This window comes from Nanorana parkeri, unplaced genomic scaffold, assembly GCF_000935625.1.
Source record: "Nanorana parkeri isolate BGI_ZX_2015 unplaced genomic scaffold, ASM93562v1 scaffold50, whole genome shotgun sequence".
In the NCBI taxonomy this organism is placed as follows: domain Eukaryota; kingdom Metazoa; phylum Chordata; class Amphibia; order Anura; family Dicroglossidae; genus Nanorana; species Nanorana parkeri.
The window spans coordinates 923,274-987,991 of record NW_017306318.1 but is presented as its reverse complement, the minus strand read 5'-3'; the positions used below and the strand labels follow the sequence as shown (position 1 = coordinate 987,991).

The 64,718-nt window shown below is 39.9% G+C and overlaps 1 protein-coding gene across 1 annotated transcript; it reads left to right on the top strand.

The window, feature by feature from the left end:
- Positions 1 to 6,024: 6,024 nt before the first annotated feature.
- ZNF831 (zinc finger protein 831) lies at positions 6,025 to 40,092 on the top strand. The gene is made up of 8 exons (XM_018574185.1): positions 6,025 to 6,155; positions 6,551 to 6,558; positions 7,200 to 9,825; positions 10,393 to 10,918; positions 16,703 to 16,803; positions 20,502 to 20,620; positions 36,446 to 36,549; positions 39,339 to 40,092. Exons 1-8 carry the CDS (start codon positions 6,025 to 6,027, stop codon positions 40,077 to 40,079), a joined length of 4,356 nt encoding a protein of 1,451 aa, XP_018429687.1. The 3' UTR covers positions 40,080 to 40,092.
- Positions 40,093 to 64,718: the final 24,626 nt, after the last annotated feature.

Below are 64,718 nucleotides of genomic sequence, written 5' to 3'. Positions count from 1 at the left end.
CTATTGTAATGACCAACTGGCAGAGGATGGCTTGAACTGTGGGCAGGTTGAATTAAGGCAATCTTATATATAAGACTGCTTACAAGAAGGGGCTCTGCCAAGCAATGGTCCAATATGTAGAGGAGGGGTTATTTTAATGGGAGGAGCAATAGAGAAATGGGATTTTGTATTCACAGGAGAAGCTTTATGTTTAAGAACATTTTTGTTCCATCACAAAAAAAAGAGTCAAAGAAAATGCAAGTCTCTTACTGCAAATTCTTTGCTTAGAGTTCTGTCAGTTCTTTATTACTCTTTTTTTGAACAATACTTTGTGCAGTGGTCGTTTCATTTTCAGTCCCTCGCTTTCTGTTTGTCTTTTTGCTGGAAAAGTCCAACTGATTAAAACACACCCGGCCTTTTATATCTTCCTCTTGAGGATTAGTAAAAGCAATAGAGAAAAGTAAAAACTGGGCGGCATTGTCTTTTTGAAAACGACAAAGAAAACGCAGAGAAGAAAGCTTTAGAATACATTGGGCCAAAACATATTGATAAATTAGATTGCAAAATGCAAGTTTTTTTTTAAATTATTTTCCTTTTATTCTGTGTGAAACATAGCATTATATTTAATTTCCTTTCCTTTGTGTTACCTTTTTTTTTCTGATTGAATAAAAGAAATCAATTTACTCTAAAAGGGAAGTGTTATAAGTATTTTCAGTGTGATGGTGCTTTGTGAAGTTGTCTGATTCTTGTCGCAAGCCAGCCAGATCCGTTCTTTAATTTAGTAATTTGCACCAGAGAAATGAACAGAATTCTGAATAGTCACTAGAAGCACTAGATATTCTTCTTTTCTGCAGGAGCTTTAATAGAATCAGCGCTGAACTGGACTGTTCCTGTATAATTGACAGTGGACCTCATGTAGAAAGGCTGGAAGAAGGAAACATTTCTTATACTCATATTGAAGTGTATATAACATCTAAAAGTTTGTCACTTTTGAATAGACTGTGGAAGGTTCAAAACCCTCCGCTGGGGAGATTCACTATTGGTCCTGGTGACCATTTTCTACATATACAAAATTAAAATCCAGTTTTATTAAAAGTTAGAATTTTTAAATAAATACTACTGTATGTGAGTTGCTCTAACAACATAAATGTATTGCTTTCCTCCAGCTTTATACTCTGTAGCAATGGTTCTCCGATGGTGGTCCGGTGGTCACAGGTAGCTCCCAAGTGCTATCTTAGTGGCACTTTTGGCCTTTCTAAACGAATGAAGCAGTACGGAATGGCTGTCACTCTTATGACATCTGTGTTCATTCAGTTTTTACCTCTATTTTGCGATGGAGCAAAAAACTGAACTAACCAGACCCATGATAGGTCTGTGGGCAGTGGGGTATTAGCGGACATGTGCCCGTATACATCTGATTACCCCCGATCAGTCCTGTGCAGGTCAGCCAAAACAGAACTCAGTATTTTGTGACCTAGATGGATGCGGAGGTAATGGAATGTAAACAGTCTGAAAAAAACTGAAAGGCGAACCTGATTGGAACGCCATGTGAAAGAGGTATTTGAGTCTTGCTGCACCTGAAACAGCAGTGAACTTTAGGTGAATCACTAGTTTTTGGGACCAAAATCCAAGTGCTATGAGATTTTGAAGTAAGGCTCTATGCTTTTGCCACATAAGTCTTTGGTCCCCAATAAGGTAAATATGGCATACCAGGTTTAGGAGTTAGGTTAAGGGTTAATGTTAGAGTTTGGGGCTAGAGGGTTCATGTTCGCATTAGGAGGTTAGGAGTACTGTAATATCAAGTAAAGGGTTAAATTGTATCTAAACCCAAGAGCATATTTCATAAGAACTAGAATAGCTGATTTGAGTTTAGAGTTCTTTGCACAGAAAGTTACAAGGACACCGGATTTCTGGCAGATCAAAGGGTACAGCATTTTCTGTACTTAGCCAGGAAAAATGACAGCTACCACCAGGTCTAAGGAATGGTGAGCAGCAATATGTTAAAGTAGCTATACTTTGGATTCCAATATTTAGCTAATTGAAGAGGTTTTCAATAGAAACCTGAGGTTCTAACTCTTCCCTAACTAAGTTTCATTATAGCCTCTATCACCATTGGAGAGGTTACCCCTCACTTCCTGACCTGGTGACAGTGTTGTTCCTGGGGCAGGAAGTGAGGGGAAATCCCAAATGGGGACACAGATAACAATAACAAAGTGACAGAGGTTCTTACGCTACTCCAGTCTACTTTACAAAGTGATTTTAGTTTTTTTATTGTGTCCCTATTGAAGATATTGCTCCATCTTTCATTTCTACTTCCTTCCTTCTTACTAGTTTCCATGACTGCTGTATTCAGGTTAGCTTGTGGAACTATTTTTTTGCACATTGTAGTTCTGAGATGCTAAATAACAATAGAGCTTCTTATACCTTCAAGCTTCTAAAATGTATCAAATGAAGCCATAGAAAACTAAGATCAACACACTTGATCTTTAAGTGTTTTTGCACATCTTACATGCATGAACCCTCGTTCTTGAAGCATTTTTTTTTCTTTGCTGCGACAAGCAGCAGCACAGCCCTTAGGTGCCCGTTCACACACTATCCAGCTGTATGCACATTTTTTTTGCTATCACACCACACCGGAAGGCATGGCATTGCTGTACCTTGCGTTCTGGTGGGGGTGACTGCACTGCAAGCTGGAGGCGTGTCTTCGGTGCCATTGACATGAATGACACCACCACGCCCCCTCCCACCCCAGAACACGGGAGGCTTGGTTTATGTGATCCAGTGCATTCAGGGTATGGAACGCACTGGGCAGTGTGTGAATGGGCCCTCAGGTTTAAACTGCCCCTATAAGATACAGTGGGAATCCTCATGTTGAGTATTGATACACTTCTAGAAAAGGCCAAAACAGGCCTTAAAAGAGTCATAGCATGACAGCACATCCTTTCCTGTTATAACATCAGCATTGTAATAGGAATACATAGTAGAGTGGTGTCTGATAATGCAATCAAAGCTTACATGAAAAAATCCCTTTTATGTAGTTAGTGCTGCCTTCCGTCTGCCCATCACTTTTAATTACTTCCTGGATTCCCAGTGTGCTTTGTGTCTCTTTCCTGCTGATTGATGTGATACAGTCTCGATTTTTAAGGACTATCTATCCCATCATGCATTGCTTCCAGCAAGCAATGATGATGTTACATTGTGGGAAGTTCAGAGTTCTAGTTAAGACAGCAGCTTAGTTAGAGTTGTGACAAAAAGGAAGTGAAATTGTGGCAGTGATTGAGGAACGACATCCTGTGGGCATCTGCATTAAGTAAGTTTATAAACTTCTGGATGAATATGGTTATTAGGAGTGGGATGGAATTGAAAGAAATTCAATATAGAGATACATATTTATTTTGAGTTTCTGACCAGAGATACCCTTTAAACATGCAGCTTCCAAAATATGCTAAAGCCATCATCCCTGGAAGAACCAATTAAAGCAGCCCTTCTACTCTCCTTTAAAGTGCATCATTTTTCCTATACGGGTCACATTTTAATAATCAGTATCAGATGCTTTATATAGTGCTAAATTCTGTTTAGCCATGTTGGGGTTAATCTAGTTAGCGGTTTCTGTTTCCAAGATATAAGGTTGTAAAAACCGAAATTCATTTTGCCCAGCTTCCTCTTTTTGAAGTTGGTGCTATCAGCGTACTACCTTATTCTCATAAAGAGATGTCTGTTTATTCAATATTATTAACTCCTGGGATTCTTTATTGCTTTAGTCCCAGCCCTTCGGGTCACGGTACGATGGCAACGCAAGCTTAGAGACAGCTCCAGCGTCAGATGCTGCAGGTGTCAGCGTAGGGTGCATGCTGTTTCAGGAAATCACATGTATGTCACATCCTGCCACAAATATCGTCTGTCTGGGAGATCCCTTATGTCAAAGATGCAGCTCAGTATTGTTTTCAGAACAGTGAGAGGTGGAGGCGCAGGAGATATACAGTAAGTATACAAGTCTCAGGAGACATAGGTTAAGTATATAACACAGATAATGTAGAATTAGCTCTTCTATCAAGGTTATCTAATAAAGTGAAGAGCTTTGTACAAAATGCCGCATGCTTAACTTGTTTGCTGTCAGTGATTTAGACAGTACTGAAGCCAGAGGATCAATAAGAAAGGCAGGCAACAAGCATTTTCAAGAGGAAGGGTCTACAGGGGCAGATTTGTGTATTTCTCTCAGGTTTTCTGAAGACTTTTATACAAATGCAACAAAGATTTACCATTTTTTTTTGCAGCAATTTGGAAGTGTATAGAAAACAAACATTTATTTTAAGGAGAATTAAAAATGTTGTAACGTTAGTCTTAAGCTGGCCATCGACGGGCAGGGTGATATCTGCTGGTAGTTATGTCACTTTTGAGTGTTCCAGCAGCAGCGCCCTTTCCAATACTTGTAGCAAAAACATGGCACATTTGAATATGCATTCATGGAAAAATTAAGGATCAAAGATTAGTTGGAAGTACATTTTCAAATTTTCTTTAACCTATATTTAACAAGAACATAATATACCTACCTTATGTACTGATAGCTGGCACCTTCTGATGACTGCAGACCACAGTGGCTGACCTCAAAGAGCCACTCCAGGGCTCTTGAAGCCTCCTGATCTGTGCAAGCTCTTCTCTAGGCTCCCAAAGAGTAGTGAAGTCATTTTAAAGGTAGTTTTTCATATATGTGTATATATATATATAATTTTATTTTTTTAAATTACATTTGGGATGTGTCATGTGACTTTTCAGAAAGCAATAGAGCTTAGTGCATTTCATGTGATTTGGTGATTTCCATTTATTTTAATTATGTAGTGTGACTAACCATACTTTCTTTGGCCTACTTTGCATTTCACTGGTTGCAACAGGTCCTTATGAGACCCCTACTGCATTTGGCTTTTGAGTGCATATATATGAGTTGAGCTGCGTTTAAATGCAAAACACAGCATTTATAAACGAACACTGTCTTCACAAGTCTTATTTGCACTAGTTTCTATGTCTAGGGTTAAAATATGTGATATTTTTTTTTAAATCCCAGCTCCAGCCAAAATATTTCTTCTAGCTTTGGGTAGAATTGTGAAGTGCTAGAACCTCTCTCGGTTTAATACACTTTGTTGGATCTCTGATGAGGAGTAGTGATGCAAAAGCAGGCAGGATTAGACTTTTGCTTTCTGGCTCTTTTAATTGATCGGCTCCACAGTCATTGATTTGATGGCTAACGGTAGCATCCACTACAAGGTGCTTTCACACTGTTGTTAAGTTTGAATGCTTTAGGCCAGGTCAGGTTCTCTTTAGAGTTGAAAACTCTTGATACTAAAAGACAGTCTAAAATATTATAATAGCAAGAGACAATGCAAACAGTTCTTTGTTTGGCTTTGCAAGATTAAGCCAAAGGAACTAAGGAAGTTTCCCTGTTGATCCTATGGCATATTTCACATATCATATAAGTATATAAGTGTCAAGATTGTATCTGTAAGCAGCCTACTGAGCTGTTAACAGGATGCACAAGCTGTGATATTGGGAACAATTTCTGAACTGGAGCCATAAGGTAAACTGTGTGCTGGGATAAAAGTATTGATGACCTTGTGTATTCATGCCAAAGAGAACAAATGACAAGCCAATAGTACACCAAGATATGGAGTCAAAACATGAAATGTGCTCTGAAGACGAGTAAGTGAAGAAGCCAAATATTGAACTCACACTGAGCGGTCATTGCATCTTATAATTAAAAGTAGTTGTAATTTAGAGATAATATTTGGAGAAAATAGCAAAACATACCTGGGATATAACCTGCTGTGATTTCTAATATCTCCTAGCTGCTATGAGATCAGGCTATCATATGCATGCACCGCTGGAGTGAGCCCTGAGGGAGAATCTTGGAACCAATCTACAATCCTGGAGAGGAGAGCAGCTCGGTGATACAGCTCGAAATCGGGGAGGCCTACTCCCCCTTGGGATTTGTGTCTACACAGAGTGTTATGCCGTATACGGGAATATCCTTTCTGCCATACAAAACTGTTCACCATGGTGCGAAGAGAACTGAAGAACCGCCGTGGCGGTCTTATGGGGATCGTCTGGAAGACATATAGTAACTTCAGCAAGGTCTCCATCTTCAGAACGTCAAGCTTGCCAAACCATGAGATCTTCATATTCTGGTACGTCTCAAAGGTTCGACATAGGGAGCTAAGGAAAGGCTGATAATTTAGGTGGTATAGAGTGACGAGCTAAAGCACGTCTTACCGCTCCATGCGCCTGGCCACGCCCCTCCATATGCAACTTTAAAGAGGTCAGTCAACCCAAAAATGATAATTCAGTGTATTTGCAAATTTGAACTATTTGCGTAATTGATAAGTTTCTTTAGATCATCAGAACTCTACAGGAAAGGTCTTTACACTGTTGTTACTGGCTTTGAATCCTCTCAGCATAATACTAATACTATATTATCCATTATATAAAAAAAGAAAAATATTCTATCCAAGATATTATAATGGCTGCAGGAAGAGTCGTGAACTTAAATGCAGTATGTTTGGTGTCTGACTTTTAAACATAGGCTGCTAGGTAACGCAACTTATTGGCATCCACCAAAACTGAAACATAATTTTCTTGGTCATGAGAGACAATATTACCTCAGCAAGTATATGTCAAAGAACCCTTTAAACTGGTTGTACTGGTACATTGGGACACAGCAGGTTGACCACAGTGTTCTGATTTGCTCAATCAACCCTGCTCAGGTATCATTAGCATCAAGATGTTGATTAGGTTACAGGAGGATATTTAGTCTGAGTGGGTGCATTAGATAAAAATCCGCTCCCTGATGCTGGCAGTTTTCTTTTTAACTACAAAACAAGGTGATATAAAGAATACTTACAAAAAAAAGTAGCATTTTTTTTTATTTCCTGTACTTGTTGGTTTAACTTATTAATATGCCATGAAACATTTATGTTCTGTGTCTAAAGTTCTAGTTTAAGTAAAATTATTATTAGACTCACAGTCACCAGTTTACATTGTTTCTCTGCAAATGCCATTTCCTGGTTTGAATATGGTTAGTTGCAGCGGGGCAATATTGAACACTAGTTACTTAGGATAAATTGGGCTGTTTAGGAAAAGATTAATCTTGCCTAATTGTGGAACTTTCAGGACCAGATAACTCACACCAGTACAAGATAATGCATTTATGACTTTTGTTGTTGTCATTACAGGTACCGAATCTGAACTTTTTGACATGGATACATCCAAAGTTTCAAATTTGCCATCCAGTGTTAAATTACCCACATGCACTGCTACACTTTCTGGATTCCACACGGCCAAAGCATCAACAGTAACTGACAGAACATCTGCACAGGCTGTACTTATTAAAGGAGTTGGCGTACCTTTATACCAAATTACCCAACAAGAAGGCCATAATTTACCATTTCAGCTGACATCCACTGGCACAAGCTTTGCTATCGACAATGCACATGTGTCTGTTGTATTGGCCCCACAGCCTCAAACCGTTCTTCAAAAATCGCCTGCACAGACTCTCACCCTAAACATTGTGAATCACCTAACACTAATGTCTCAGAATTGCTCCTCCGCCATCCTTGGCACAAGCCCAGCTAAATCAAAAAACATTGGGAAACACATATGTGCCCATTGTGGCAGAGACTGCCTAAAACCAAGTGTTTTAGAGAAGCATATTCGTTCGCATACTGGTGAAAGACCTTTCCCATGCACTATTTGCGGCATCTCATTTAAAACCCAGAGCAATCTTTACAAACACCGAAGGACACAAACTCATGTCAATAACGCCAAACAGAGCTTTGATTCTGATTGTGCTGGATGTCAGGAAGACCAAAACACAGGACTGGCTGGAGAAAGACATTGCTTAGATATCAGTAAGGCAGTTAATGATATCTGTATAAGCAAAGACCAGTGTAATGATATTATTAGTGTTGACAGTAGGACCCTGTTCTATGAAAATAATGGTTTACCATGTTTAGTGAACAAAGACATTTTATCATCTGTTCGGAACTATGATCAGGTAGTTGGTGAACCTGACTGTGCATCACCGTCTAAAGACTCAATGTCTATACTAAGTCAAAAGAGATCCCTGAAGGACCAAATAACTACAATGACAAACAGACATGCTCAATTACAAAGGCAGAGTGGAACATGTGCTGATAAGCCGTTGGACTGCTCTTCATCTCAAAGGAAGCTAAAAAAATGTGAAAGCACAGACTCCGGTTATTTGTCCCACTCAGACAGTGCAGATTTGCAAATGTTTTCTAGCAGTCCTCTGCACAGCCTTAGTGAGTGCAGTTTTGAGTCTGAGCCCTTACTCAATACTACTCGGGACTGTGAAGATAAAACAACATCATCAAAGAAAAACCTAGAAGATCATATTTCCATGTTGATCTCCCAAAATAAAGCTGTGGTTGATAACACCCACCTAGACAATGTTCGACCTAGAAAAACAACTCTGTCAAAGCAAGGCAGTATTGATCTCCCAATGCCATATACCTTTAAGGACTCTTTCCATTTTGACATAAAATCCCTAGATGTAAACAGAAAGAAAATTTCTCTTTGTTCAGTCAACGCTACCATCACTCCACAGGAGAAGAATAAGGCTATGTTTTTCCACTCCGTGCCTACTCAGATATCTTCATCTATTGACAATGTAATTCTGGCACGAAGCAACTCTTTACCATTTGTGGAAAATGGCAGAGTTCAAGACAGCTTTTCTGTACGTAGTACTAAAGCACACCTCCAAGGAAAACAGCCAGTAAATGTCACCTTTGCCAATTTACTACTCTCTAATACAGCTACAGCTTGCACAGTAGACTTTTCAAGCAGTCACCCTCGAGGTCTTGTCAGGCAGGCTGCTGTAGATGAGGTGCAAACAAACAATGTTTCTGAAAGTCATATTTCTGAAGAAAGTAAGGAAGTGAAAAGGCTTGAAGGCGAACAAATTACCCCAAAATTTAAAGCGGCAAATAGAAAAGCAGGCCATAAAAAAGTAAACATGTTTTCTCATGAAAAGTGGCAGATGTATGGAGATGAAACATTCAAAAAGTTTTACCAGAAAACAAATAAGAGTGAGCATCCCAAAAAGACAAAACCAGAAGTTCAAGACTCAAATTGTGAAGTAAGAAGCAAAACTATTTTGCAGACTACAATGGCCAAGCCATTGGAAAGTCTTTCATCACCACCTCAGGTTGTACCACCAATTTCAGATTCAAAGTTTACGTCTACATCTTCTAAGAAATGTTTATTCAAGACAATATCAGTAATCAGTAAGGCGACAGAAGCCACCTTACCCTTGAGGAATATCCAGAAGGATTTAGATGTAGACCGGAAAAACAAAACCATTTTAAGGTCAGGGAGTGGTAATGAAGTTCCCATTGATGGCAAAGGATGTAAACTGAAAAGTCACAATCCTGATTGTGCCTCTAATGCACAAACCGATTGTCCACAATGTCATCTGCAAGGTCAGACAAGTCAGTCTGTCGACGATTCTGACAATATAGGTAATATGGTGACTGAAAAGTTATCTATTGCTTCAAATATAGAGGAAAACATGCCTGCCAATTTTATTGGAAGTTCACAAAATCATGAGCAGTCACCTTCAGAAAGAAAGAAACTTAAGGTTGCAAAGAAGAAAGGTGACTCACTTCAAGATACCAAGGAGCATTCCATAAGTAATGAAACTGCTCAGGTCAAATGTTTTCCTGAAAGGAAGGCTTTTAAAGAGTTACCAGTAAGTAAGGATTATCAGCAGAATATGACTATGAATTTCAGAAGAGATCCTGATATCCTTGCAACAGAGTCCTTAGACAGAGTTAGCAGGTGGGATCCTAAACCTTCCTGCATTCTTACTGAAGGAAGCCTTCAAACTCTCAGTAAAGATTTTGAAAATAGAACAGAACCTTTCTCAGCACATTCTTCACCTTCATCGGTTCAATTAACATCAACACAGAAAGAACATTTATTTTCTCCAAGGTATCTCATAAAATTTCATTATATTGGAGCATCTAGTGCATTGCAAACAGATCAAGATCAGGTTTGTCATCTGCCCAGTGGAGAAGCATTTAGCCTTGCCAGATGCTCAGACTTAAAACCATCTTATCAACACAACACAGGTAACCAAGGGAAGCCGATAGAAAAACATGATTCTGTAATTGTCCCGTTTAGCAAAATAACGCTCAACACAGAGTGTGTATCCACTGTTGCTGCTACAATATCTGTTCATGTCACTCAAAATGTCATTTTAGATTCTAAGGGAAAGACAGAGCAAAAAATGAATTTCGATGATGCGCACCTAACCGGAGAAAACAAAATTGAAGAACTTAGAGTTTTGACTGAATTGGAAACCTCCCCAAATAAAGAATGTATTTCTTCTGAACTCCATTGCAGAGATAATTCCATGCAAAAGAAAACAGAAAGCAATGCCATTATATATAGCTGCACGTCACCTGGAACAACATCACAAGGACCTTCTGAGTACAAAATGGCCAGCACAATAGCCAAGTCCTCTCAGGCTACAGAACTGGAGACTACCAATGGTTTTCAGGCAGAGCTCTTCAACAGCACCCCAGTTAAGTCTATATTACCTCAAGAGCAGGGAAGCTCTCCATATAACACAGCACATCTATGTTGGCACTCAGGGATCTGCAACATGAGGGTCACCAAGGTCACCTTCTCAACCTTAAACACTGAACCTAAGTCAACTTGGTGTTGGTTGGACAAATGTCTTCCCCTTCCAATAGAACAAAAGGAGAAGTCATTTTCGGTTTATGCTTCTCTGAACTGTAATTCCATAAAGGACAAAAGGCCAGTTCAGGCTCCACTTTCTCATTCCAGAAGTGTTGACAAGTACCAGGCAACATCTGCTGGGCAACTTATGGCATCCTCCATTGTTTGGAAGTCATCGAAACAAAAGGTATTTGTTTTATATGTGCCTCGATAACAATAGAAAGACATTATCCTTCGTGTATTGGGAGCCTCTTTTTTTCTGTTTGCTGTTTTAGTGCAGGGGCAGGCTACCAATGACCTCTGCTCAAGGTCACCTGATGCATCTACAAGCACAGGAATAATGGGGCTCATTTATCAAAGTGTCTGTGATAAAAACTGTCTGTGTTGCCCACAGCCACTAATTAGTTATCCAAATCCTTTTTTTATGTTAAAGTTTAAATATGTTTCAATATAGAATATTGTTGTACTAATTAGGGATGCACCGATTCCAAGTACCGTACTCGGTACAAGTACAAGTACAGATACTTTTCCAGCTCCAAGACTAGATTAGAGAAAAATTTAAAAGTTAGGAGGCAGCTGCCATTTGTAAGGAGCACACGGAGCTCCTAGGATTTGTACATCTCTATTTTAATGTATGATTTTGTTTTTATAAATATAAATAAAGGGATGCACCGATACCATTTTTGCAAGTACAAGTACTGAAGTCCTCACAGATACAAGTACTGATACATTTTTGTTTATTGTCATGTGACAGTTTTTCTAAAACAATACAGACTAATGATTTCAGGAGAGTGGTGGAGCACCAGAGCCAGGTCCCAGCTGCAACCGCTGCAACCCTGGTAGTTGTCATACCAGGGTTGCAGCAGGTAGGAGAACTACCAGCTGCAACCAGTATCGGCACTGGTATCTAAACTGGTATCAGTGCATCCCTAGTACTAATTTATCACTGTCAAAGCCAGTCTGTGTGGACCATAGCCAAATCTTTTCCCTTTAATTCTCCCAATTTAACTAAATAGAAGGGAGAGTCTGTTTTTTATGATCCGCATAGACTTTTATTTTGCGATCATTTAATCTCTTTTATTATTATTTACACATACATCGTCTTACAACAAACAATAACAAAGAAACAAAAAACAAAGAAAACAAAAACACAGCAGTACACACATATTATAAATACATAATATATACTCAATACATTATTCATATCCACATGCTAAAATATTATCCTATATCGTCCGTAGTGGATCTGAGCTACCCGCTCTGCTCCCACCAAATATCCCCATACTGACCTAAGCTCTTAGATGTATACAGTATACTACCTTTATCCCCTTCTCCAGATAAAATGTGAAATCAAGGATTCTGGATCCAGCCCTGAATTAGATATCCAAACATTCCATATTTGAAAGAACTTCTGGAGGCTACCCCTATGCTGATGCATCACCGCATAGCCTTTTTAGACCATTTTCCCTTCATTATGACTTATAAAGCTTGGTGGGATTACAAGAGCAGTTCCTTTCTCACATCCTGAAGCAGAATGTACATACATGCAAAAGATGTTTCGTGCGCCTGTAAGAAGTTGCTCTAGGACTAGTCAGGGCCGGATTTACTCTCAGTACTGCCCCAAGGCCAGGTTCCTCAATGCGCCCCCCTTCCCGCCAACCCCACCCCCATGGAGAATGGCAGACCTGCAGGCTGCATACAAGTGATCTCGGCGACATCGACAAGATCACGTGTACAAAACAAGCGGCAACTTCCCTGTACATTTAGCTCTGCAAGCACAAAGCAGGGCTAAATATAGAAAAAACTACCCGCCCGGCACCGGAAACTGCATGTCCTGGGCATTTGGAGATAGGAATTCCACACCCCTGCTGCCCCTCCACTCCCTGATGCCCCAAGGCCAGGCCTTGGTTGGAAAATCCGGCCCTGTGACTAGTTCCAACATTATCTTCTTCAATATTGTTTCAGCCTACAAAATTACTACTTTCACAGAATGTGAGAAGTACATTTTAAAGATTTGTGTCTTTAGTACATCAGACATATCTAAAATAATTGTTATGGAATACCAGTAAAGGTGACTAAAACATGAATCACATTATACCTAAACTGACAGTAAAGGTTTAGAAATCAGCACCTTTGAAAATAATCTAATTTGAGCCTACATGATTTCAGATCCATTCTTTATTGATGTTTCAGCATACAGGTGAAACTCGAATAATTAGAATATCGTGCAAAGTTCATTTATTTCACTAATGCAACTTAAAAGGTGAAACTAATATATGAGATAGACTCATTACATGCAAAGCAAGATAATTCAAGCCGTGAATTGTCATAATTGTGATGATTATGGCTTGCAGCTCATGAAAACCCCAAGAACCCCAAATCCACAACCTCAAAAAAGTAGATTATTACATGCAATCAATAAAACAAGGATTGTACATAGAACAATATCGGACCTCTGAAAAGTACAAGCATGCATATGTACTCAGTACTTGGTTTGGGCCCCTTTTGCAGCACTTACTGCAATTACTTTTGCACGATATTCTAATTATTCGAGTTTCACCTGTAGTTCTGTGTGTGTCTCCTTCATGTCTGGTGCCATTAACCATAGGTGGCAAGATAATATAATGCTTCTCATGTTCCTCTTCAGTAGTTTCTAAATTCAATTATACATGCATTTCAGTTGATTTTAAACAATACCCACTCAACCTTCTCTGGTACCTTGTCAAGATCAATTTATGATCTTGTCTAGGTAAACATATGATTTCTTTAGTTCAGCTAAAGAACCAGTTAATGGTTACGTAAAAGCTAAATGCCAACTAGCAGCTGCTCTTCAACTGGAAAAGACCTAAATGCAGAGAGAGAATGATTAAAGCTTGCGTATAGATGAATCTTGAACTAGGTGATGGAAGTTAAAGCAAATCTAAACCCAAAAGCAAAAATCTAATATATTGCAGCTTATCAATTCTTAAATGTAGCTGCTGAATTAGTTTTTTCCCTTCATTTTTACCTGGTGATCCAGCCATTATGTCTGTTTAGGGCTGCAACAACTAATCAACATAATCGATTATAATCGATTATTGGAAAAGTTGTCGACTTTTAAATCATCGATTAATCGGCTTCCGATTGGTTGGCCCTGTTCTCGGCTCCACACACGCTGCGCGCCACACCACCTCACACTTGCTGCTGTCAGACCCGCCCGGCCGCATCCACACGCCGCACCTCCTCTCTGTGATCTCAATACAAACTAGTAGTCACATCACTGGAGCCATTTTTTAGCATTCATCTTATTTTTTTTAACCGATTAATCGAACTTAATAATCGGCTAACTAATCGATTTTGAAAATAATCGTTAGCTGCAGCTCTATGTCTGTTACTTTTCAACTTCCTTTAACAGACCAAACTGTCCAGCAAAAGTGGCAGATAGAGATTTGAGGCAAACCATTTAACACTGACAGGGGTGCTTACAATGGTCATCTTTTAATCATTTATGTAAAACTGTAAAATGTTGTCACAGCGCTAAAGGTTTGAGATAAATATGAAAATATGTGAATATATATGGATCAAAACATGAGTGACACCCTGTGTGTAAGTCTTCAAAAAAACCTACCAATAATGAATATAAAGTACCATAAAGGACTGAAAAAGTGCTGATGTGCACACAATCAAAAGGAAAGCTACATTCCTCAATAGGATAAGTGAATAAATGTAACAGGATATCACACTATAAAAATATTAAAACTAAGTATATCGAAGTGAACTATAAAAAATTAAATAACCATTCAATAAAATTATTTCATAAATATGTGAAGAAGTGCAAATTAGCAGTGAAAACAGTGAAGCAAATGTAACAATCAAAATTGTATTGCAAATACAAAGATGAAAAGGATGTAAAAAAATGAAAAAAACGAAAAATGAAAAAAGAAAAAACACAAGTCCTTCCAGAAATTTCAGTCAGTGATGTGAACTAACACAAACTGCACCAAACTACACCTCTCATAGCAGGTTTAGGATCATTATTTGACTTTTAGTTTACTTTCCAAAAGCGCAGATTTTTTGTTGCAATCATTTATGTAAAACTGTCAGGGAAACCCACACTCAGGAGTTTCAATAACGTTGACTGCTGAAGTCGAATTAAAAGAGTAACAGTGTTTATTGTACATGCATGCGTGGGTTTCGATTTCCCCTCCAAAACCTTTATCCTAAAAGAGAAAACTGTTGCTGTAACTATTGATTAGGTTTAAACTTACCTGTGTCTTCGCCGCACGCTCTCGTCCGAACATCTGAAGAGTCTTGGGCGGCCCCAAAGGATCTTGGGGTGGGCGCATGCGCAGTTCAGATGTTTGGCCCGGAGACGAGGAGAGACACAAGGTAAGTCTATGGAGCAGCGTGCAGCCGCACAGACTCCATGGGACATCAGAGAAGAGGAGAACAGAGGAGTCTGCGCTGGATCGGAGACCCGCACCAGTGCTGGAGGGACAGTTAGAAACTCCAGGAAAGAAGAAGATGATCGAATAAAGAGGCATCATTTAAGGTAAGTCCTTTTCACTAACATTGGTTGGGGGGGGAAAAAATAGCCTGTAATGTCACATTCATTGTTAGTCAAATGCATCTAGATCTACTAGTCCATCTAACACTAACCTCCCCACAGGGTGACAACGCAGCTGACCATTGCTGTGCAGTGTGTTGATCTGACCAGTGTGGATTTAGAAACTACTGAAGAGGAACTTGAGAAGCATTATATTATCTTGACCAGTGTGTTACTGGTCAGATCACCAGGTGAAAATAAGGGGGAAAAAAGCCTAAAATATTTAAAACTAATGCACACACCACATTTAAGGATTGGTAAGCTGCAATATATTAAATTTTTATTTTTGAGTTTCGATATTCTTTAAACTGTATAACCAGCGATTACCTTCAGTAAAGGAAGACAACAGAGTGAGTAGATGGATGACCTCATCACTCTGCAGCTGCCCCTTTAGGCTGAGGGTGGGGAGATGACACCACTCTACTCCTAAGGCTAGGTTCACACCTAGGCGACTACAAATCGTGCACGATTCCGCGTGGGTTGCCGCGTGGTCAGGAATCGCCAAGGTGTGAACCGATCGCGCTGTGGGTGCCATTACTTTCGAATGGCACCCCAGTGGCGTCAGGCAGGTCACGCAGTTTCCCGCCGCGATTCCACCCGTGCTTCCGAACACGCTAAAACAGCCGCGCGTCATGTATCGCAAAAAAAAAAGGTACATGTACCTTTTGTTCTGCGATTGCCGCGTGGATGTCACCCCATTGAAATCAATGGGGCCACACAGCAATCACTGCGTGCATTGCACAGGACCGCACGACACCCGGGACGCGCGTCCTGGGTGTCGTGCGGTGTATTGCAGGTGTGAACCTAGCCTAAAACATACCAGGGAAAGTTGTGTCGATCCCCTTGTTGCACTCTGTGGCAGATCTGTGTAAAACCTACCGTAGCAATGAAAACAGGAATGCAAAAAAAAAAGTAGAACAGCTTTTTTATATGTATTTCTGGGTATTTAGATGTTTGTCTGGAGTTCAGCTCCCGATCATTTGAGCCAGCTTGTTCTTAGAACAGTCTCTGGAGCCACTCTCCCTCTCCACTGCTGCAGTTTAAAAATCCTTGTGTCATCAGGTTCTACATAAGGGTATAAATGTGAGGAAGCTGAGGAACATTCCATCTGTGAAGTGGAGTACAAGAGAGGCTTCATGGACCAGTGAAGCAGGGAGTCAGCTAGGCAGTTCGGGTGAGTATAACTTTTTATTTTTTTAGCACCTAGACAAAAACGAGCAGTTAATCCTTGCAGTGCGGGGGTTCTCCACTACAAGGGTTAATATAAGTTTCCCCCGGAGTTCTTCTTTAATGGTACAGGAGGGGAGGTAAACATCATTACTTGCGGTAGTGATATTAGAAAAAGCAACCCAGTATCTTAATATATTGCTTTATTCATCCTTACAGGACTGTTCAGAAGGAATAAAACAATCAAATGAAAACAACCAGCAATCAGCCAAGAGATCGAGCAGGATGGGAGCACGGACAAAATCAAGGCACATGAAAGGGTACAACGCCTGCTACTTACGTGCATTTCTGTCCCCTTTATTTATAACCAGGAACAAAAGTTTTTTTAGAAAAAAGAAAAATCTTCTATAGGTCAATTATATAGACTGCAAGGATTTGAGCAAACTTCATTGCAGGTATTTAAATTTTTCCTTTTTGGTTCAGACACTTAGCAAAACTAAAGAGTTTTATTTGGAGGATCTGCCTGTTTCTCCAGCATCCCAAGCCAGTACATTGGGCTTCAAAGGAAACATTATGCCAGCTGTAATTATATCATGCAGATCACATTTAACCATCCCTGATCAGGTGATAAGCCAAGACCTGCCTCAAAAGTAAAAGCAAGCCTTTCTGCCTCCAGGAAAAGTGATGTCCTTTGGTCTTCCTGCACATCTGTAGATTGCAATTTAAAAACTTTAACAACTCATAACTCCCATACCTTAAATTACACAGGTATAATAGTAAATTAATAGATTGGTTCCATGTCCTGTAAACATAGATAAATGACACGGTAGAGTAACACAACTACTAAGCAAAGCTATATCTGTACAGTTATGTGGGTTTAAAGCATTTTTGTTACCGTGCCAAGGGAAATTAGCATGAAACTGATGTTCAATCACATTTGGTCGGTGACAGTCTCAGATAAGGGCCAGCAACTTTACTTGAATCCTTAGCAGTATATAGTTTGATGACTGACATTTAATAATTAGCCATACTCTTGAGATCCCTTTTGCTGTCTGGGGATACACTCCAATTTTCTTTTCCTGGCCCATGGAGCAGAGGAGTGAGCAGAGAAGTACCAAGGTAATCGTTCAGTATTTTTAATCCTTATTTAAACAGCTTTTTTGCTTGCACTGTATATATCTCTTTTTGTAACAAGTGTGGGATTGCTCTGAAGTACAATCTGAAGATGCATTGGGGTTGATTTACTAAAGGCAAATAGGTTGTTCACTTTGCAAGGGAATTAGCACTCAGCAGGGGAGGTTTCCCCTAAGTTTAGTGAATATAGGGACGCTTTATTGACTTCTATCAACCAATCATGTTCAAGGAAAAATGCATTTAAATTTTTTTTTCCTTGCACATGATTGGGTATTCTTTACAAAGTGAAGTTTCACCACATTCACTAAGCTAAGGGAAACTTTCTCTGCAAAGTGCAAATTCCCTTGCAAAGTGAACAGCCTTTAGTAAACCCACCCCATAGTGTTGTATGTGTCTGCACTAACCCTGGGAGGTGAAAGTGTCTGATTTAGCTAATCATTTAGGCTCTAGAGGAAGCAGCATGTCTGTCAGCAAAAACTTGTATACCAGCCTGTTATTTGCTGGAGAGGAAGTTTTCAGAGTAGAATTTTCAAAAGTGTGGGTTTCCCACAAGCATATACTATGAGAGCAGTGGCGGCTTGTGTATGTGTGTGCATGTTTTCCCATGTCCTCACTGCCTCACAGCAATACTCTTTGCTACATGGTTATATTGAAAAAAGCACCATTATGTTTAACTTATAAAAATTGCAAACCTGCCCACACAGAACCCTAAGTGCACAGATGAAGGTGAAAAACCTCCAAGAAAGCATGATCCAGTTTGCTCCTTCCTGACCCCCAAGGCAATTGGTCATTCCCTGGATTAACAAGCTATAGTGTTATTACGTAGAAACAATAATAGCAGTTATGGTCTGTGTACTGCCAAGCCAAAACTTTTTTTGGATAGAGTGGGGAAGGATTAGAACCAGTGGCGGACCAAAGGAACAAAGGGCCCTGGTACAAGATTTTATCTTGGGCAGGAGCGGATCTCACTGGCCCCCCAACCCCCCTGACGATCTCTGCCCCGGAGGAGCTTACACTCTAATGTCCCTCCACAGTGACACACTATTATTATTATACATTTATATAGCTCTGACATATATTGCAGTGCTGTACTGAGAACACTGAGCCAGTCACATTAGTTTCTGTATGCAGGAGCTTATACTCTAATGTAGAATGGCACCGGCTGTAGGGGGACTACAAATCCCAGTAAGACAATATACAGCAATGCAGAACAGTATATGAATTGTAGTCTGGATTTAGTAACGCATTGGACTCTGGACTTCGTAACACACTGAACTTTGGACTTCGTAACGCACTGGACTCTGGACCAACCTGAGACCCCACAGAGCACAGGTGAGACCACGCACAGCACACTTGAGATCCTGCAGGGCCCACCTAAAACCCTGCACATACCAGAGACCCCACACAGCCCACTTGAGAGTGACCCGGCAGAGCCCACCGGAGACCCCTCAGAGCCCTTCTGAAACCCTGCAGAGCCCACTTGAGATCCCACACATACCAGGGGCAGAGGGGGCCTGGGACAGAGGGGGCCTCATGTCTGGGCCCCCTTTGCCCCGGGCATGGCGGTTAGTTACGCACTGTCCATGAGCAATTGCCTCTCTGCCGGCCCGGCCCAGCCTCCCCTGCTAGTGGGCCCCCCAGCCTTGGGCCCTGTGTTCCGCCCCTGATTAGAACCCCTGTCTGGTTTTTACTGATGTCCAGGGGTCCATTAGAGAAATTTCCCCATTACTTCCTGTTGAGCCGACATTCTTTTACCAGACAGGAAGTGGGGAGAACAATTCAACATCAATGCATACATAAACAAAAATGACTTTGTTTTAATGGAGTAGGGGGAAGGACAGAACCCTGTAAGAGTTGTATTTCTGTGTTTCTATTGTAGAGTTTCCCCCACTTCCTATCTGGAAAACATTGCCTGCAGGACAGGAAGTGAGGGTAAATTTCTCCAGCAATGTTCTGCAGTAAAAACTAGATAGGTATTCTATATGAAGTTGTCTCTACACTGTAGACTTTACAGGGGTTAGAGTTGTCATCAACTGCAACCACTCCAACCCTTAATGATACAGCACTGTATTATCTTCTCATGTTCTTAATTTGCCTCAACAAACTAATGGTGCCCCCTTCAGCCTCCAGTCCCCATAGTAGCCGTCTGGACTGCTACGGCTATAGTTCCGCCACTGCCTATCATGCATCTGCCTCTGGGAATCATGCATGTTGCTGTCAAACTCTTGCAATGCCTAATGGGATTTGTAGTTGCACTACAGCTGGATGGGCCAGAGTTTGCCAACTACTGGTGTAGACCATCTAATCTATAAATGTACACATGGTGATCATATCCCACTTATTGGGGTGGGGGGTATTTTTTAATAATTGCAATTTTAACCTTTTGTCCATCATCCTCCCCTGTCTGTGATAAATTACATGGTGGATTACATGTGCCCACAACACTGCCAAACACACATATGGACTTGTGATGGAAATAATTAAACAAATATTTTAGTGGAAAGCAAAGTGGGAGCATCTCTGCCAAAGTCCTTACCCAAGCTAAGACAGCATGGCCTGTGGGTAAGCATCACGCCTGTCTGTTGTTGGCAGTGAGATCAGTGCGGTAATATCACATACGGGTGTTTGTGCTTCCTGTGTCTCATGTAATGTCTGGGACAGGAAATTATCTGCAGGTGAAGCATAATAAAGCTCCCAAATGCATTCACACAAACTGGTTCCTTATTTGACTGTCTCCCGCAGCTGATTGTGATTTATATGGATGGCTCATCACTGTCTCCTCTACCGTAATTCATGATCACATTGATGGATTTAGAAAGATGACCTCAGGCTGTAGAAATCTCTGCTCAGTGTGTGATGTCTGTGTACTGTTTATGTAATGCAGGAATAAAGACAGCTGCCGAGAACATCGACATAGCAAAGTTGTCCACCGCAAAACGCACAAAGGCTTGTGCCAGAACCAACGGCAAAAGAAGACCTGTTCTGCTTCAAGTATTAAGTCAGGTATTGGCTTCTTTATGGGATTGATTTATGCAGCACCACCAAATCCTGAAGCACTGTACAGTATAGAGAACCATATTCATTGATCACTAAACCAGATTTCATTAGATAAAAAGGATCATATCTAAAAGACCCAAAAGTGGTAGTGCTGCACAACGAATGCACCTTGCTGATCCTCCTATTTTACTGCAGACTTCCCGGACAGGGCCTGTTTGTTTTAATGCGGCAGATTCTCTTCAAGGTGTAATGACGCAAAAAACACATAGAGGGGAATTTATAAAAACCGGAGCAGACAAAATCTGGAGAAGCTGAGCATGGCAACCAATCAACTTCTCTCTTTCATTTTCAAATCTTAACTGAACAGACTGAAGAGAGAAGCTGGTTGGTTGGCGTAGGATTCTTCTGCTCCAATTTTGATCAATTCCCCTCACAGTGCTTCTGGTTGCCAGAGGTGATGTGATCTAAGCTAGCTTTGCATCACATAATATTGTTCGAGAGCAGAGAGTTAATTTTTTTCTTGGCAAGAAAGAGGTGCTGTTTTCTCAAAATAAATGTGAATTGGTAATGCTGAGATATGCCCCACTGACTAATGTGAAGTTTGAATTTTTAATGACAGGCTCACTACAAATCTACTGTTCACAACAGTAATTTCCCTAAAGTGACACTAAACTCAGGAGTTAAATCTTAAAAATACATTCAAGTACCTTTACTATGAACAAAAATGTCTCTTATTTGTGTATCACTCGGCTGTAGATCCTCAAATCATCTCTGAATTGGTGCTGACACTGTCCTTCCTTCTGGAGGGTGACTACTTTTGTTCCCCATGGTCCCTGTGTGTGTTGTAAAGTAGTCACGGCTCCAAGCTCACCCCTGTGATGGACTACAATCTCATGTATAGTTTACTAATTTGTAATGAATTGTTGTCTATCACGGGAGCGAGCTGGGAGTGGTGACTACTTTACAACACACACAGTGACCATGGGGAACAAAAGTAGTCACCCTCCAGAAGGAAGGACAGTGTCAGCACCAATTCAGAGATGATTTGAGGATCTACAGCCGAGTGATACACAAATAAGATACATTTTTGCATTCCTCTGTGTATAAAGTGTAGCTTGAGCTACAGGATTTTTCAGCAGAACAATTATGATTAGTCTGCTAAACATTTGAGAAGAAGTCTAGACTGCAATCTGGAAGTCTAGACTAGACTGCAATCTGGTAATGTAAATATAAAGTATGAATATGTCAAAATACTATACAATGCCTTCCTCAATCTGTCTGGAAGTTTCAGCTGACCATGAAACAGAAGTTATACTGTACTTATGCTCACATTTGCTCCATTTCAAATTAGTATACTGTATGTAGCTGTGCACACCATTGCAATGACATGTTTGGTTATTGAGAAGAGAATGGGAACTTGCAATGCAGCCAAACTGTAAATCGGTGGACAAATGTAACTGAGTGAAGGGCTATGAGCAGTAGTCATTAAAAGCCTTCCCAAGCACAAATACAACGTTCAGAGGATTCCAGTGCCAGTGTAGTTACATCATCATGCCATACCTATGATGACATCATGAACTTGCAACATTCTATTGGAGGGCTCATGACTTTCCATTTTTCACGTGTCTCTTCATGCAGGGCAATCTGCCCGAGATAAACAGCGCTATTTCTCATTTTGACCCAAAATGGTAGCATTCTGACTGCAGGAATAGCAGCACAAGCCATAAACATATTGCAGTTTTAAGACCCTAGGAGTGTTGGAAAAAAAATGATTTTGCTGTTTCCTGAATTTGTTTTGGAAACCAGAAAATTCCTAGCAGGACAGCAGAGATCGTGTGAGAGATTAACAGCAGGCATTAGTGGGATCAATGGTTTCTATTAGTTGCTTTTAGCAAGCGCCTGAAAACACCATAAAGTATTTGCTCCTCTGGACTGCGGACAAGTTTCCTTGCTGTAAAACAACTTGTTATGGCATGGGAACAAAATTCCCCACAGTGTGCTAAACGACTTCCATTCTATGTAAATCTGCCATTCAAGTCATGAAAATGAATAATTACAGATTTTATAAGAGCCATTACATGCAGATTGGTTGCAGGTAGGACATTGCCACCTGACCTGGCCCACTGCAGCAATGCTGTGTTTTAACCAGAACTGATCTATACACATTGTAGCAGCCATGTGTGTACAAAAATGGCAACTGGAAAGTATCCTACCTGTCACGCTGCTGATTCAGCTGCTGACAATACCTTTCTAAGGTGTGCAGTTATAGGAGGGTTACTGATGCAGAGGATGGGTGTTGCTCACATGTATACTTGTACCTTTACCTGAAGCTGTTCAGATAAACTTTCTAGTCTGTTACAGAGCACAGGATTGATTTATGGACTTGGTCATGTGAACATGGTTTAAGGAATCATCTGACTGCACTGGGGACAGCGAAGAATGGGCAAAGAATCGGGTCAAGAATTGGCTTTTGTGCTCATCGCTATGTAACTACAGAACCGGGTGTCTTTTATGTAATAACATCATTCATGGTTTTCAAAATCTAACCCTTTCCTGCTCCATGTCCATTCATTGAGAGTGTACAATGCTGTGTACAATGCTGTGTGCAATTACATATTTGTAGGCCATGTGTAGAAACTGGAATTCTAACCTCATTTTGACATTCATATATATTCTACTCTGTTTTGTTTTTAGACCTTCTTTAGACTTTCGACTAATTTCAGACTTTTTTTTCCCCACTTAAGTTTTTTCTCTGACAGTTGTAATCCACCTCTTTCCTGATGGAATAGTACCTTTAGCGGAAAGAATAACAGTGTTTTCTGTCTCCAAACTCTCCTCATGCAAACACAAGCCTTTTCCACCAGAGGGAGTTCATACAGTCACTGGTTCTGAAAGTTATTTAAGGTCAAAGGTTATTTCCATACATGTCATACACATGGCAGCTCTTACATGCTACAGAAGGATTTGTTCACATATTCTAAATAGTTTTAAGGGATTGTGCATATTTTTCTCTTGTTTTCCCTCTTAGCAGGTTCCTATGACATAAAATGTTTTTAACCTTTTTTGCCTATGCAATCTTGATGGGGATTAAAACTGTCATATGACTTTATGGCACTTGTGTGTGCTAGTGAGGAAGCACGGTTTGAATTTTTTCTGTTATTCTTTACTGGCTTACATAGTGGGGATGAAGATTTAAATACTAATTCTGTTATGCTTCCACTGTGAATATTCCTCAGATCACTGTGATTAATAAAAGCGGAAGCAATGGCCAATAGTAACCATCATATTCCCTGCTTAATATTTCTAATGGCTTTGGATTTAATGTATGTGACCCTAGGGGCACATACTGCCACATCTTAAATTTAGTGTGTCTGTGCATTGCACTAGTGCTCCTCTGTAGTCATGTCCTCTAAAAACCACATGCAAATACTGACTTCCTAAAAATGTTGTAAAGTAGAATATATAAATCATTAATCTTCTGGCTGTCATGGCTTTTGTCTCCTTCCAAATCCCATTTCTCTTCTCTCTCTCTCTCTCTCTCTCTCTCTGCCTTAACCTGCTCCAAGCTGTATTTGCATTCTCATAGAGTTATATGTAGAAGAGAAGCAGTCCTAAAAGCCCATTTATATAGGCCCCAATCTACAGCTATGGGTTACCACTAATCTAAATTTCTATATTATATAAACACTTGAGTTTGCCCAGGTTGTATAGTTTTCTTATGTTTACAAAAACTTAAATAGATAGTTACCCTTCCCCGTCCACCAGTTTTACTAATGACCACCCTCTATGGCTGGTCAAACTGGCCACCTGTGTTAAACACAGGAGAAGTTGTCTGGGAAGTATAATCAACTTTTATGATTTCCAAATTACTTTCTGTTTAGATATTCCTGGGTTTCGTCATGTTTAGACACATTAATAAGGGCAGGGTCACGACATTTTCCGGGCCAGATCTGGTCCTGAAAATGGTGTGAACTTGCCCGCAGTTCCAGTGCATTCCAGACCAGACAGTATTTTTCTGGTTTGGTCTGGAACGGACTGCGCTGTTGTGAACAGAGGCCAGAAATAGCATAGGGATACATTAGGATGCATTTTGGATCCGGAAACAATCTGGTCTGGAGATGATCTGGATGTGGTGTGAATGGGCCTAGACTGCATGCAACAGACTAGACTGCATGCAACGAGATGCTGCTAAATGTCTGTGTGCTTTTAGAAATTATCTCCAAACGCCTGGACTCATGCATTTTTATTGTCATGTGCATGAGGCCCAAGCATCTTAGGTTGTAAACCTCCAGATTTCAGCTGGAAGTCACCAGATTTAACAAGGCTGATTGAGACTAACGTGCTTATGATGATATCACTGACTTGGGTAGACGTCTTAACTCTAAACAACCATACTACTCTTTCAGTGATGGATTCATAGCAAGTTTCTCAGAAAAATTTGTTGTAGATAAAATATTAGTGTTGACAAAGATCCACATTTTTATGTCGGCCTCCATCTTGAAGGCATTAGAGGCCTCTTCTGCTTTCGTTTAACACAAAGATGTTACCTGCAGCCTCTCTGTAGGGTATCGGCTTGAATCACAGTAACATATCCATGTAACATGATACACGGTTTCCACCTTAATCGACAATTATAGACACCTGTAACATACCACATGATTATTTACAGTCTATGTTATTGCTGAGGTCATTAGGTGCTTTTAAGAGTTCAGGAAGGAAGCTGTTAGAGTTTGGTGCCAGGATTTTAAAAAGAAACACGTGGACAAATCTATACTGAGTTTCCCAGGAAAAATATGCTGATTAAAAATAAAGTTATTCTTCTCAGGGGAATTCATCATGGTTTTGTACATATTGTCTTTATTTATTATGGTCAGGACTAAAAAAAATACCGTTTATTTTTTTCTTTTATTCCTGTGTGCCTAGGGCAGCATGGCATCTAAATCTGACCCTGCAATCTGAAATTTACATCATGCATGAAGAAGCCAGGCCCGTTTAGACTAGCTGGGTTATTCACAAAAGGGTGAAGAGTTTGGAGAAGGCAGGAGAAGTGAACAATCTAGGACAACATAGCTGAACTGGAAAGTGAGCTGAATTGGAGAATTTGTCCAAATCAGTTATTTTTGCCTAGATTGTTCTCTCCTCCTGTCTTCTCAACTCTTCACCCTTATGTGAATAACCCTGTATTTGTTGCATTAATACAACCCATTAGGCTGCATTCACATCTAGGCGACAGTGTTATTGCTTGTTTCTACATGCGTTTTTGCTGCACGTTTTTGCATGCGTTTTCTGCGCATAAATCAAGTTGCGCATTCTTGCAAGCAGATTGTGACACATTGATGTGAGTGAGCAAACATGCATGAAACCGCTGCAAATGCATGTTTTTGAGCGTTTCCATTAAAGTCTAAGGGGCCAAGAAGCGCTTAATCTGCCATAAAGAAGCTCGTCTTTTTTTCCAATGACAGGCATTTTTCTACAAGCGACAAAACGCTCAGATGTGAACATGGTCATAGAAATTAATAGGATCTTATTTTGGGTGTTTTTTAGGGCATAAAAAGTGCCCTTTAATAGTGTATTAAAATGACTATTTTTCCTCAGATGACATTGCTTATGTGTTGCCACGGCTTTGGCAACATGAATGTCGGGTAGTGTAATGCAACTTATGTTGTCCTATAGCGCATGGCAACATATAAATAATTACAGCAGCGCTAGATTTTGTACTGCACCCTCATGCTGATCTAGCACTGACATCATAAGTAGGTCGGCAGCAAAAATGCAAGAGAAAAAGTCGGCCACCAATGACTTTTTTAAATGGCAGTGTGGGATTACTAGCGGAGCAGAAGAGAAGCACTGGCATGTGGCTAGGGAGAAAACAAGTAGGCAAGAACTTATATTTATATGTGTCTACTTTACTAAATTAAATTCAGTCTCAGATAAAAGGCTAAGCGAAAAAAAATGTGCAATGGCGGATAAGTATTTGTTTTCACATACATGGCCAGTCTTAGATAGCCTATAATTTTTACAGTAACTGTCAAATTTAATTTGCAGCACTGCCAATGGCTATAAAAAAAAATCACGCTGGTGTTCTGAGCAGGACTGAACACTTAAGTCTTGACCTTAAGCATTCCTGTACAACATTGGAACAAAAAAAGTGTTTTATACGATCCAATTAAGCTGTAATGCTTTATACTGAAGAACGTCTTGTCATGATTTACAAATGCGTTTTAAATAGTCGAAATGAGCTGCAAACCAGCCCCTGGCAGTTCGTCAAGTTTCTCAAGTGAAATATGTGAAGATTTGTATTGCTGTGTTAGTGATCTGTCTGGGAATTGTTCAACTGAAAAGTCCCATATTTTAGGGCCTATTCACACCATTGCGGTGCATTAATCACATGTGCACCTTCAGCCGCAATGCACTCGACTGCACCACAACGCATGGTACTGCAATACCATGCATGCACTACTTTTTTTTAACTGCACAGTAAATCTATTTCTTAATGCATAACATATAACCGTCCAATAATATTCATAGGAAATAACACTGTAATTTAGACTTAGTTATCAGTAAGGGGGACACTTTTCCCTCTAACCATGAAAGTAAGGGGGACAATTTTCCCTCCAATTTTCCCACCAATGTAAGAGGATAAAGGTCCTCTTACATTGGTGGATAGTGTAACGGGCATTCTTCCCATTTACCATCAGTTTAAGGGGTAGCTTCTCACACTGTCCACCAATCTAAAGGGGGTCCTTGACCCACTGTCCACCAATCTAAGAGGACCTTTATCCACTAACCACCAGTGTCAAGGGGGCCCATATTCCACTGACCCACCATACTAGTCAGTTGGACTCTGTGGTGGCCAATCCATGTGTGAAAATGATGTCTAGTGCTCCCTGAACCACTCTTATACAATTTGAGCCCAATGAATCCTGGCATTGTCACCTTGGAATATGCCTGTTCCATTCACGGAAAAGCCTTTTCATTCATTATATTCAGGAAGGCAGCTGACCTAAATTTTTGGGGAAAAAACTTGCTGACTAAATATACAATGGAAGACTCTTACCTATAAGAGAGAAAACTTCAGAATAGTTGCTAGTCAGATATCCAGTTTGCAGGCTGCAAGGAAACTTTGCTTAGCAGTCTTAGTAGTGCAGAAACTGCAGATGTATTGCCCTTAGAGCTTCAAGTCATCCTGTCCAGCACTGAAATAAACCCTGTATGCCTAACGCAGTCTTCCCCAGCCTTGGAGGAGGAAGACTGGCAGCTGTTTGCATTTCTGGGAAAAAAACACCACAATATGAAGAAGTTTATTTTCTGGTTTATAGAAATTGTGTGCAGGAGTATGAATAATTATGCCATCATATAACATATTGTGATGGTTATTATATTTGCTGCCACAACTTTTTTGGGAGTTTTTATTTGCTGACTACTACACCACCTCTTTCAGCATTTGCTTCCTGTGGTGGTAGAAGGGGTTGGAGGATTTAGAATTTAGTTCTTGAGATCTGAGATGCTGAAAAAAGACTGGTGAGCTTTTAAAGGACATAGTGGTTAATGTTAATTCTTTGCACTGTTGCCCCCCCCCCCCCTTTCCCTGACAACTTCTGTCCACACCTCTGGTTCCTAGTAATGTACTGACTATGCTGACAGCTTTCCTGCTACCTGTCCTTGATTTAGACATACTTTATATTAAGATCAATGATAGTAGGGAGCATGGGGCCCCTTCACAATTTTGCGATGGGGCCCCATGATCTGTAGTTACGCCCCTGGTCACATTCTTGGAGAGAATGGAAAAATTAATAGAAGTAAGCAGCATGAAACGGTCCCCCAAAGCGGAAGATTCTTGGGGATACATATGGTCTACATTGTACCAACGCTCCAACCTCTTCAATAAGACTTTGTGTTCCAGCCTTTTTCTTAGGGATTAGGAACATCTGTCGTCGAATGTATAATGTAGTTCTTCTAAATAGATCAGTTTGTCACATATAGAAGCACAGTGTGTACTTGTCAACAGCAACGTGTGGCTTCCTTAACCCTTACATGACCAGAGGACGTTGAAGGCCAGATACACAGACCAAAGTCTAGCAGCGTCAGTATGTATTGTTTACATGGCAATAACTTTATAACTAGTTTACCTTCATGAGTCATTTTTACATTGTTTTTTTACTATTTAGGTACCTATGAATTTATCAAGTGGGGACAAGACAATTATACATGTTGATAGGGGTTCTACCTCTTCCCTATTCTAGTTAATACTGAACAATAGATTTACAATTATCCTCTGCTAATATGAATGGGTTAAATGATCCGTAGTACATGATATGTAGCCCTGCACCCCCTTTTCCACTTACAGAGCTAGGTTATTTTTCTTTTAAATAAATATTAATGTAATTTTATTGGTATCTATCTACCAGTAGCTGGTAGATATAAGTCGGCTTATATTCGGGTCAATACTTTTTCCCAGTTTTTTGGGGTAAAAGTAGGTACCTCGGCTTATACTCGGGACGGCTTATACTCGAGTATATACGGTACATTTTTTTTCCTATGCATACACTTTAACGTAAAGAAGAATTTTGTAGGCACTCACACATAAAACAGTATAGGAACCGCTTTAGGTTTTGCACAGTTCAGAGCCATGTTCACCAATGCCAAGGGTGAGGCAAGTCACAAAATTTAACAAGCCACTCTAGAGCCTCTATAAAGCCTCTCTAGAGTCAGTTGTGCTCACCCCTCCCTTTTCTGTTTCCCCAATGAACACTGGAAGAATAGAGAGGGAAGGGGGATCCCTGCTGGGAGTGACAGTCACTGCTTTCTGCAGGGAGGAGACCGTGAGCTGAGCAAACAGCAATGACATGATTGCTCAGTTCTCAGTATATAGAGCCAGCCTGTTACAGCTGCAGTGTCCCACGCTGGCTCTAAGTATTTGTAAGAGTATATTTTACTGTCCCAAAACTTCTCCTTTAAGAGGATTCAAATTACTCTTGGTAGCTCAGTTGACATGTAGTAACTTCCCCACTTTGTCAAGAATGGAGCCTGGTTTTAATAGATTTGTCCCTTGAATTGCCCCTGTTTTTCAAAATTCACTATCTCTGCTCTATTCATGTTTTTTATTAAATCGTGCATTAATAAATATTGTCTTTGCTTTTAATGTTAATCTTAAATACATAGGGGGGACTTATCAAAACTGGAGCAGACAGAATCTGGAGCAGTTGCCCATGAAAACCAATCACCTTCTCTCTTCAGTTTGTTCAGTTAAGCTTTGAAAATAAAAAATCAAAGTTGATTGATTGCCACAGGCAACCGCTCCAGATTCTCCCTGCTCCATTTTTGATAAATACCCCATAGTATCTTCAGCTAGTTATTAGTTACCTTGCTCCTGCAATTTTTTTCAGTCGTGATGAAGGTTCACAGGCAGTCAGAGATGTGGTGTTATGGGATCCTAGATTTCCTACAGAGCTGATGCTATGAATTTGCACAGTTCACGGTGTACACGGAGCTACTTGGCTCACGAATCTACTTGGCACATTTGCTCATCATGGAGAACAGCTTGCAGGGACTGACCCATGCCCTGTGCAAAATGTTATGGTTTTTAATTTATAACCATATTTCATCTCAGGCTTACTAGAAGTGGGAAATATATTTTGACTATCCCTCTGAGACCTAGAGCAAAGAAGATTCGCACATAAGCAAAAGATGTCTGCTCCACTCGGAATGTTCACATATGATCTGTGCGCCTCTTTGCTCGTTAAGTGCAACAAGTGCACAGCACAAAGGGTTACAGTGTCACCCCGCGGTTTTCAGCTGTGGTTTTCAGTGATATGAACATTTATAGCAAAGAAATAGATCAAAACAAAGCCTATGAGAAATTTTAATGAACTCTGATGTCAGATACATTTTTTGAATTCTAGACTGTGGGTAATGGATGACCAGCACATGCATTCATTTCCCTATATAGATAATATGAAGTTATATCTACACCCACACGTACAAATAGGGAATTTCAATTTTTCAGAAAAAGTGAACTGGTTAGCTCCTACAAAAAAAACTCAACTCTTGTGATTACATAGGGACCTCACCTATGCCAACTGTGCTGTCAGTCAGCGTGTTGTAGAGGAAGGGGAATAGAAAAAAACAAAAACAAAATATTTGTCCCAGGTAGGTCACAGTTAATGCATATTAGCTGGATGAAAGAAAGAGAGAGAGAGAGAGAGAGAGAGAGAGAGAGAGAGAGAGAGAGAGAATGAGCTAATCAGTTGCATTAAGTGATTTCAGCAGTTCCTACCTTTACAACAACATCCTACAAGTCAGCTAGACCAGAGTTTAAAGGAGCTTACAACACAACTAAAATCCATAGCTCCAGGGTTGCTAGTGAAAAGAGTTGTGTGTCTGGACTTCATGAGAAAAAAAAATCAACCAGCGCATTATTTATGCTCCTTATCCGATTCAATCCATTCTCTGGCCGCTTACAACATTCGAGAAATGCTGCTCCCAGATGGTTCTGCAGAGGGATACTCTCTCTGTGCCCTCAATTCCTTTTTGCCTCGCGTTAGTTGCCTCCATCTTCTTTTCTCCAGAAATGGCAAAGGGATCTGGGAGCCACTTTCTCTCTTCAGCAGTTGTCGTCTTCTTCCATTGCTCCTCTATTTCCAACAAATACCAAGAAGGTAACTATAAGTTGATGACAAGGTATATAGGACTCATGTCCTTGCTAGATTGTTCCCGGGTGCAGAGGATAGATGTTGGAGATGCATGGAGACTATTTCACATCTTCTGGGAGTGCCATAGGATCAAATGTTTTTGGTCTGAGGTTACTTGTATGATTCTCACAGGTCTGAATCTTGGGGACGACCCAGTGGCATATTTACTACTTCTTTTTCCCATTCCCAAATCTCACTAGAAAAAAGGCTTAATTGTTCACCTTCTCAATGCCACCAAGATTACTGCACTTTTGAAGCAGACCTCCCCCCGGTCTTTTCACACTGGTTTGCTAGAGTGAATGATATGTGTGGAGGATCTGACTGCCTCAATTAACAATACATCAGAGACCTTCAGAAAAACTTGGTCCTACTGAAGGCAATTTGGATACTCTGATGTCTATACCTCAGCCCTTCTGTCTGACACCATTTAACCCTTGAGGACGCTTCCTCTGGATAATTTGTATACACAAGCTGCATGTGGGCATTGGACGTGGGCTCCCCCCCTTTCCCTCCCTGGGGGGCTCACCAGGGCTGGCCACATACCTCCCCCACCCCTTTTGCCCTGTGTTGTTGGATACCCCCTTCCCTGTTGTTTTTCTTGGGCGGACAGGTGGGGTATACCATCTCTTCTTTTCTTTCTCCTTTGATTGTAGTTCCCTTTGTTTTTACACCACACTTTTTTGTTCTTTTCCCTCATCTTATGCTTCTGCTTTTCTGTCCCATTGACACCTTTGGACAGGTGCTGTGTTATTTGCTACTATTCATTTTTAGTTTGTCTCCTCTGCATCCATTATTTATGATTGCATTGGTACATAACTATTATGTATTATGCAACATTGCTCAATGCCCACAACAAAAAGTGCCTTGTTGTTTTGTTATACTGTTCTTGTGGATGTAAAAAATGTTTTTAAAAAACCTCCCCCCTTCATCAGGATTACAAAACCAGATATACACACATATGAATTCTTAAAATTTGGGTAAAATAACTTGTATGAATATATAAAATCATCAGAATTCAACTATCACAAATGGAATCTTAAGTTTTAGAGAGATTTACCGTCACTTCCTGTCCTGCTAACATTTTACCAGGCAGGAGATGAAGGAACTGTCCAGCAGCAACACATTTAGAAATATTTTTTTTAATAATAGAGTAGGGGAAGGCTATATTTTTTATTTCTGCCCTTGTTGCAAATTTTTCTTCACTTCCTATTGTAAGTAGGACAGCAAATCTTCCTACTGGAGCCCCAGATAGCAGGAAAACGCAAAAGGAGTTATAATACTTTTGGCTTGACATACACTTTAATAGTATTGTTGGCTAGTTTCTTGCACTTTCTTCTTGCCTGTTGCATATTTTAAAAGGTGCAGCTATTTCTTGTGTAGTATTTTGTTTTCTCAGGAAGCCGTGAAGGCCGGAGCAAACAGTCTTAATTAGGATAAGAGATAAAACTGGCGTTACTGAATGTTGGGTTGTAACTGCAGTTTTGCATTGGTACAGTTCTGGATTTTCATGATAGTTTGAATGATTGTCCCTAAATGCTTACTCAGGGCAAACATGTTCACATTAATTTGATCTTAACAGTTCAAAGGTAAGGACTGTTGCTCAGGTATGGTGACCATTTTATAGTAGCATTCATGTTAAGGCTTTCTGTGTCTACTGGTAGTTAAGTGCTCCATTTGTAAGCGGGGTTATTGTGCCTGAATGTAAACATTATAGGTATCTGCACTGGACTACTAGGTGAAGAAGTAGGCCAGAAGTGAATCTGGAGCCAGATGGTCAATAATGGTACCAGGCAACAGAACAAGAATAAGTCAGTGGCAGGCCAGGGATTACTCCATGTGTGCAGTCAGACCAGAGCTGCATTACCCATGGTAGTCATAATTGATCAGCAATTAGGGTCAGGACAGCCAGCATACCATTGCAGGTCAGCAACAAGACAAAAGGCTACAACAAGAGGACAGTAACTACTGCACACCTACATAGAGTAGTACTGAACTCTGTAACAGCCACTGTCTGGAGAAGGCTTCCTTAAATACAGTAGTCAAAGTGACCAGTCTAATGTAGACTCCTAGGTGAAGAGGGCTGTGTGACCAGACATGAGGCAGAAGGTGGGCACCTTACATCACATTTATGAAAAAACAATTTGAAGAATAACAAACAATTGATAAAGAAGCCAAGAGTCAAACACGCATTGAGGGTATAGACAGTGCACATTTCAGACAGATGGGAGAATGTCTAGCCTGTGTTTTGTTTTATTCTTGTGTACAGATTGTGTTGTGTTATATAACTGTTGGCTGTTTACACATACTGGATACTGTTCACAGTCAAGTATTAACATTCCTTCCCTGGGAGAGCAGATTAAACTGGTTAACTAGTCAATGAAAACTCAACTGCATACTATGTGACATTTTAGTTTGATTAGACATTAAAGGGGGTTTCTAGCTTCCATGCAGATTTTTTTTAAAGCCCACTTAATAGTCCTCACCTAATAGTTACAAAATATAGGTGGTCATACACATGTGAGGGCAGATGCTCCAGGAAGAGACATGTGTTGGCCAGTGGGATTCTAAACATGTACATTGGGCTTAGTCAAACAAACAGAATACTGTGTAACCTGTAAATAGAACATGCTATTAATATTCGGAGTACTATGTTGTTGAACTTCTGGTTATAAAACTTTACGATATGGTTTGTGAACACCTGTATGGGCTTGTTGGACATCCCATTGTAAAATCATATGCATTATTATTTAGTTGCCCCCCCCTTCTTTGAGGCTATAACAGCCCCCTCTCTTCAGGGAAGGCTTTCCACAAATTTAGAATGTGTCTATGGGGATTTGTGCACATTTAACCAAAGAGCATTTTTGAGGTCAGGTACTGATGTTGGATGAGAAGACCTGGCCCACATTCGTCATTCCAAATCATCCTAGAGATGTTTTATAGGGTTGAGGTCAGGACTCTGTGCAGGCCACTCAAATTCAAACTCATTAAACCGTGTTTTTATGGAGCTGGCTCTCTGCACAGGGGTACAGTCATACAGGAACTGAAAATGGCCTTCACCAAAATGCTACCACAAAGTTGGAAAGTACACAATTCTCTAAAATGTCTTTGTACGATATAGAATTAACCATGCCCTTTGCTAAAAAAAAACAACTGAACTCAATAATTTCGAGGGGTGTCCATACTTTTGTTTATTTAGTAGATACGATGAAAAGCTGTCCACATACGTTTAGTCATATAGTATACAGTACAGTATAGTACCACAGAAAAAATAAGGAATAACAATGAGCATAGTTCAATTCTTCCTTTCTCATTTCATTGAGGTTTTTTTTACACATTTTTATAACACTGCTCTTATTCCATCAGAGCCATAGTTCTGGGTATACAATTAGTGTATTGAGGTGATGTAACACAAACTGTCTTGCCAGTAAATGTAGAACTTCATCTATAATAACACCAACTGCAGCTTCAGTCCATTATATCTCTTTGGTCTTTGCTTATGTCCTTGTGGGAGTTTGTGTATGTAAGAACTGGATACTCAAACACCCGATGTTTGGTTGTAATCCTTAATTAAAATGTTTTCACTATGTAAAAGATTTAAAGGGTAACGCTACCTAATTATTTTTTTATGTTTAAGGAGAATTTATGTCTGTTTCTGGCTGTCTGAGAGCCCAGTTGGGAGGTCTCCTCCCCTCATAATGAGAGCATGGCCAAGCCAGGCTTCTTTCTGTTGCTCTGTATATACCTAAGCCAGGCTTCTTTCTGTTGCTCTGTATACACCTATGTTTAGTACAGTAGAGGGTGCCTGCAGCCTCTATCCACATTAACAGGGTTATTCACAAAAGGGTGAAGAGTTTGGAGAAGGCAGGAGCAGTGAACAATTCCTAGATTGTTCACTGCTCCTGCCTTCTCCAAACTCTTCACCCTTTTGTGAATAACCCTGTAAGTAAAAGAAAAAAAAGTGCTGGATACCATTTACAATGTTTATTATCTTACTATCCTACCTTTTATATTCCAAATTTGACATTAAAATGCAGTTACATTTAAAGCACTAATGTGTTCTGCTGTTTGTTCTCCAAACCCTTTATTGTGGAAGAAGAGTTTTTGCCATCAATTTTACACTTTTCCTATATAGGAATATCCTAAAATAAAACAACAGGCATTTATAGACAGGCTAGCATCTGCCAGAGGTTTATAACTCTTCAGAGGTTTTTGTATCTGTGCAAGATGTACTGTAGCCTCACACAATAAAGGTACTGGAGTCCAGATGGAAAATAAACATATTTAAACTACAAAAGTAGCTGAGTACTGGGAAGCAAAACAAACACTGATATAAGTACAGAAAGGGAATGAAACCAGTTCTATTAGAGACCAAAACTAAGCTGTAATTTGACATGTTTATGAAGTGGGAGTTTTACTTTAAGAATCACGCATATTATACATCAATCAGCCATGTGGTGACCATAAAAAAACCTAATGCAAAGAAAGCATAGGTGCTCTTCTTCAGTGTTCAATCAAAATAAGACTGTCACTTTTCAGTTTGGAAAACAAAAGCTGTAACCTCATTAGTGGTTATGGACAACCGTACTGTCCTTCACTTGCTCCAGTTTTTATAAGTGAGCTTGAGGGGGCCCTATTTATAGTGTCTGTTATCTCAGAATGTCTACGCAGCCACATAGAAATAATGAGACTGACAGTTCTTTCCTTAAACCATTTTTTAAAAATAAATAAATATTTCTTTCCTTTTTCCTGTTCCATTCCTGTACCTTTCTCCTTCTTTTCCCTTCCCTGTCCTTTTTATTTATCTCTTGCTTCTCTTTGCTTTCTATGTCATTCTTTCTTTTCCTTTCTTTTTTTTTTTATTTCCTTTTCTTTCCATTTACTCACCCTACCCTTTTATTAACCTTCAATTTTCTTTCCCTCTCTTCTCCTCCCCTTTCCTTTTCCTTCCATTATCCATCCCATTTCTTTTCCATTCCTTTTCCTTCCCTTGCCCGTCCAGTTTATTTTCCCTTTCCACTTGCTACCAAGAGAAATATTGACATTATTTTGGGTTTATGGAGTACCTATGTCAGATATGTTTGATAAAAACTTCGGATTTAGGTTTCATGATTAAAATCTGACTGATGTGTGTCTTTTATAGGAGATATTTTGCAGAGGACCACCATATCTGGCTCTAGAGATCATGCAGATACAATACTCACATTACATCCTCCTGCGCTTCATTCTGTGGATAAGAAAGAAGAGGTAAGACAAAATCTTCCTGCAAGAACGAAGTGGTGGTCAACAGTACATTTTTAGTAAAACACTCATTAGCCGCCGTGCCTTATGGGATGTGCACAGCTGCACAGTCATTGTGTGCTGGTCAACCTCAAAACATGGACCCAGGGTTGGAGACTTCATCCAAGTCAAGACAAAGCCTTCAGAATCCAGGACCCTGACCAGGGTTTACCATTCTTGGAGAAAACTGAAAAGCTAGTTTTCTTCATATGAAATATACAGCCTGGAGCCTCTCAACCTGTATGAGTGAGGACCCTGGGTGACCTCTATCCCTTATGACATCGTGACAAGGCACAGCACTGTCACAATACACATTGTCAGTTTGGTTGAAAAAAGGTCAATTCCCTGAGTTTAATTAGAAGACAAATAAATTGCATCCTTAGTACCGTAAAGCTGCAGTTGATCCAGAGGATGGAACAACAATTATATAAATCATAGTCCTATTTGCTCTATTAAGGGGGGGAAAAAATCTTCCTTCCTGAACTTTGGTACTCCCTGGATCAACATTCCAAAGTGCTGTTTCTTAAAAATATGAATTGCCAGTTATGTTTTGTGTCTTTAGGAACATAACCAGCCATTTTTGAAGCAATATAATAAGTTGACCATAACTAGCTCTTGTGGAAGTCTTTTCTGCACTGTCATAGTTGTTACTGTAAAGAAGGGTTTTTCATATGCGAAAATGAAACGCCCTTTCCTCCAGGGGCCAACCTGGCAACCTCTGCTATAAGAAGGATCTTCCTTATCTACGCAGGAGATAGGATAATGTATAAAAGCTCCAAATGTACTGTACATGTAAACTGGGTCATTGTGGTCAGTATGATGAGATCCTGGGTACTCTTCTTCTCACCTGGTTAATACATTCCCCAATAACAAAAATGTCATCTTCTCAAGTATAGGTAGATGGAGGAGCCCTCCGCACACCTCACAGCAGTCCCGGCCAATAGATGAAAAGCGGTGCTCGCAGTGATTGACCACGAATGGCGCCGTGCAAACACAGAACAAAAAAGTAGATCACCAGCACTCAATAATAAAGTTGAATATGTCCTTTTTATTGGACAAAGACGTCACAGTGATCCAAAAAGTCGACGTTTTCGGGGCCGCGCAGGGTCCCTTCCTCAAGGCAGAAAGACGTGACAATATAGTAATATACAATATTATAGTAGTGTGGGGTATGTAGGTTACTATATTGTCACGTCTTTCTGCCTTTTTGGATCACTGTGACGTCTTTGTCCAATAAAAAGGACATATTCAACTTTATTATTGAGTGCTGGTGATCTTTTTTTTTTTTAATCTTCTCAAGTATATTTCTTTATTCTAGTAGAATTCAGTTACAATAGGTGAAAAAAAAAAAAATTATGTTGCTACCGTTATAATTCACAAAACTAAACAATTTGCAGCTTGACATTGTAGTGAAACATTTTTAACATTTCATCCACTCTGAGAATGTTAAGTCATTCCACATGTTGTTCTTATGAATAATTTCATAATGCTCAGCAGCAGGAGGGTTATGGTCGGAGATGCACAGCAAAGCCCCCTGTTATACACACGTGTTACACACCTTCCCAAAACTGGAGGTTTCCAACCACAGCTATTGTATAATCAAGTGTATTTAGAATCCTCCGTGAAGCAAATTCAGAGCTCCCAGGGATGTATCGGACTGTCAGCAAATTGAAAACAGTTTTTAATGTGCATTATCTTTCGTTTTAATGGCTCTATCTGGTTTACTTTTTGGATGCTTACAGGAATTCTATTTGAGCTGCTTTTATGTAATGTTGTGTTTGAAAAATCATGGCCATCTTTACTCTGTAGCCTTGGTGGGTCCTCTAGCTTGCTAGCCAAGCTGTGCAATATCTGCCCCATTTCACTGTTGGTATATTTGGTTACAGCATCCACCGACATTATATAATGGTTGTTCAATGCAAGCAATTTTGTCATGTCACTCATGAACTAGACCCTGCAAACAGTGTGAATTATTATAACATTTGCACTTGGAGAACATTTGGTCACGAAACTTGTGTTTAGTAACAATATATGACCTAAAAAATTAACTGGCTTGGAAAAAAATTGAAACGTGAAATTGACAAAATGAAGCTAGTTCCCGGGTGCACCTACTTGTTCATCTTCCAAAATGAGTTACCCACTTAACATATATAAACTAAATACATCCTATGGGACATTTACATGTGCGATAACCATGTAAGCATCATATCTGTGAAAAGATTCAATCTACTTATCTACTTAGTCCTTGCCTACAAAAAAAAAAACAAAACACGTTGATTTGGAATTTTCTGTTAAATTAGCCATTATTTTATACTGGCAACACTTGGTTACACTTGAGCACTTTAAAACTATTTAATTTGTTTTAACTATATAGCCACCATGTCCATATTTATAGTATCCATCCTTATCTATTTTCTTTTGCATTTATTTTAATTTTTTTGTTGGCCTTTACATTACAGCCTGTAACATTTTTAATTGTTTATACTTGTTCTCTTACCTGAATCTTTATTATTAACACTCTCAGACAATATAATCGGGACAATAAATGCTAGAGATTTTGAAATGTCCGTGTGTACTTTTAAAGCTAGTGATGTTTTTAAGACCTGTAATCAAATAATATAATACGGCTAAATTAATTATACATCTGTCCAGTATATAAAAACAAATAATGCTGAACGATGTCTCTGTCTCTGGAAGGTTATCATTGTGGTGACTGTTCAGGATGTTTTCAATGGAGTTTGTTTTGTTTTCAATAGGGTGAATGTGCATATGGGATGGATAGTCATATTGATGAGGGGACATCTACAAAAATAGCCCCAGTTCCACTGCTTGCTCCTAACCACCAGCTCACTGCTGGAGAAAAAAACAAGTCACAACTCTCTGAAGAGTTTGCTAGTCTGAAATCCCCCCATACAACATCCTTAAGCTGGCAGAAGTCATGTAATCTTCCCACTGGCAAAGATGAAACTGCATCTGACCAATTAACATCTGAAATCAAACGGGTCCACCTACAGCAAGACCTAGTTGATGGTCCCCCTCAAAAGCATGGGAGAAGAATACTGCACAGGTCAAAAACCATAGGACACAGTATGGGCGAGGAAACCACAGCACCAAATCACAACCTCAAATTACATAACAGCAGTTTGCCCCTCTTGGCAAATGTTGGCCTTCAGGCTAGAGTTCCCACAGATTCCAAAAAGGTTGTATGCAGTCCATCTCGACAGAACTCCAGGAAATCTGTCATTGGTGCATGTGAACCTTCAAAACACAATTCAGATGTAAATGCTTCTGGGAAGGCTGTGGTGTCTGGTGAATTACCAATGGGTGAGAATATGCCTTCACAGAACCATTGTCGTACTTCAGACCTTGAGCAAAGAAGTCTTAAATTTCAGAACAAAGTTAACCTTGAGGTGATGAGAAAACAAACCTACGTGGAATATAGTGACACCAGCAGTGACGACGAAGACCGACTATACATAGAGATCGAAAGGGACTGATCTGGAATAATAAAATCATGCCCCATTATCTTATTATGTATGGAAAGACAACAATTCCTTTTCTGTGGATCAGAAAGTAGTTTTTATGGATTTCTTTTACTAGTCATTATGTTGAAGGAATAGTATATTGTAAACTCTACTCTCATCTTTGACTGGGTCATTTCATTTCTTTCCGTTAAATTAAACCATTCAATTGCAGCAATGTATTGCTAAGAACAAAGCCGTTTTGATGTATATATTCTTTTGAAGAGTACTGGTAATCTACACAATGGGTTTCTTTTAGTATCACAGTGACAATAGAGAAAGAACAAATGATGTACGGAGACACACAACAGCTTATCAGAGCTGAGCTTTTAAAAGGATCATGAGAAGTCGGCTGCATCATTTTAACTATTTTATCGAGGCAAGGATAATAGGATATCAGTCCAAGGCTTGTGGAGGACAAAACAAATACTTATGAGTGATGTTGATAGCACATAACCCCTTTTTTCACTAAAATTAGATTTTTATACAGTAATTTGCCACCTGATATAAATCTATTGTGTGTATCAACACTTTGCTGTCCTACCATCATCATCACTGCAAGCAGCAGTAGGTTCACTCTTGTTTACCCTACTACTTAAGCCATGGCAGGCACAGAACCTATTAAACTTAAACTTGTTCATGCTGGAAGTGAGGATATTAAGAGGGGGCATGATTTTGATGTACAGAATGTTTAGGGGTGATGGCAACATCAGCAATAAACCTTTTACAGTAAACTCCTTAACAAGGACTAGAGACCACCACCTAAACTGGTGGAGAAAAGATTTAACCACAAGGGGTGTAGGGGCTTTTTTTCCAGTGAGATCAGTTAAAGTCTGGAACTCGCTGCCACAAGAAGTGGTATCAGCTGAGAGTATTGAATCATTCAAAAAGCATTTAGATACCTTCCTCAGAGACCGCAACATATAGGGGTACAGGTACACCTAAAAACAAGGACAGAAAAGGGACTTGTGTACACATACACAATCACACACATACACACAAAGGTTGAACTTGATGGACCTGTGTCTTTATTCAACCTCAAATACTATGTAACTGTGTATATGTAAGAACCACCCCTGTGTGAAAGAACGATTTGGACCTCTTTTTGATATTTATAATTTTTTTCCATGTTCGCAAATGCATTCTTTCTGGGTGCTAACGTGCCAAAATCTGTCTTTGGCAAGATGACATTTGGCACCTGCAGGACGTCACATGGCACCTACAAGTGTAATTTCCACGTGCAGACTTTTACTATTCATTCCAGCTGTTTCTTCTCCATTTTCCCCAGGAATGTTGGCATCACTTTCTGTAACATTACCAACATCAATGGATCTAAGTAGAAGCTTTTAAAAAAGCTTAACTATTTCATTAATGAATGTCTCAATAGTGAGGCATTAATTAATGACTGGAACTGCTGAGAATCAGCAGTTACCAGCATTACAGAGGCTAATATAACTCGGCACGTACAGTGTACGTGGCCAGTCATATAGCCACTTTGTGACGGGACGTACACTGTACGTCTCCCGTCACGAAGGGGTTAAAGACCTGTATCTTAAATTCTGATGTCCGTTTTCTCCATATTGATAGCCAGAGGATCAGAAAGGGAATGACAGGTCCTCTTCTGCTGTAAGCATTTGCAATTAGTTGCTCTCCCTTACATGGATGAGATGGTGGTGAAATCTTATTACTGGTCATTTTCAACCAGTATCGAAGGTGGGTGCAGAAACTGAGATAAGCACTCCATATAACAGCACGTTATGGTCAGGTTCAGACATTTGCATAAAATATATTCCCCTTTAAATCAGCCCTATAGTTGAGTGGCAATATACAGTTCATCATAGGCTAGTGATATCACAAGTTTGTGATGAATTGTATTTTTTCGATTAAACTGGGAGGGATTATAGGTGGTAGGTACAGTACTCTTCAAATTTTATTTTGTAATTAGTTGTTTTCAACATGTCATTGTAACAAATTCCAGCTTTTACATCTGAATGCTTTACAGTGCTGTTCTCGGTCGTTATATATATTGTAATATTTTATTTTTTTTGTGGTTATTGACATTGACACAATGCCTATATTGACATTGACACAAAATTTGCAGCATAAGCATTGAATGTTTTAATAATGTTTTTTAATGCGCTAAAACAGGTTTGAAGTAATGTGCAGTTTTTTTGGCCTCCCCCCCACTTGATGCTCCTTGACAATCAATATAGTTTTATATATTCATAATGTACAGAATATTTACTTACTGTTTGTATTTTACATAAAAGTGACATTAAAAAGGATAACAGGAATTTCATGTTGTTATCTTCTAGTTTGATATTAGTAGTAAAAACAAAAAACAAAACAAAAAAGAAAGAAACATAAACCAAACTACGGTAAATTAAAATACATCCCTGGGTAATTCAAACTGGATCAAACATGTGTAAGCAGAGGTCATCTTCCCTAAAAACATGTCAATATAAATACAGATATAGACAGCTGAAGATACAGTATATGCAAATCTACACTTTTTCTCTGAAAGTTTAACTTGGCTGTATCCCCCTCATGCGCATCCCCTATAGCTTGTTTACTGTAATGGGCAGCCCCTTTGGCCAGGAGGGAGACTTGGAAAATCAGAGGGCACAAAGCTCAGTCATAGTAGAAAAAAGCAAGCAAGTTTTGTGTATTACTTCAGGTGTCTATTACTTAGAATCAGTTGGCCATTTGGATATGCAGCTTTCTTACTGCAGGCTGGCCATAGTCAGTTTAGGGGCATCTGGGGGTTTTCTAGATAATATGATGTTGGATTTATGATATGCAGTTACCTATAGCAACCCCACCCTAAGGACTCATTTAGATGGGCGTAAAAAGGAGCATTAAAGATGTGTGCATCCAAGTGCAGGCACCCAGACCCGCACGAATGTGCAGGTCCAGCTGTGCGTGTGACCACGTGTAATTGCGTGCAGCTGCATCCTGCCTTAGGCAAGAACAGACTGCTGCATGCAATTACAAGCAGCACCTGTCCCTTCCGTGACTAGGTCTTTTTACAGGCCTGCATGTCCATCTGAATGAGCCCTACATGTTCATCAGTTTAGTGCAGTCAGAACAACGTTAGATTCAGACTATACTGGTAAAAATAATGCGTATTATTAGCACACATCTTTAAAGGAGAACTATGGGGTCAGGGCTTTTCCCCATAGTTCTCTAGCGTCCTCCCGTTACCCTAAGCTCAGTATACCGCGAGCTGCAGGTCGGCTAGAACTATGAGGTGAGTGAAAAGCACTCACCTCATAGTTCTCCTTTAATGCTCCTTTTTACCACATTATGCAACAATTTATGGTGTGTTGATATTTGTTAAAGTGCATGTCTGGGCAAAACTAAAAACAAACAATACCAGTTGGCCATTCAAGGAGCTGCTAATGTTCTTTTTGTGAGCTGACAACTGACAGCCTATGCTGCACTGAGATCCCAAGCAGTGTTATCAGCCCTGCCTGTCTTTTCTTCCACTGGAGCACAACTCCCTCTTCTCCTCATCTCAATACCTTAGGGGAGAGGTGTTGTGTAGTCCAGGGGAGGAAAACACATGCGTGACTGCTTAAGATTTTAGTGCAGCAGGGGCAGAGTTGTCAACTCACAACTTGAAGTTAGGAGCTGACTGGATTTCTTGCGGGATAAGCAGGTACTATTCTATACTTGCAGCCTTTTAAGAGCCCATTCACACCAGTGCGGTTGCGGATCAGCGTGGTTACCGCGCTGATCTTGCAAGGGAGGTTTTGGTAGTTTTTAATTGTGTTTCAGCGCTGATTAGCGCGGTTCCTTTGAAACCTGTATGGAAACCGCACTGATCAGCGCTGTACGGATCGCACGGACCCGTGCAGTCGCATGAATGGTCCCCATAGCAATGTATGGGATCGTCCATGTCGGCGGATCCGTGTGGCCGAATCCGTGCGCCTGTACTGCCGCGGTGTGAACGGGGTCTTAAAGAGATTTCACTGTGAGCAGGACCAAAGGCAGAGTTGTCAGCTCACTACACAATGATAAGAGCTCACTGGATTCCCAGCAGGATCAACAGGTATGTTTATCTGCTTGCAGTCAAAACCTGGGGAAATGTGCATTCACTGCAGAGATGTACTGTATTTTTAATTTGTTTTTCTTTTCTCCAGCAACAGACTTTAACACAAACTGCAGCAAAACATGCTGTATTGCAGTAAAGTAACATAAATACAAGCACTAAAACAAAGTTTCTATAACGTTATAGTATGAATCTAGTCACATTAATAAATACGCTTAGAGATCACAGCTACATGTATGAGATTATTACCAAAAGAGACATTTTATAATAACATCACCATTCTAATTTTTGGAGCTTTTTGGATAATGGGGTCCTAGATATCAGATTTACAAGATGATTATTATTAGGGATGTTCAGATACCAAGTACAATACTCGGTACAAGTACCGATACTTTTGAGCTCCAAGACGAAACTAGAGAAAAATGCAAAAGTTAGGAGGCAGCTGTCATTTGTAACCAGCACACGGAGCTCCTGGGATTTGTGCATCTCTGTTTTATGTATGATTTTGTTTTTATAAATATTTATTAGGGATGCACCAATACCATTTTTTCAAGTACAAGTACTGATACTTGTCCAAGTACTCACAGATACAAGTACTGATACATTTTTGTTTAGTGTCATGTGACAGTTTTTCTAAAACAATACAGACTAATGATTTCAGGACAGTGGTGGAGCGCCAGAGCCAGGTCCCAGCTTCAACCGCTGCAACCCTGGGAGATCGTTCTCCTGAAAATGCCAAGTATCGGTACTGGTAGCTGAACTCGTATCTGAACATCCCTAAATATTATTTAAACTAAAACAAGTCCGTTCTTAAACATTCTAGATGAGAGACAAGTACAAATAGCTGGCATCTATGTATCTATGAATGGAAATGACTATTCCAGAACAAAGAAATTACAATATTGTAATTCAGTAAATTATTGTATGCTTTGAAAAAATACACTATTTTACAGTGGTTGTTTTAAGAGAAATATGAATACGGTATTAACAATAAAAATGCAAAATGTCATTAAAGTAAGCTGTGTTTTAGAATTGCTTTCTCAGTGTTTTTGCTACAAATTTACATCACAGAAACGATACTCACTGAAAAATAAATATTTACATTTACAGTATATTTTAGCCGCACCGCTGTTTATTTTCTTGCATGTTTGCCTTTAAACATTTGATTTATTTAATATTAATTTGGTAAATAAGCCAAAAGAATATAAACAGGGAAACAAATTGCCAACTATTTAGTAAGATGAACTTAAAACAGAAAAATATAAAAAGCCATAATTGCATTTGGTTATGATTCAAGACCTTGCTAGGCATCAATACCTGTAATCTGCATTCATACTGTCTCCTCATTAAATCACGCGCACCAGGACTCAAAAGGCATGTCTGCATACACTCATGACTGGATTGCTGGAACTCTGCCAGAATTTTAATAAACAGTGTGGATGTGTGGGGAAAACCTTATTCCCTTTCCTGCTAAGAAAAAAAAAAAAAGTGAAATATTTACATCCAGTCCCATAGGCATTTTCATCATTTTGGACAGATACCTGTTCATAGTCAAAACTTTGTTTTCCGCTTTGGATACAGGGGCAGAAGGTTAGACCAGGGGTAGGCAACCTCGGAAATTCAGCTGCGATGAAACTGCAAATTCCATCATGCCTCTTCCTCTGGGAGTCATGGCTGTCAGAATCTTGCAACGCCTCAGCTAGAGGGCCACGGTTGCCTATCCCTGGGTTGGAACCTCTGTCAGGTGTCCCTGCTGGGAAGATCGTCTCTAACTTTCTGTCCCAGTGACACACAGGTAAGTTCTTAAGAATGCACCCTTCATAATTTCTACTAGGGACGCACAGATACCAAGTACCGTATTTGGTACAAGTATAAGTACAGATACTTTTCCAGCTACTAGGCTAGAGAAAAACTCAAAAGTTAGGGGGCAGATGTCATTTTTAGTGGCATTGGCTACAGGGCTCATGGGATTTGTGCATCCCTGTTTTAATGTATGATTTGTTTTATATATATACTGTATATATTAGGGATGCACCAATACCTTTTTTTCAAACCAAGTACAATTACCAATACTTGTCCTAACAGATACCAATTGCTGATACCGTTTTGATTATTGTCATGTGACAGTTTTTCTAAAACAATACAGATTTCAGGACAGTGGTGGAGTGCCAGGGCCCAGTCACAGCTGCAATCGCTGCAACGCTGGTAGTTCTCATGAAAATGCCAAATATCGGCCCTGGTATCTGTACATACCTAATTCCTACTCTGCCTAACTGCCTTATAAAGAGACTTATTACTACAACTGAACCACCTGGCATCAATCAAGTTACTTACCATTATTGTGCCAGATGTGGAATTCATGTCTAAAAAAATTTCCTAAAATGGACTAAAGGTTTGTACCCCAATCATGCCAGCTCTTGGCTTTTGCTATATTTTTGTCTGCAAATGTAAAAAAAATAAAAAATTATAATTTATATCGGAAAAGGTCATATATACTGAATGGTGATGATAGTTTGATGATGTTGGTGCTGATGCTGATGCTGATGATAGTTTCAGTTTTTTTCCCACTCTGATTTTCTTTTTTTTTTTTACAGCAGCGATCACTGAACACTTATTAAGCTTTCACTATGCTAAGCAGTCAGCTATCTGTGCAGTGTTATCTATGGAGAGCTGTAGCTTTCAGCAGAACAGTGAGTTAAACGTTAAGATAGGAGATTTTATTTATTTATTATTTATTTAGTTCAAAAACTACAACTATCAGTGACACAAATGCCACCATTTTCTCAAAAGTGTTTAGACATTACGTCAAGATTTAACCCATCCCACCCTCAAATTTTTAATACAGTATATCTAAACCCGGGGAAAGAGTTAAAGAAGTCCTAATAGGTTGGACTTGATGGACTAATGTCTTTATTCAACCTCAAATACTATGTAACTATGTAACTATGTAAAATCCCTGTCAGGATTTTTTTTTTGAGCTGTCGGTGTCCCATTGAGGAGATTTCTCTTTACTTCCTGTCCCTGAAGCAAAACAAAAAGTCAGAGAAAATCTCTCTAAAGTGAGGGATATCCCCACGTAGATAGTTGTCATCTGGAGATGTTTCCACTGGAAAATATCCCATCACCTCCTGCTTCAGTGACAGCTAAAAAATGTCCATCACTATATGTCTCAGTGAAAATGCTCACCAGAATAAATAGAGAGAGTGAATCCCCCCATCTGGAACCCAAACATCAGTGGAAACCTTCACATGCTATCTAAATCTGTTCGTTAAAATGTTTCACTTAAATTTCTTAAAGCCGAACTCCTCAGCCAGTGATTTAGACACCCCTGGCAGAGAGCATAACTTGGTGAGTGACCTCGCCTTTCTTCCCTGAAGCTTGTCACTAGACCACTGCAGCCTGCCGAATGTACACTGAACAAGCAGTGGTAGACTGATGAAGTCATCCCTCTGCTCATACTACCTTTAAACATGTTCAGAAAGGGATACTAACAATGTGAAACAATGAAATAAAAACTGCTATTCCCTCTCCCAATACCTCCCAATCTTAGTCTTACTGTGTGGAGATTACTGGAGGGTACTTTGGACACCTATCTATCTATCTATCTATCTATCTATCTATCTATCTATCTATCTATATGGGTTTTTGGCACTAAAACACTGACAAGTGAAGAAAACTCCAATTTGAACCCTTCTACTGGTAAGTAAATGAGGAAAACAATCCCCCTCTTAATCAAATTAGAACTCTGTATACAGGAGGGACCGGTATAGCCACCCATTTTCTTGGATCCAAAACTGTGAGAGGTTTCTCAATATTTTCTAACTACCCTATCCCGTGTATAATGCTTTCTTTGGCAAATCCAGTTTGACTAGCACTGAGATTGTGTTGTTTAAAGAGTTAAACCCTTGTAATGGATATGGTAGAAAGGCAGCGCTGGTAGTTGAGGTGCAGAGATCTCTTTAAACGTGTCCAAATCCTAAAACATAAATGTAATATATTACAGCTTGCCAGTCCATAAATGTGGTGGCTGTGTTTAGTTTTTTTCTTTTCAGGATTTTCAATCTTTTTTTTACCTAATACTCCTGACAGTAGCACACTTCTGGTCCCAGGGTGACAACACTCACTATACAGTGGCATCAGCCTAAGACAGGAAGTCTTAGGGTGTAACACACGATACGACATACGATAATAACATACGATATGTGTTGTAGTATACGAACAGACCGCACTATCCAAAGAATTCCAATACTGCAGACTTTTTTGAAATTCACAGCAAATCCAGTATAACAGTGAACAAAAATGTATAAAGCAACAAATACCAGCACTGCACACCCCCAATGAGCTACAACCTCTCACTTGTTTTCACCCGTAGGCTTATTCATAGAGGATACGATATGTGTTCTCTAGTTCATAAAGACAAACTGAGCAGCGCTGAAAATGTAGTTTTAGATCACACAGGGCAGCAATGGAACAAACAGCTATAACCAAACGCTTTCAAATGTATATCTAACAGACCAAAATGGAGCAAATAAGACGAGTTTATTCTTAGGATTTACATACAGTTCACACCACATGTATATATAGCTGGCCAGTCATTCAGCCCATTGGCATCTATCCAAAAGCTAAAATATCAATTTTGGTTAGACTGACCCTTTAATGTGAACAATGGTATGAGATTATGTTTTGCAGGTAAAAATGTCTTTCAGTTACAGCGTGGCAGACAGACTAAAATATTTCTTAGAAATAATTTTATGATGGTTAAAATTTATACTTACCGTATTTTGCGGTCCATAAGACGCACCGGACCATAGGATGCAGGGAGGTCCGGCGCGCCTTATGGAGCACTCCACAGACTGTAGCTTCTGACACAGCTTCTATGACAGAAGCTGTGACAGAAGCTGCAGTTAGTGACCGCTGAGACAGGTGGCGCTGTGATTACAGCGCCACGGTCTCAGTGATCACACAGAGCAGACGAAGAAAGTCCGTTCTTCGTCTGCTCTATGGTGATCTCCATCGTCGCCGCTGCTCGGTTTTAATACGAGTGATCTCATTAGATCACTCGTATTAAACGAGCAGTGGCTCCTACTGCTGAATACGATCGCCGCCGCTGCTCGGCTTTAATACGAGTGATCTCAAGATCACTCGTATTAAACGAGCAGTGGCTCCTACTACTCGCCCAGGCGCCCGAAACTGCATGTCTCGGGCGTCGGGATTCGCTCCATAAGACGCAGGCACATTTTCCCCCTCCTTTTGGGGGGAAAAAAGTGCGTCTTATGGAGCGAAAAATACGATATATGGTAAAATGGTCCAGCTTCTCTCATAGAGAATCTTGGAAAAAAAGATTTCTATGTTATAAAACATACTAATGGCACAGAGCCTAAACCTGACCGCATTTTTCCCCCAGTGACACTAAAAAATGCTTTGCCTTGGACAATCCAAATGCCTAAGGATATAAGCAAATTGTCACACAATCATTTCAGCTGTTTCAACATTACGCTTCTTGATCACTGAGGCACAAGGATAACAGGATCAGATAACTGAATGAGCTGTATCAGAACAGAAATGTTTCAGTTACTATTATTATTCAGGATATATATATATAGTGCAATATAAATGGGTAAGCCGTTTTAGTCCAGTAGACGAGACGTAAAAAAACCAAAAACGCAGTATTGCAGTGTGCAATGATACCTTTCTTATTGGACTAACAAAATATATAAAAGACAAGCTTTCGAGAGTGAACCTCTCTTCTTCAGGTCAGAAGCAATACATATATATATATATATATTTATATATATATATACACACACACACACACATACATACATACATATATACATATACAGTGCCAACAGTTTGCACAGTGCCTTTCAATATAAGGAAGGCATTACAATTACAATACAATTCAAGACAAGATGGTAAGCAGGGCTTCCAATCAGTTTTCCATTTGGTCTTTTTTCGGTGAAAAAGCAAAGTTCAATTGAAACCGATATATTCCATTTATGGACAGATGCCGTGGGTTAAAAAAAAGCACTGTTTTATTAGATATCTTGAGACTCGCTAGTGGAGGTTTTGGCTCTGCTGTCTCCTTCTGGGTCATTACACTGCCAACCAATGTGTTCTCCTTCTATTCTATGTTCTTTGGGTAAAATAAATATAGAACAAGCATAGAGAGTGAACATTTCTCACAGTGGCTGTGACAGGTGAACAGGCATGGGAAATCAGGTCCAAGATCTTACCAACAGGATCCCAAAGAATTTGTGGAAAAATAGAAGTTTTGAGTTGGGACGCCTGTTTAAATGTAAAATTTAACAATGCAATGGATGGATGTAGTCATTCTATGGGCTGGAACAAAATTCAGACGTTTGTCATTGATGGGTAGGCATCAAGGAGAGGTCTTCATCTGCTTTGAGAGTGTTTAGTCCTCTTACGGGCTGCAGTACCTTAAAACAAACTTGTTCTTTGCACATGCAGGGTAAAGCAGCAGGTTCATTCTAATGCAAGCCCCAAGAGCAGAACATATTTACCTTCCTTTCACTGTCCCACACTATGTTCAACTGCTGGGAGCAAGGAAGGGAAGGCCAGTGGAAGCTTGAAGTCACCCTGGTCTGGGCTTACACATGGCTAAGGACACTCTGCCCATTCACATGCTTGAGTAGCCAATTATCAAGCACCAGCACTGTCATGTGGTGAACAGCAGGGGATTACATGACTCCGATACCTAAAAAGTACCTGGTAACTTTCTTCACTTACAGGGACAGAACAGAGAGTTGGGTGTAGTTAAGTAGGGAAGTTAGGCCAAAAAAAGGTGACAATATGCTGCTGTAGGATCTGGCATTAAAATAAATTTGTTGGTGTGCTCTGCAAGGGTCTCTGATTTATTTTTATTTTATTTCTTACTGCAATGAGCCGAGTTGTTTCATCATAAATATCAGTTACTGTCAAGAGTTACTTAAAGTAGATCTGAATTAAAAAACTGAACATTTGGTATGTTATGAGGAACATCTAGGAGATGTTAACTGTGCATAGTAAGTAAATGCAAAAATGTACCTTTTGTTCTTGAATTGCTCCTGAAAAATTGTAATGCACTTCCTGGCATGCGAGTGTGCCTAGGCACTCCATCCTCACAGCTGTATACCTGAAGGATTATATTTAAGGTACTGCTGCCTCTAGCCTCAGAATATTCAGATTGAGATTTGGTGATTTCACTACTGTGCTGCTCACTGCTCTGCTTTCTGGAGGTTCTTACATGATAAATTAAAACTTTGCCTCTACCAAGATGGCCACCTCCACACACAGACATACAGTAGTGGCTCAACAATGCATGGTAAGTTAGTAATGGGAAAAGATCAGCAGTAGAGAGACTACAGGCAATACTGATGACTAGTTTTTGACCTCTGCCTTTTTTCAGCACAGCTTCTACAGTTCAGTCCCTCTTTACGATGTCTCATTCCAGTGGCAACTAAAATGTTTTATAGTTGTAAAGTATCCTGCTGCTTGATGAACTGCTAAGATGGCCTGTTTCCAAAAGCCAATTAAACTGTTCATGAGCTCAATAATTCAGATTGTTGATAACCAACAATATGGTAGCCCCAGCATGCCAGTATGTTTATAGGGGTATACCGCAGGGCAGGTATTTAAACTGTAAAGCAGACACGTGTCGTTTTTGCTTGGACTAAAATATTATCTAAGGAAGCAGACCATTCTGACTCATCATCGGTAAAGATGGGAAGAGAAGACTGATGTTGAATTTAACCAGTTATTGATTATGTCATAACCTTTTGAAAACACTCCTCCTTTTTGAAGGATTTTTTCCAACAAATGCAAATAGTGGAATTTTCTGTTTTCTTTTTTGGCAAGAGTGGCTTTTTTAGATACCTATATGTAAGATATTTTAGGACATCTCGCTACATTTCCTTCAGCAAATTGAGTAAATAAACTATGTCAGACAGAGGTGAAGTAATGCGTGATGCTGATCAGTGATTTAACGATTGTAACAGGAAGGTGGTATCATTGCTACAAGGAATCAGTCAGGTTTGAAGGAAGAATGGGAATAGGGAGGCGCATGTCTTAAATTGGACACTAGTAGGCCCCATTCTCAGTGTCAATCAACTCAGCGATGAAAGAAAGTTGAACTAGGAAGTGAAAGGAAGTTTTCCAGACTAGGCAACACAGTGTAATACAGTGGAAGAATACACAGACAGCTTTACTGGTAGACAAAAGCAATTTCTGTCCGGTCTGTTTTTAATATCTCCTTAATCTGTGTTTGGATGTAATCATTAGAATAATTCAGTGGGAAGAGACCTCAGCACCCTGAGTGGAATGTCACCTTCTCTTGACCCTATTCGAGCGTGGACCAAATGCCAAAGCACACACAGCACGTTCAAGCCCGAATGTTTGCATTATCAGTTGGAAGAACCGAGATTGCTCGAGCAACACATCAATTTACCAGCTCTGGGCGTGTAACTGTTTTCACACAGTAAAAAATCAACATGGCCTTTCGCAGCTTCTAAGAGACATGCTGACAAAACAGGAGGCCAAGAACTAGCCCAGTGGGTGGACCTGCTAAGTGTTGATAAAAAGAAAATCTACAAAGGATCAGACCATATATTACACAGAGAATCATAATATTATTGAAGATATGTATTATAAAACTGTTCCCAGAAGTGAATTGCAAGGATGACATTTTAGGGTTCATAGCCTATTGACTACCTATTTATGAGCCTGAAGGGTTGTACCAAGCCAGGTGGATGAATATATATGGGTGGTTGCAGAAGCATTTTGATTTCTTCGCATTCCATTTTGTCAAAATGAATATGACCTCCAGTTTAGTCCAAGATGGTGTCACTCATCTGGAGAGTATTCAACAGCTAGGCCAATTGCAGCTTGGAAGACCAATGATGGATAAAAGGTACATTTAGGCACTAAAGGGTTCTTTGCAGCTACTAATTTTCACTGCTGCAGGAAAAGGTCACTGTTCCCAGTGCAGGGCAAGCACAGTTGACAACTTATCCTGGATATCCAGTTTAGAGGTGTCAGGGCACCACCCTGACTTAACTGGTTTGCAGCATTCTGGCTTGGCTGCCATTCCACCCACCTGTGTTTCCTCCTTTGTCTGAGCAGACTGTGGAATGTTGCTCACTACTGCCAGGCTCCCTCTTATGGCCAAACAGGGAGCATCATCTGAGAGAGTCAACATGGGACATGGGAGTTTCCTGTCTCTGAGTGATGATGTCACCCCACTCACTACTCAAACTGCTCAGGCCAGTCTGACCTTGCCCTTCCGTGGTTTTACCTTTTTTTTTAGCTTGCAAGGTGTCTTCACTCTGGTCACCAGGAATAGCAGAATAAGATATAATGCAATTCCAAGATGTTGACTGGCTTTACTGTGCTGTAAGTCCTTTCTCCTCAACTGTGTGCAGTTGCCCAATGGATTTTTAAGGCAGAGTCATGGAGCACAATCTGGGCAAACAGCCTGTCATCTGCTTTCTTAAAAAAGGTAAGGACATTTATTGTACTCAGGACAACCTTGTCCAAGCTATTCATCTAGGGTTAAAAGGGAATAAAAAAATTCAAAATAATCTGATATCAGTAAATTTATCTTTGGCTGTTGCTAATGCATTTTACTTAGTGCTTCAACCTGGAGTTTTCCTTTCAGATAACTAACTATATGCTAGGTTTTTGGTGTTTAGGGAATAATTGTTTGAGATTTACACAAGAGGTCTGGAGTTATTGTCTGATCCTGTGTGGCCTGTCCTTCACAGAATTTGTGAGAAATTGAATAAATAGACAGGGACAAAAGAAGTTTATTGGAGATTAGTGCGTAGCAGAGAGAGGGATTTATCTCTCCGTTTAATACTGCTGCAAAAACAAACTAATCTACACAAGAGAACTACTGAGGATCATCAAAAACGGAGCTGGCCAGAGTCCAGGCCTCATTTAAAGCAGATGTGGACCAAGAGATGGGAACTGGTGAAAGCTAAACTGAGAAATGGAGGCAGAAGGTCACCTACAATTATTTATCTGGTTATCTGGGAGGCTGTTTCTTGTCTAGATGAAATATACTGTAGCTATTGGAAGATGTTCAGTTCCTGGACAATCATCAGTCATTTTTTTACTGTATCTCTTGGGCTGATTAATTATCTGCTTGTGTAATTGCCCTAAAATGTAATGCATCTGCACACTTAGAACCTACTGGAAATATAGAGCATGTAGAAATGCATGTACAACTTAAAGAACATAGGGATATTCCATTACACAGTGCTAAAGTCCATGTAAACGGCAGCTCTGGCAAAAGAGATAAATAAACAGTGGCAACAGACATAAGATCGTTCTGTAGAACCACTATTGCGTGAACATCCACCAAGAAGTGCGTTTATGCCCTTTGCAGACATCACTGGCACCAACGCCATCTTTGGAAAACCATTGTGGTAGGCCAAGAAAATCAGTCTCTACTGGAAGATTCGTTGGTCCAGGGGCATCGGTAAAATCAGGGACAGGAGAGAAAGGGAGAGAGGAGAGGGGGAGAGAAGAGAGGGGAGAGAGGGAGGGAGAGAGACAAAGAGAAAAGAGAGGGGAGAGGGGGAGAGAGAGAGAGAATGTTCTATTCAAATATATTATTGGCTAGATCAATGGTGACTAGCTTATGTCTTTGCACACCTTAAAACAGCTTGTGCCTGTAGGTCGACAGGGTGCCCAACTCAAAGTGGGAATTAGAAAAGTATTTTACCTTTTACATACAAGATCTGGGCATTATCTCTTTTTGGATGTTTATATTTTTAGGTGAAATGTTTTTTCATATTAGCTTTTTGCTTAATACTAAACACTATACACTGAGTGGCTTGATTATTATGACCACGTGACGTTTGTATGCAAATTAGCTATAATTAGCTATAATTTCGCGCTGAAGTTGCTAGAGGGCCAGACCATTATAAATAGGGAAGGAGGTTGTTTACCACGAAAGTAGAAGTGATTTTTTTCTGAAGATACGGGGAAACAACGCGATTTAACAGCCTTTGAACGTGGGATGATTGTTTGCGCTCGGAGCCATGGAGTGAGTATCAGCAACACAGCAGAATTCGTCAAATGTTCAAGAGCAGCTGTTGTTAAAGTGTTTAAAGACTGGACTGTCAGCCGAAAATCTGGGTCCGAACGTGCGAATTGTGGCCGTCAGCAACTAGTCAATGTTAGGGCAGAACGGAGAGTGGCAAGACTGGTACAAGACAACAGAAGGGCAACAGTGCCATGTCAGATTCCTCGCATCACCTTTCAACATCTCGTGGAGTCACCGAGGCGGCCTAACGAAGTCATCTCGTGGCCCAACGAAGTACTGATGGGGTGGTCATAATAATCTGGCCACTCAGTGTACATTTTCAAAGGTTGTGTGTATAGTGCATTTAAGGTGTTTATAACCCTTTTGCACATATTTAAAAAACAAAAAAACTTTAAAAGTATTTTTCAGCCTGTTAAAAATAAAATATTGCATATGAATACTACATAGTCTTTTTTTGCCAACACCTGCCACATGATGAAAAAAGCAGATTAAGGTGAAATTTACAAATAGAACTGTATGAGTCAGAGCAGTTCTATGCTCAGAGGGCCAGCAAGAAGTTTTACTGAGGGCCAACTGGGCCTGAAAGGGAGCTTCACCTTCTGTGGTGTCTCTAAGCTAGCCCTTTATACTTTGAGTATCCCTTCTAGAGTAATAAAACAGATATAAAACATCAGTTTAAACACTTATAAACTTAAAATAAATTAAATTTGACCTAAAACCATTGTAGCGCCTGTTTAAAGAAATACAGATTTGTATTAGATATATAAGAGAGGCAAAGCAGACCACCGATATTCTTGATTTCAGCCATGAAGAGATAAGCAGAATTTGAGAATTAAAAATACCTTGTATCAGCCAGAGACAGATTGACATACTATAAAATAACACCCAGGCAGAGCACGCAATAAAATTAGTTACATGCAGTCTGCAGGAAATGTTCCTTGATGTTTTGTGACTTGTTTTATATGCCGTGAACCTGTCTGTCCCAAGATCTCCCCATTTTGGATGTATACACTTGCCTTCATCTCTGATCCCCTACTTGTATACTTTCCCCCATCAGATGTTTGTTAGGACTGGTGGAGGATTTTTCCCCAACCTATGCAGAAATAACATTGTTATACAGTACAATGTTGCAGAGGCTATCATCCTCTGGTGGAAATTAGTAGAACCTTCTTCTTAGATTATGGAAGACTTTGAGGTAATTCCAGTATTCTATTATCCAAAAATGCCCTCAATACCTGAAATTGCATTGAAGAGTTGAAAGTGTGGACACCCTGGTCCTTATTAACCATACAGCTTGTTGTAGTTATTCTGGGTATAACTTTTGCCTAATCATTCTCAACACTCATGGGACTCTGAGGGGTTGATTTACTAAAGGCAGATAGGGTGTTCGCTTTGCAAGATAATTTGCATTTTGCATGGTAATTTTCCCTTAGCTTGGTGAATGTGGTGAATTTTCACTTTACAAAGAATACCCAATCACATGCAAGCAAACTAAAATAAAAATCTAGTATTTTTGCTTACACATGGTTGAATGATAGAAGCCAGCAGCTCTTCACCTCATTTACTAAGCTAAACCTCCTGTGCAAAGTCCCTGGAATGGTGAAGAGCCTTTTTGCCTTTAGTAAATCAACCTCATAGCCTGCAAAACTGGACCTTTTTTGTTAGATCACTCATCATTTCTAATTTATTATTATTATTATTTTACAGGATTTATGTAGCGCCAACAGTTTGCGCAGCACTTTACAATATAAGGAAGGCATTACAATCACTGTACAATCAAGACAAGATGGTAAGGAGGGCCCTGCCCCTGAGGGCTTACAATCTAAAAGAGAGGGGCAAGTGATACATGAGGAGGTAGCTGTGTGGGGATGAATTGTTTGTATGTGTATTTCCATAGATAGGCATTCCATAGGCATTTATTTCTGTTGTTATTTACTGTTATCCTTAAAATTCCAGCATCTTCCCCAGAGCATCCTCCTTTTATGTCAATGTGTTTTTTCCCCTGCATTACATCCCATACATACACTGCAAGATGATCCTTGTTGGTTCAGTCTCTGGCTACTTTACTATGTAGAATAAGTAAGACTGGGGGCATTGCTAGTTCTTTGATAGATAGATAGATAGATAGATAGATAGATAGATAGATAGATAGATAGATAGATAGATAGATAGATAGAATATCAGAATTACTTAAAATTTCATACTACTGTATATTATGTTGTTAGTCTGACTACCACTAGGTGGCAAAGTGCATGCAAGTTGTACAACTCTATCCAGAGATTCAGAAGTTTAAGGGCTCAGATACATGTAGAATGTCTTCTTCAAAGAAAAGCAATTTGGCCTTTCAGGACCAGAAATTTCACTACACATTTTTGGCATGAACAGCTTGTATTGCATCCAACAAATTAATTTCTCACACCCACAAAATTAATTATTCTTATACATGAAACTGTAATAGTCACTATCTGCCTCTTAACCTTAATGTAAACTCTAAACATAACCATAAACCTAACATAACACTTAGCCATTAGCTAACCCTCCCTTTAAGAAGGGATTATGTGTCCTAATGCATAGACTTTTGGTCATGTGCCCAGCGTTGGAGGACGCCTGGAGCAGCATTTTCATCAATAAAAGTATTTCATCTCCTCTACATCTCTTTATTAGTTTATTTCCAGCAAGACTGTTAACTTAGCCTTGCAATTAAAGTTCACTATAGGTTCACTTTAAAGCTAAACTACAGGCAGATACAAAAACACCAAATCACGTAGGTATATTTTCATTTTAAATCAGTAAAGGGTTAGTACACCTTTCACAAGAAATAAAAAGGTGAACTAACTCGCAACACCCACTTCAGCCTCCCATCCCAATTAGCTGTTATGATGACTTTGCCCGCCACCCACACCAGCCTGTATAATGGTCCCTGGACTTGCAAACTTCTCTACACAAACCTAGAGGTATATTAATAAAATGCTTGCAATGGGGATCAGTGATTGGTCAGCGATGCTATGTCACCGTGCTGACCAATGAGAATCTCTTCTTTCAGGACGGCGTCCCAGAAGAAAGTGATTCATACCAGTTTGTCTGGGGTTCAGATTTAACACATTTTTAACAATATAGTTAGCATAAATAATAAAGATGCAAATACCAGCAGTGAGAAATGCATAAAAAGAGAACTAAGGATTTTAGCCGTTACAGAAAAAAGAAATGCGAACGTCAAGCATCTAAACGTTAGTGATACATAGAGAGAATAGTGTATCCCTCAAGAAGTATGCCAAAATTGGGAAAATTGGGAAAAAAAATGGATGATATAACAATGTATTTATTACAGGAATTTATATAGCGCTGTTAATTTGTGTAGCACGTTTACATATTGTTCATTCACAATAGCCCTGCCCTCAAGAAGCTAACAATATAAAGCTGGCTGTATACTGGTCATCTTTTTCTTGCTCAGTCCTGCCCTCAAGAAGCTTACAATCTAAAGCTGGCCATATAATGGTCATCTTTTTCTTGTTCAGCCCTGTACCTCAAAAAGCTTACAATCTAAAGCTGGCCATATAATGGTCATCTTTTTCTTGTTCAGCCCTGTACCTCAAAAAGCTTACAATCTAAAGCTGGCCATATAATGGTCATCTTTTTCTTGTTCAGCCCTGTACCTCAAAAAGCTTACAATCTAAAGCTGGCCATATAATGGTCATCTTTTTCTTGTTCAGCCCTGTACCTCAAAAAGCTTACAATCTAAAGCTGGCCATATAATGGTCATCTTTTTCTTGTTCAGCCCTGTACCTCAAAAAGCTTACAATCTAAAGCTGGCCATATAATGGTCATCTTTTTCTTGTTCAGCCCTGGGGGCTGAATGAGAAGAAAATGCTTGGTTCCCTCATCCATGCTAAATAGCATGGACCTAAGCAGTGACTGCAGTCAGTGTTTATCTAAAACTTTTCGGACCAGCTCCATCTAAATAAGGGGTGCCAGCAGGGCCGCACGCTTCTCGAGTCAGCAATGTACGGCCATCTTAATGGCCCTTTCCTATATGCACACATACTAGAGGCAATTTACAGCCAATTAATTAACCTACCAGCAGGTCTTTGGGATGTGGGAGAAAACCCACTCAAGCACAGGGAGAACATGCAAGCTTAATGCAGATAGTGACCTGGACAGGACTCGAGCCATGAACCCCAGTACTCCAAGGAAGAAGTGCTAACCACTGAGCCACCAAGTAATTCTCTAATAAAGAATAGACTGCTGGCATATCCAGGAAATACATACTTAAAAGCTTTTCTATTTGCAGAGAGAAGGCTCTGGAAGATAACCTCAGGGTTATTCAGCTCTGAATCACTTTTATTTTATTAGAGCAGCTGAGTTGCTTGAAGGTGTTTCACCCATTGGTTTCCAGTATGTCCTTCTGATGTAGTCTAGCCATAGGAAACCTACTAAAAAGCCAAGGCATTGTTCACACGATTAATGGGGAGTAATAAAACAGGCTGTATATCTAAAGTAATTAAATAACAGTCTTTCAGTTCTAGCCAATGATCAGTGCCTCCCTTACAAGTTGTAAACTTAGCAACAGAAAAGAGGTGCCGATTGACTGCCGTGTGATAATTACAAACTATTCTTCTATCAGGCACTATACACATCAGGACCATTTATTTTTTTCCCCACTAGAGATTTTTGTTCAATTGCTTATTAATAAACATAACATGGGAGGATGCTGAATTAAATGGTATTATAAATTGTTCCTGGTGATACTTTAAAAGACTTTAAGATTAAGATATGTAAAAACAGAGTCGGGACCATGGGAGGCCACAAGTTTCCCAGGTGAGGATAAGTTTGTCTAAGTTCTCGTCTCACCTTCTAATGACGCCTTTAAGCCCCACAAGATTCAACAAGAGAGAATTAGATGCAATAACATTGATAAACGCCTGAGGAATAAAAGAAGTGTTGGCGGCATAATTCCCATATATAGCTGTGTATTGTTACTGATATTAACTATAAATGATTCATCAGAACACCCTGCAGACTCCAGTGGTTGTGGTTCCAGTAACACAATACCTTTGTTCTCAGTGCGGGTAGCCTGGCACTGGTCATTTTCAGCTTTCAAGACTGAAAGCCTATGTTAAGTACCCTCTTCTTTCAACCCTCCCAAGTAGATGTAAACCCAACTAAATGACATTCTATTTGATAAAGCTCTGTATATCATAAATTAAATATGTGTGTTCACCCTATTTCTCCCTTTGAAACATCTCCGTACTGCTGATCTCTTGCAGCCACTTCCTATAAACATGAACTCCAGTGGTGGCTGCATGGGGTTTCTCATGGTGACAACAGTGGGCCATTTGTAATCTCTATCAGATGTCCCTGTGATAGATTGATAATGCAGGAGCACAGTTGGGAGAGAGTGTGGTCAACCTAAAACAGGAAGTGACCTTTGTGGCAGGATCGCCATGTTTTATTTAAATTATGGCTGCAGACTTTGGAATACTGAAAGTGACTTTTGGAATTACGTTAACATGTTAAAGTTTAGATGATAGTGATTGTTATAGTATTTTGATTGGGGAGGAGGGTAAGGGGTTCTGTAGTCCATATCAAGAACGAGCAGCCTAGGGTGACAATTCTGGTCCTCGATACAGTAAAAAAGTGTTGTCACCCTAGGACAGTATGTTACTGGCGGGACATGGATATCAAAACCTGAAGGAAAACAAATGCAGCCACCACGTGTAAGGACTGACATGCTGCAATATACACTGAGTGGCCAGATTATTATAACCACCTGACGTTTGTAGGCAAATTGGCTATAATTTTGCGCTGAAGTTGCTAGAGGGCCAGACCATTATAAATAGGGAAGCCGGTTGTTTACCACCACAGTAGAAGTGATTTTTTTCTGAAGATACGGGTAAACAATGCAATTTAACAGCCTTTGAACGTGGGATGATTGTTGGCGCTCGGAGCCATGGAGCGAGTGTCAGCAAAACAGCAGAATTCATTAAATGTTCAAGAGCAGCTGTTGTTAAAGTGTTTAAAGACTGGACTGTCAGCCATAAATCTGGGTCTGAACGTGCGAATTGTGGCCGTCAGCGACTAGTCAATGTTAGGGCAGGACGGAGAGTGGCAGGACTGGTACAAGACAACAGAAGGGCAACAGTGCCGTGTGAGATTCCTCGCATCACCTTTCAACATCTCGTGGAGTCACGAGGCGGCCCAACAAAATCATCTCGTGGAGTCATCTCGTGGCCCAACGAAGTACTAATGGGGTGGTCATAATAATCTGGCCACTCAGTGTATAATGTTTAGCTATGCTTTAGCTGTTCGCTTTTTCTTAGCAGGTCATCAGCCTGTTCAGAAACAGAACTGTCTATGTAGTTTATCTGTAACCTCAGCAGTGATACTGACTACATTGCTTGATTTTTAGATGGCCACTAGAGGGACAGTCTGAAAAATCAGTATATGTAACATCATCAGAAAATATGCAACTGCAAGCATGTCAAATATGAAGGTCACATCAAACATTCCCTGAAGGTAAACATTTTGATAATAACTCAGATTGTGGGCTGTGCACATCAGCTTTAGCTTCCTTTTAAGTCAGGTAATAACAATAATGCCAATGTCATAGCAATTTTGGTATGGAATTAGGAAAATGTAGATCAAACACCATAACATACTGACAGTATAATTTACAGCAGTCGGCTCTTTGTATTATTGCACAGTAAGGGCATAGTGGAAAATAAAACATATCACAGCTTTCAGGGATACTTCTAGTCTACCATTCAAATCATGTTCTGCGCATAACTTACTGGCTTATGTAAGGTGGAATTCTCTCAAGCTTCCCACAGTGTCAACGCATTGCTTGAATACTTGAAGTCATACGAGTTTTTAAACCACTTATGTTGTGTAAGAGAGGAACTACCCCGGGAAATCTAACTGCTTACAATAATAGCTGCTGTTTTTTCATAGTATTTAGGAACTAAACTGAAGAAAAGTTACTAATTGCATTCACATTCTATGTGTGTGTAATTAACCCTCACCCAAACAGAAACGGAGATATCTAACATCCAAGCTACCTTGCTGTGCAGTCTGTTGCTTTGTTAGCTTCCAAAAAAGCCATGGAACCCTGTAAATTTAATACTGAACTTTGGTGCCAAAGTTCTAATTCCCCTTAAGCACTAATAGTTCCAAAGTGTTTGCTGATAGGCAAAGTCCTTAAAGTGTATGTCCATTCAAAACTTTTTCCCCCTTAGTTTTTGGTAGAGTAGGAAAAGGATTGGAACCCTCGGTCAAGTTTCACTGCTATCCGGAGCTCCGATTAGACAAACTTACCCTTACTTTCTATCCTGGAAGATTCTTCAAGTAGCTGTATCTCGGCAATACAAAACAGATCAGAGGCGCAGGCATTGGTAGAGCAAGGTATTAAAGGGACACAAACCCTTTAAACCCGAAAAATGCAAGTACCATAACGATTGACCAAAATGGAGCTTATTTGTGTATCACTCAGCTGTAGATCCTCAAATCATCTCTGAATTGGTGCCGACCCTGTCCTTCCTTCTGGAGGGGGGGGGGCTACTTTCGTTCCCCATGGTCCCTGTGTGTGTTGTAAAGTAGACACCACTCCAAGCTCACTCCTGTGATGGACTACAATCTCTATACAAATTAGTAAGCTGAACGTGACATTTTAGTCCATCACGAGGCAAACTTCAATATTGTTATCAGGAGTGGGATAGAACAAATGGAATTTCAATATAGAAATACATATTTACACCGTAGATACCCTTTAGGGGGTTACAATGCACAGCCAATGACAACCAGAAAATGTGATACAGTCAGAGGGCCACAGCAAAGAAGGGAACCATAAAAAGAAAAAAGAAAGATGATTAAATATAACAGAGGAGATGAAGAGCACACAGAAAATGTGTCACAAGTGAAAAACATTAAAGGGCGAACAGATGCCAGCATCATTATAAAAGGTACTAGGAAAGGCAAGTCTGAAGGGATGTAGATCACATGGAAGTTTTCATGTGTGATTAAGAGGCAAAATCTGTGCTTGGTATCACATTTCTCATATAAGTGCCAGTGATCCAGGATTGTATATGGCTATTTATTAGTAATACAAAGGTTAAATAATTCACTATAAATCTCTGAGCCTATTCGGACTTGTCAGGCTTCATCACGGAGGTATTTATAGATAGTAAAAGTCATCTGGTACTGATAACTCTCCCAGCTGCTACTAGAGCTTACCTAATGCCCTCTGGACCTCAAGAGACGTGACCAATCTCTAGACTTTTCTACATATGGGTCCTTATATCTGAGAAAATGTTAATTAGATTTCTGTTCTGCTTTTGCATGCATACAACATGACATCCTCCTTGTGCTTTATAAAGTACTTTGCAAGGGACCTAAGAATTTTGGACGACATGGGGTAATTAATAAAGATTTAGGTGGTCAGTAAAGTAGTCATGCAGACAGTGTTGCTGCCTCAAAGTCAATAGCCACAAAATGACAGCGCAATTGCGAGTTTATTCCTTCATAGCGAGTGGGGGATAAAAATGATCCAGCCCATGACACGTTTAAGCCAATCCTGGCCTCAGTCAAAGTAAGTATGTATAGATTGCCCTATCCTTATATACCCACCCGCCAAACAAGAAAGGTAGGGCAAGAATAATGGTAATATCTGAGCCAGATTGCTACCAGGATGCAAAAATCACCAATATTTAAAAACATCAGACCCTTATAAAAACTGCTTACCAGACATAATATACTGATAATCTTGAACACAAACAAAAGGAAAATCAGCCTGTCATTCAGACCTTAAACCGTACATGGCTAGTGGTCAACATTTTAAAGTAATCCTTTTATTAGGGAAATATGTGAACATTTATTGCTGATCTCCTTTTGAGAGTGCTAGATGCCCGCTTGTTCTTCTATACTATGATTTGCTGATCCAGAGCTGGTATGCACATCAGTAAAGTCAAAAGCCTTTATGCGCATGCTTGTTCTAGATCAGAGTCAAAATATTAAAGCCAACATGACAAACAGCACCAAAAGGAGCTACAGTTGGTATATTTACTAAAAGTAACATTTGGATCAAAGGTACCACTGTAAAATGAAGGGGCACCAAAACACAAAGAGGGGAACTTATTAAAACTGGGGCAGAGAAAATCTGGAGCAGATGTGCACAGCGACCAATCAGCTTCTCTCTTCAGTTTGTTCAGTTAAGATTTGAAAATGAAAGAGAGAAGCTGATTGGTTGCCATGCACAGCTGCTCCAGTTTTTGTCTGCTCCAATTTTTATAAATTCCCCTCATAATGTCTGCTGTAAGCCTTTGTTGCCTTCTGTGGGCTGGGTACAGTGATGGACTCCAGTTGAAACACATAGATGGAAATTTATTAAAACTGGCGCAGACACAATCTGGAGCAGCTGCGCATGGCAACCAATCAGCTCCTCTCCTTCATTTTTTAAATCTTAACTGAACAAACTAAAGAGAGGAGCTGATTGTTTGCCCTGGGCAATTACTCCAGATTA

Bases quoted from the DNA above. Each gene is read 5' to 3' on its own strand.
- ZNF831 (XM_018574185.1), top strand. From the start codon at position 6,025: ATGGTGCGAAGAGAACTGAAGAACCGCCGTGGCGGTCTTATGGGGATC. The intron at 9,826-10,392 runs GTGGGATCCTAA...ACTCCATTGCAG, and splicing joins TCCTTAGACAGAGTTAGCAG to AGATAATTCCATGCAAAAGA. The intron at 36,550-39,338 runs GTAAGACAAAAT...TGTTTTCAATAG, and splicing joins CTGTGGATAAGAAAGAAGAG to GGTGAATGTGCATATGGGAT.